This window comes from Dermacentor silvarum, chromosome 5 (assembly GCF_013339745.2).
Source record: "Dermacentor silvarum isolate Dsil-2018 chromosome 5, BIME_Dsil_1.4, whole genome shotgun sequence".
In the NCBI taxonomy this organism is placed as follows: Eukaryota; Metazoa; Arthropoda; class Arachnida; order Ixodida; family Ixodidae; genus Dermacentor; species Dermacentor silvarum.
The window spans coordinates 59,534,069-59,606,157 of record NC_051158.1 but is presented as its reverse complement, the minus strand read 5'-3'; the positions used below and the strand labels follow the sequence as shown (position 1 = coordinate 59,606,157).

Genomic DNA, 72,089 nt, shown 5'->3' with positions numbered 1-72,089 from the left:
GCCGCTTTTTAAATACGCCCACAAGTGTCATGAGCATGCGTGGCCTGGCTACAGATCAACAATGATCTTGAGAACGCCCACAAAACATTACATACGTTTTCAAGTTTAATGATGCATCGTGGGGAGCGTAATGCGAAGTTCAACGTCGTCACCAATCCCGAACCGTACGGCTACCTTATTGCGGTACGCGCGCCGCAGACCACACGCACTTGCTTGCGTGACGCAATGCGCACGGAGGGAGAATTTGCGCACGCCGGACACACTGCGCATGAGCAATGCTTCTCGTTGCCGCCGCTGAACTACGCTGTGAGCTCAGAAGGCCTAGGGAGCCTACATTCAAGCGCCGTTTTAGGGTGGTGACAACACCAAAATTTTGACTGATATTTACCGCCAAATTTGGTGGGAAGCGTGTGGGATCGGCTTTTGTTCAACTCGAACCTTCCGTCTACGTTCAACTCGGTTCGGTCCGTCGAGACCGAACCGAGTTGAACAAAGCTGCGAGACAGCTTCCCCTATCGACAGGAATGGCCAAACTCAAGCGAGAGGAACTCACGTTCAAAGCGAGCAGCCAAGTTACAACCTAGCATCAGCGGTAATAAGCCCCTACGATCGCCCAGCTTCGCTGTTTCAAGCCTAGCATGGCCGAGTGCAAGCTTAGGCCTTTTATTTTTCAAGTTTTAGCTTTACATTGCTCAAAGGGCTGCGGTTGATTATTTTTACAACGCTTTGAGGCTATAATTCTTCATGCGAGTTGAAACAATGAAAAAACGCCTAAACGTTTAAACTTTTCAAAACTTGTTGCTCCTGCACAATTCGCTGTCGTCTTCTGTGCTGTTAGCCCCAGCCTCCTATAATATAGCCCGTTGTTTTAATTCGACACCAAGTGGAAGGGACTTAGTGTCTGTGCCCACGGTGTTGCACATTCTGTAGCCTACGATGTGAACTGACGTATGCACACGACGGAGGGCAATCCTCTCTGAGATATGAAGCCCGACGTCAATACAATGACAAAAGAAATGGCGTATAAAATCACGTAACACCACAGTGATGCTGTGAACTAAAATACATCGCACGAACGACGCGAATAATTGTCGCATGCATCCAAAAACCCGCATGCACACACACACACACACACACACACACACACACACACACACACACACACACACACACACACACACACACACACACACACACACACACACACACACACACACACACACGCACACACACACACGCACACACGCACACACACACACGCACACGCACACACACACACATTTATGTTTACAACAAAAATGACGCGTATAACTGGAGACACTGTGTTGGTAAAAACAAATGCAGCATAACGCTCCTAAAGACGCCACTACGTTCTTATTTTGCATGCACAAAGCCTGTACAGGCAGCAGCCGATGGTAAAAGTAGACGGAAAAAAATAGAAGAAAAGCGACAGCAGACGACAGCCATCGTCTTCCTAGGATTAGCCGGAGATGCTTATTCTAAACCCCAGTCTAACATCAGTCCTGCGCGAAATGACGTCACTCACTTCTTTCAGTCGCTTCGTGGGATGTTCTTTCTATAGTTTCCTTCTCTCACTTACTCTCACCTAAGAAACCCATTATATGCGTTTGTGCATGCCCCCCCCCCCCCCCCCCCAGCGCAAGAATTTTCGTCCAGCCGGCGCTAGTCTTACGGTGCTCCGCGCCTGCTGCGCAGTAGTCAGGTCAATAAGACGGCGCGAAAAAAGCCGGTCACAGTGGCCTGGTATCGCGAAGTGAACAATGTGAAGCGTGCCCGTCGCTAATCGCGGTCACTAAAACGCGCCGTATCAGCAAGATCAGCATCTACGTCGCTCCAATTATGCTCCCTTGTGCCCTTTCCCGGTGGCGTCCAGTTCGATCACTTTAATCAGTGCGTTTGGACCAAGCTGCGACATTTGTAGGTAATTAGCGCCGTAAGTGCATATCGTATAGATTGTACTGAAGTATTGAACGAACTTCACACCAAGGCCGTGGTGCTTGAGGCCTACAGCTGCCAACTCATTAATTATTTCATATATGTGTAACTTATTCCATATTAGGCTTCAGCCACAGCGCACGTATCCGCAAGTTCTCAGGCTTCGACTTGCCTCAGTGATAGTTATGGCTTAACATTTTTAATTAGCCGAAGAAAAGTGGAAAAATACTAATCGATCAAATGGTCAAGCAAGGAGACACAATCTCCCCAGTTATATTAATTGCATGCTTAGAATTATTCAACCTATCACTAGGGAGGATAAAGGGCGATGATCAACGGCGAATATGTCAAGAACCTTCAGCTTGCCGATGACATTGTCCCGTTCAGCAACGCTCGGGACACATTTCAACAATTTATAGAGGACCTTAACTGAGAAAGTGTAAGAGTAGGTTAACAAATTGAGGTAATGTTGAATAACCTGCCAAGCGAACAAGAATCTGTGATCGGCAGTCAGGCTCTAGAGTATGTACAGGAGTAAGATTATCTTGATCAATTACTCACGGGGAACCCTGATCACGAGACGGAAATTTACAGAAGAATGAAAATGGGTTGGAGCGCATACAGCCCGCAGTACCAAATCGTGACCGGGAATTCACCGCTGTCGTTGAAAAGTAAAGTGTACAATCATTTCATTCTTTAAGTACTATCATATGAGGAAGAAAGTTCGAGGTTAGCAATGACACGTGAGAAAGAGTTAAGGAGCGCTCAAACAAGCGATGGGACGAAAACTGTTATGCCTATATAACGCTAAGACAGAGGAAGACAGCGGTGTGAATCTGAGAGCAAACGGGCGTAGTGGTAGTTGAAATTAGGGGGGAAAATAGGAGCTGGGCAGGAGGGGAAGGGATGAGCTCAGTTGTGCTTTCTTGTGTACGACAGTTTATTTACTAGTTACAACTTTGTCGCCTAACAAAACATGAAAAGCTATCGTCTACAGAAAAGTTGCATAAAGCAGATAAATACAGGGTGTTTCACGTAAGTTGAGCCAAACTTAAAAAATATGCAAATGCCACGTGTCGGGACCGAACCAAGATAATGTTGTTTGCCGTCGCTTAGAGATACTCGGATTATTTTTCGCATTGCACCTAATGAAATATTTCGTCCTAATTAATCAATCAACTTGTCAATTATGTTAATTAGATTAAAAGTGTCAATTAGAAAATCGCAGAGTCACAAGAAACATTCCAAATACAGCTTTCTGTTGCTGATTACGTGCTACGTGAAAGTGTTTTCCGAACGTGAAAGAAGCCCGCGAATAAACGCAATATTGTCACGTGACTGGCCGCTCGAGCCACTTTTTATATATGTTTTTTTATATCTGCAGAACAAGCGCTATGCTCTGTCTGGGTGAAGGAGAACTTCACACTAGAAGAACAAATTCCTTTCATGGCAAATTTGACTTTTCAAACAAACTGCAAACATCCATTATTCTTTGGCTACCCCGATACCTGCAGCAAGTCGTGAAATACTGGTGGAACGCGAATAAAATTTCTTGACGGAAATCATTACAGGTGTTACTGTCCAATAATTTACTGCAGGACGGATTCTGCCAAACACATGAGTAATTTATGCAGCTGTGCAGCATATGAAACAGCACGCACATTGTGTGGCCGGCATCAATTCCTCCTGGCAATAAAACGACCCCACCGGCCAGCTTCACGACGCCACCACTGCCGTGGTGCAGGCTGGTACTTGTAGTCATCCGGCCGTAACAGCCGCATGTACGCCCTGTTTCCGAACGATTTTTGGCAATTTTTGGCACGCATCTCTGGAATTACATCCAGGATGCGCGCCTTACACTACACACAGACCCAGTCACCCCTACTAGAATTGGCAGGCGCACACAGGTTGACACATCTCCAGACCTGACGCTCACAAAGTATATAGGACAAGTGACATGGCAAAACACTATGACTAACCTAGGTAGCGACCACTACATAGTGGCTACTACTATAACTGCCAAGAACCTCAGAGGTAGAGGCAGGAAACCGGTCCAAATTACGGACTGGGACAAATTCAGACAACTCAGGGATCAAACCGCAGGGAATGAGATAAGTAACCTAGATGAATGGGTGAAACACCTCATCCATGATGTTAAAACATTAACGAAATCAATCCCATCTTCAGAGGCACCAAAAATTGTGGCCAATCGGCTGCTACATATGTGGGAAGCATACGACAGTCTGCAGAGAAGGTGGCAAACGCAGAAACTCAATCGGCCACTGCGCATTAAAATTGCAAAGCTATCCAAAGAGATAGAAGATTATGCACAACAGCTTGCCAGGCAACAGTGGCGCCAAGTCTGTGACCAAATGATTGGCAAACTTGGACTCAAGGATACTTGGCACCTCCTCAGACACCTGCTAGATCCCGCGACCAGCAAAATAGCGCACTGTAAGAACATCATTAGACTAGTGCATAATCATGCGCTCACAGATATAGAACTCGTCGAGGAACTCAGACAGAGATACCTAGACACATCAAACAAAGTCTCTCTGCCGAGCTACTTGGGCGCCCCGAACCACAAACTGGATGAGGAAATCCAAGAGTCTGAAGCGCGAGCAGCGCTTCAAAGACTTCGGACCTCCTCGGCTCCAGGCGTGGACGGGGTTACAAAGAAATTACTAAGAAACTTAGATGATGCCTCGATCGAAGCGATTACTAAATATTTCAACAAATTTTAGGAAAGAGGGGAACTCCCCTCATCCTGGAGGCATGCAAAGATAGTCTTCATCCCGAAACCGGGAAAGAAGCTTGACTTGCAGTACCTCAGGCCCATATCTCTCACCTTCTGCTTAGGCAACGTGCTCGAACACGTAATTCTAAACAGGCTACAGAGCCACATGGATGACAATAATTACTTCCCGCACACCATGATAGGCTTTACAGGAAACCTATCAACACAAGACATCATGCTAAGACTCTCAGAAGAGGTCTTACACTCTATTCACAGGAAAACAACTAGAGCTGTCTGAGCCCTAGATCTAACAAAAGCCTTTGACAACATTAAGCATGAGGCAATCATGTTTGCATTGGAGAAACTCAATGTCGGACACAAAACATACAACTATATCAAAGCCTTCCTCTCCGACAGGACTGCCGAACTCCAGCTAGGCTCCGTCGCATCTTCCATATTGCAACGTGGCAGCGAAGGAATCACAGAACTCCACAGGGATCAGTACTATCCCCTTTCCTATTTAACATATCTCTTATACCGCTAGCTACTGCACTTGGCACAATCCCTGGTTTGAGACACTCACTATATGCTGACGATATCACCCTCTGGGCTAATACTGGAAGTGATAGTGAGATAGAGGAAACACTAAAAGCAGGAGCAGATCGAGTGTCATATCATGCGAATCAAATAGGCCTGTCATGCTCCCCCCAAAAGTCAGAACTTCTGATCATAAGAGCTCAACCACGAGCAAGGACACCTCACCCGGAAATCAAGGTGATGGTAGATGACACGTACGTACAAGAGGTGCAGACCCTTAGAATTCTGGGGATGCACATACAAAACAACGGAAAGAACGCATTCACCCTGAGCAAAATCATAGGGTGCGATAGCCAAACAAACAGGCTAATTAGGCGAGTAGCAAACAAGCATAAAGGCATGAAGGAAGCGGATCTCAGGCAACTTGTCCAAGCCTTCGTCCTGAGCCGCATAGTATATTCCCTTCCTTACGTGCACCTCTACCCGGCTGAAAAGAAGAAAATCGACTGCCTAATTAGACAATCATACAAATCAGCCCTTTACCTACCTAGATACACGGCTAATGAGAAGCTCCTTGAATTGGGAATTCACAATACCCTAGAGGAGCTGGTCGAGGCACACAGACTAGCCCAGCTGGAGAGGCTATTCAAAACTCAAGTAGGAAGACACATTTTTTATTTTATTTTATTTATTTGTTGATACTGCAATCCCAGGGAGGGATTTTCGCAGGGTAGGCGTACAATATTTACAAACAAACAAAGCCAAAAACAACAAAGGCCGCAAATGATTAGTAAACAAACAAAATGGATCAGCATTGAAGACAACAAAAAAACATACTGGAGAACCTGGGGTTCCGATACGGATCCACACACACCTCCATATGTAAACTTCCCCTAATATACCACAGAAATTTAAGAATAGACCCAATACCAAAAAACATGCATCCTGAACATCACAAGGACAGAAGGAGAGCAAGAGCTAAAGCTCTACATAAACACTACTCGGGTCTGCAGGATATAGTCCACGTCGACGTTGCGGAATACCCAAGTCGAGATGCCTTCTGTATAGGCATAGTCAACAATCAAGGTCAGGCCCACTCCGCAGCAACAATTTGTTGCATGCACGCAGAGGAAGCAGAAGAGGCAGCTATAGCTCTGGCTATAAATGGCACCACCGCGGAAATCATTTTTAGTGATTCCAAAACTGCAGTTAGAAACTTTGCCAGTGGCAAAATCCACACATCGGCCATGCAAATTCTAAACAAATATCCACCGCCTGATCGCCAGATTCAAATCATCTGGGTCCCGGCACATTCCTCGCACCCAGGAAATGAGGCTGCCCACAACTATGCCCGAGGTTTCGTCAGCCGGGTGGTGGAAGGCTTCGACCTGGGTTCAGCGAGGGATCGCATGGTGACATTCCATGAAATTACTATGCACTACCGCGAAGGTAGACAAAGATACCCCCCTCCGCATAAATCACTGAATAAACTGCAACAGGTGACCTGGAGACAGTTGCAGACTGGCTCATTTGCTAACCCTTACAAGTATTCACTAATATATCCGGGCTGCTTCTCACCTAAATGCAAGAACTGCGACGCCTATAAAGCGGACCTGACACATATATTGAGCGACTGCCCCGGGCTCAAACCTAGGGCGGAACTCGAACTTAATAACACTTGAGACTGGGAGCGGTGTCCAGCTCGGATCCCGCGGTCCAGCTCCGGACTGTCAACTGCGCTTTGGAGGTCGCCGAAAGTCAAGGGCTTACGGCCACCTCACGCCGCCTAGCAGAAGAAACCCATTAATTTAAATAACTCTGCATCTGACGAAAATAAAGCTTTCCCTCCTCCTCCTTGGCAATCTTTATGGTTCCTGTGAAGCCATCGCGTGATGGGAAGATTCACCTGCTCCCTTCCTGGGTTCTACAACAACACCACAGGGATTCTGATTCTACGTGCTTCCTAAAGAGCGAAAGCTTCGAGAGACGTTGGCCCAACGGATTAATTGGTGGTTCTGGTAAAACATAGCGCGAGGAGAAACACGGGGACGAATAGTGGCCACATTTCGATGGGGGCGAAATGCCAAAACACCCGTGTACTTAGATTTAGGTACACGTTAAAGAACCTCGGGGGGTACAAATTATTCCGGAGCCCCCAACTATGGCGTGCCTCATAATAAGATCGTGGTTCTGGCTCGTCAAACACCCTAATTTCATTTTAATTTAACCTTTTTTTATTCATGAGCCTATTTTATATTTGGAATAATATGTATATTTACTGCTGTTTATGTTCAAATTTTTGTAAACAAAACCAACTCCCTTCTGTAATGCCCTTGGCCCTGGGGGTATTGTAAATAAATAAATAAACAAATAAATAAATAGAGTATTATAAGACTGAAACACGCGGCTTTCTTTATTTATTTTCACCTGCCAGCCTGAAGTTCCCGGGAGCTCAACTGTGCCACCCGAACATTAGCAAGAAGTCGCTGCCATCGCTAGCAGCGACAGCCATGACACTGTCTTAAACGGCTTAATCGACCAGTACGAATCACTGATGAAAGTATATCGCGGCTGATCATAATGAAGAGTGGCGCGTATTCACGTGTGCTAAAGATGGGACGCTCGCCTCACGCCACGCAGTCGGAGTTTTCGAAGCAGCAGGCGAATGCAAATAAAAAATTAGCGTAGCTTGCTAGCTCACTAGAGACAGCGGAGCAGATGGACACCTAGCTAGTCCTGGCTTTCGCGCTAGGCTAAGCACTACCAAGTTATCCCCAGCATTTTCCTGAATTTATTGATTATTGATCCATTATCGATTAGCTATCCATTGGCTATCGCAAGGTATCGGTTACATATTTGGGCTAGGCTAAGCACTACCCATTTTCCGGAATATATTAATTATTGATCGATTAATTATTGATTGGCTATCGATGACTGACTAATCTTAAGTAGTCCCGACTATGCTTTGCCAGGATCGGCCCGCATTTTTTGTTCAGCGACGGACGGGCTAACGGCTGGCTTAAATGGCTCCGGTGTTAAAAACGCCTCTTAGCTTACACCTAAGAAGTTCTAGACATCGCTGTTACCGAAGCCGCATTTCAAACCTGTCTCCAACAGGTATACAAATCCTATTATGTCCGTCGCTAAGCAAACATAACGTTGCAGTCACCTAGATGCACGTGTGCAAAAATAGTAACGCAAAACGACCGTGTACTTGCATGTACTACATAAAAAGCTGGAACAAATACGATAACCAGCGCATGATCAGCGGGTAACAACCGAAATGAAAGAGCAGCAGGCACTTTTCAATGTTTGCCTCACATGCTGCAATGAACAGCCGATGTAATTTCTTGAAATACAGGACGAATTTTTCTCGGTGGTGGAGTCGCAGAGATGTCCGGGAAGCTCGTGCGCAGTACTCAACGACCGGATACTGCAGTGTTGAGGTTGACCAGTTGACTACAACCAAGATGGTGGCAGTGCTACTTCCCGAAAACCGGCGCATACGCAAATGGGTCGGTGGGATCGCTCTATTGTTTCTATAATTAGATTGGCGAAGGTTGATCGGCAGAAAACGTTCTTTGCAGCCCTCTTAAATTTATTTGTTTCGGTCACTGTTGGCTGAAAAGGACCATTGCGGTGAGTTATTATAATGTATGAAGGTCGCTGACATGAAACCCGCATTTTTCGTAGTGTGCGCAGCATATCTTGCAAAGCAGACTAGAGGTGGAACAAAAGCAAATACACATCAACAACATACACGGCGCCACTTCTACCTGGCGCGTGTCGGCTAGCAATTCTTGGTTTGCTGATGTCGCTTTTAAAAAACCGACAATCGCGTAATGCTATACGGGGGTATCATTTTTAAGTTTTTCAGAATTTAAGAACAATTGACAGTTGGAGATGACATTTTTTGAGTTCTTAACTGAAGTACTCAGAGAGGAGGACATTAAGGAATCAAAGCACATATTCAACACATTAACCCAATTCACTAATTTCCTCCTCACGACACATATTATATCCACTTGGAATTAAGTATCGAGCGACAAGAGGAATCCGATGAGGAAGAAGGAACAATAAGACAGACGTACGAGACCTAGGAAAACAGCAGCTCGCCATCATAGAAAAACACACGCAAAGGATCGCGACCGCTCACCAAACCAACCGTGTAGACGCCAGACTGGCACACCTGTGGGAAGCGAGAAGCAGCCTAACCAAAAGCTGGAAAAGGCAGAGACACAACAAGAAGTTACGCAAGAGGATACGGGAAATAAACAACAGGGTGGCATAGTACGTGGCAGATTTATGTAAAGAAAGCTGGCTCGATCTGTGCGACGGCCTACAAGTAACCCTATCCACCCGCCAAACGTGGCAGCTGCTCAGGCACCTCATCGACCCGATGACGAGCAAGAGCGAGACGAACAGGAGTATGGCTCGGACCTTGAACAATTACGATGGGGACGTCGAGAAATTATTGGGAGACTTGAAAAACAAATACACCGAGACGGAGAATAGCAAGGATCGGCCGGGACCGTACCGAGGCCTCCCCAACGAGGAATTGGACAAGCACTTTACGGGCCCGAAACTAAGAATTGCCATAGCAGTGAGCAACATGAAGAGCGCTGCGGGGCCGGACGCCATCGGGTACCGACTACTGAACAACTTGAGCTACAGAGCGAGAGCAGCGCTCCTCGGGCACATGAATGAGACCTGGGAGAGCGGCAAACTGCCAGGAAGCTGAAAGGAGACAGAGGTTAGGTTCATTCCAAAACCGGGAAAACCCCCGCACATCGACAATTTGAGATCTCCCTCACGTCCTGCGTGGCCAAGGTGATAAAAAGGGTGAGGTTAAATAGACTACAGAGACATTTGGACAGAACTAACCAAATGCCGGACACCATGTTTGGTTTCCGAAAGCACCTGAGCATGCAGTACGTGCTCATACAGATCAAAGAAGAGGTCATGAAACAGACCACGAGGCACTCATCACGCGCCATATTGGCGCTTGACCTCAAGGGAGCATATGACAACGTCTCCCACGTTAGCATCCTGACCAACCTTCAGAGCACTGGCTGTGCAGAACGGGCGTATAACTACGTACGAGGTTTTCTAACAGATCGGAAAGCAAGAATCAGAGTGGGGGAGGAAGTATCCCCGTTTATCGAGTTGGGCACTAGGGGGACCCCTCAAGGCTCGGTCCTTTCGTCCCTGTTGTTGAACAAGGCACTCCTGAACCTGCCCAAGGAGCTCGAAGCGATTCAAGGCTTGTGACACGCGCTCTACGCCGACAACGTCTCGCTCTGGACGACGAAGGCTGGATCCCACGGATGGATGCAAGACGCGCTGCAGACGGCGGCGGAAGTGGTGGACAAATATGCCAAGGAATGCGGCCTAAGATGCTCGCCGCAAAAGTCGGAACAGGTGGTAGTCAGGGAGCGGGCGCCGAAAAGACTCAAGGAAGACAATAGAGTGGTGCTAGACGAAGAAAACATTTTGCCGGGCGCCAGTGTGAAGATCCTGGGACTGGTGATACAAGCAAACAACAAGGCGGAAGCGTCTTTGAGAAAGCTTAAGCACAGGACGGAGCAAATACTGCGCATGATCCGCAGAGTGGCGACGAGACGCAGAGGAATGAAAGAGAACGACACCCTGAGGCTCGTACAGGCCTTCGTGGTTTCCCGAATTACGTACGTGGCACCGTATCTCCGGATGAGCACGGTCGAAAGGAAAAACATCGACGTGATAATCCGAAAAGCAATCAAGCAAGCCATCGGAGTCCCGATGAGTGCCTCCACGCAGCAACAAGGTCGCGATCGCGTCATCGCCTATGCCAGTCGCCTTCTTTCCTCTTCAGAGTGCAAATTTTCGATCACTGAACGCGAGTGCCTCGCACTAGTTTGGGCTGTCGGCAAGTATCGACCATACTTGTTTGGCCGCACCTTTTCGGTCATCACCGACCACCATGCGCTTTGCTGGTTGTCTTCCCTCAAGGATCCGACTGGACGACTTGGTCGCTGGGCACTGAAACTGCAAGAATACATCTTTGACGTCACTTACAAGTCTGACAGACTGCACCAGGATGCGGACTGCCTATCCCGTCATCCAGTGGACCCTCCCGACTTGTCAGCGCACGATTCGGACGCCTGTGTCTTCGCGATATCCGCTTTATCCGACATACGCAGCGAACAGCTCAGCGATGCCAATTTGCGGTCAATTATCCACCGTCTACACTCTCATGACTGTTCCCCGTCCCTACAATTATTCGTGCTTCGTGACGGCATCTTATACAAACGCAACACCAGCTCCGATGGCCCAGAGCTTCTACTAGTTGTTCCCGAAACACTCCGTTCCACTGTCCTCGAACAGCTTCATGATGCCCCAACAGCTGGACATCTCGGAGCAACTCGCACGTACGATCGCGTTCGGCGTCGGTTCTTCTGGCCAGGCCTCCACCGCTCTGTGCGCCGATACGTTGCTTATTGCGAGTCTTGTCAGCGTGACAAGCATCCATTCTTGTCGCCAGCCGGTCCTCTTCAGTCCATCGACATTCCCGGTGTCCCGTTCTACCGCGTCGGCCTTGATCTCATCGGGCCATTCCCAGCATCTCTGACTGGGAACAAGTGGATTGCCGTCGCAACGGACTACGCGACACGATATGCTATCACCCGGGCACTACCGAAAAGCTGTGCCACTGACGTTGCGGAATTCCTTCTTTACGACGTTATTCTTCACCACGGCGCTCCTCGACAGCTGCTGACCGACCGTGGTCGCTCCTTTCTGTCCAAAGTCGTCGAGGACATTCTTCGTTCCTGTTCCATCCGCCACAAACTAACCACTGCCTACCACCCGCAAACCAATGGGCTTACCGAGCGCCTCAACCGCACGCTGACCACAATGCTCTCCATGTACGTTTCCTCAGACCACCGTGATTGGGACAGCACCTTGCTTTATGTGACATTCGCCTACAACTCCTCACGCCATGACACCGCTGGCTTTCCCCCCCTTTATCTCTTGTTTGGCCGCCATCCCACATTGCCCTTCGAGACGCTTTTACCATCACCTGTGCGCCCTGTTACCGACTACGCCCGCGATGCAGCTTCTCGGGCTGCAACTGCTCGCCAGATTGCCAGGGATCGTCTTTCTGCCTCCCAGCTTTCCCAGAAGGCCCGCTACGATAGCCATCACAGAGTCGTTAATTATTCTCCGGGCTCTTTGGTCCTCCTCAGGACGCCTTGCCGCCACGTTGGCTTGTCTTCAAAGCTTCTTTCCCGATACTCCAGGCCTTACAAGGTCCTACGCCAGGTCACCGACGTCACCTACGAGATCACTCCATTGGACAGTGGCTCATCTACCGCGTCCGCCACTGAAATCGTGCACGCCTCCCGCCTTAAGCCCTATGTTGCCGGACAAGATCCTACTGCTCCTTAAGCGCTGAGACGACGCTGTCGACGGCGGGGGTTCTATGTTACGCGCTATGCCGAGCATGGAAGAATGCGCCAAAAAGGCGGTGAAGACGACGATCGGGGCAGCGCTCGTGTTGTTTTTCTGCCATCTTGCCTGCAGCCGTCTCTCTTTTTATATATCGTGTAAATATAATTTTCCTATCCCTTTTGCTACTCACATCCCCGTGACGTTTGCTTAAATACGTAGATTTATTGGAGACTTAGACCTATACATTTAAATATCTTGTTGCGAGGTGTTGTGTATACGAGCAGTGAACTTTGTTTCCAGCTACTCTTTTTTGCCCTTTAGCGAGTTGTATCTTCGCATTTGTATATTCCATGCTATCTTCGCATTTCTAATGTATATTTTGCAGAACTCTTACTTTTATGTGACTGCCACAGATACGAAGATGAGAGGATTGCCCTTCGGACGGCTTTGGGGCACTTAGACGACAGGCCTTTTACGGAGGAAAATATCTTCGGCGCGTGGCCTCGTGCGTCTGCTATGTGCAGGGCTACAAACGCGCTGCTGCGTTTTTTCAAGTGCACAAGCCTGTATGACCGCCTGTGACGAAACTCAGCGATGAACGCTTAACTGTAAATTTGCAACGTGTGAACTTCTCTCTTCCTTCTCTTTCAATACCTTCTCCCCCTTCCCCAGTGCAGGGTAGCCTACCGGGCTCAATATAGTTAACCTCCCTGCCTTTCACTTATGACTTCTCTCTCTCTCCTACTTTTTATTTGTATTCACTGTTGCGAGTATAATCTCGGTGTAATTACAATACACGACCGGTAACAGCTGCTCCTGCGCAATCTATTGCAACGAGGGACAGCGTCATTGATGTTTTTGTCCTGGCCGTTGCATATGTGCAAAAATGTAAAGAAGGTTCTTGAATGACGAAGATTCATCAAAATATTCGTCCCCAACTTATTCATTTCATGGCCTTTACGTTCTTCATATCAGCTGTATGCACTGCTTTGCTGGTTTCGGACTGATATAGTTCTAATGTCCGTGTGATATTTTCTGTACTTATTAAACAGACAAAAAAAAAACTTGGCCGCATTGATATCAGATATTTCTGCCAGAATTTTTGGGACATACGAATATATTCATTTATGAAAAAATGCATATTTTACTTGACAGTGCGTAGCGTTCAATAATTCGTTTTCAGCATCTAATATACAATGGCATTGGCAATGCAGTTATTCATGTATGTGATCCCTAGACAAATTCTATAAGGAGGAGGCTGCGCTGCAACCTAAGCCCCCACCCCCCGAACAAAATTTCTGGCTACGCCACGGATTGCGACACAGTTAGAGACAAGTTCGTCCGATGGTTGGTTTCTAGCCCTCTTTCTTCAGCACAGCATCCCGATGTGGATACGCATTGTGGTAAATTGAAGTACGGTGCATACCTAAACCCGGATCTACAGCGTCCCATGTAGGCGTGAATGATGTTCGTCGAAGACAGCCCATATATAGACATTGCGACACAGTTAGAGAGCCAAATTCTACCGATGGTTGGTTTCTAGCCCTGTTCCTTCAGCACAGCAGCCCGATGTGAATACCCATTGTGTTTAATGGAAGTACGGTACATACCTAAACCCGCATCTACAGCGTCCCATGTAGGCGTGAATGATGTTCATCGAAGACAGCACATGTATAGACATTGCGACACAGTTAGAGAGCCAAGTTCTTCCGATGGTTGGTTCTAGCCCTGTTCCTAAAGCACAGCAGCGCGATGTGGATTCCCAGTGGACCATATGCTACCAAGTGACCTGGGTTTAGGAAAAATGTTTAGACACACCGATACTTAGACAGACTCTCAGACGCATGAAGAGCATGAGTGATATAAATGCATGCACATAAAGGTTTTGCAAGAAATTATCTGTGTCAAGTGTGTTCTACTCAGGCTAGCATCTTTATGCAATGTGCTCTGGGAAATACGAAATGTTGCGATTCAGTATGGGGACTATTCATGCCGCTTAAGAAGTGGTCTGCCTGGCTTGGTTTCTAGCCCTGTTCCTTCAGCACAGCAGCCCAATGTGAATACCCATTGTGTTTAATGGAAGTACGGTACATACCTAAACCCGCATCTACAGCGTCCCATGTAGGCGTGAATGATGTTCGTCGAAGACAGCACATATATAGACATTGCGACACAGAGAGCCAAGTTCTTCCGTTGGTTGGCTTCTAACCCTGTTCCTTCAGCACAGCAGCCCGATGTGGATACCCATTGTGTTTAATTGAAGTACGGTACATACCTAAACCCGCATCTACAGCGGCCCATGTAGGCCTGAATGATGTTCGTCGAAGACAGCACATATATAGACATTGCAACACAGTTAGAGAGCCAAGTTCTCCGATGGTTGGTTTCTAGCCCTGTCCCTTCAGCACAGCAGCCCGATGTGGATACCCATTGTGTTTAATGGAAGCACGGTACATACCTAAACCCGGATCTACAGCGTCCCATGTAGGCGTGAATGATGTTCTTCGAAGACAGCACATGTATAGACATTGCGACACAGTTAGAGAGCCAAGTTCTTCCGATGGTTGGTTTCTAGCCCTGTTCCTAAAGCACAGCAACCCGATGTGGATGCCCATTGGACCATATGCTACCAAGTGACCTGGGTTTAGGAAAAATGTTTAGACACACCGATAGTTAGACAGACTCTCAGACGCATGAAGAGCATGGGTGATATAAATGCATGCACATAAAGGTTTTGCAAGAAATGATCTGTGTCAAGTGTGTGCTACTCAGGCTAGCATCTTTAAGCAATGTGGTTTGGGAAATACGAAATGTCGCGATTCAGTATGGGGACTATTCATGCCGCTTAAGAATTGGTCTGCCTGGCTCGCATGGCCATCTTCTACGGTGGCTCAAGAAGAATGTCCCGGAGGTTGCCAGGTCAATATGCGGGGGGTGTGAATAATCAACAATACCTGCAAGTAACACACACTCCTTCGAACGTACGCGATATACAACTGGATGATGCAAAATTTATTTGACACACAAGAAGAATACCTTGGCTATATCGTCAACCAAGTTTGGGACAAATGTAAAGTACCCGCAACTTGTTAAATGCCATCAGTCATTCCTATCCACAAACTCAACCAGACCCGAAAGAAAATTGATAACCTCCACTGCATTTTGCTCACGTCGTGCCTTGGCATACTGATGTAGCCCATGGCGCTATCGCTAATTCCCTGTCACAAGGAAATAACATAAGGTGGACCCACCAATGACCAGATTCCCTAAAAAAGAGCTCTTCGCTCGATGTGATGCTGCTGTACTCGGTACGCATCTCATCTAATCTTCCACATCTCCTCGAACGTGACAAAAACAAGTAATTTAGCCCGGATCAGTGAATTCAGCAACCACAGCAGAGCGTCCGTTAGACCTATGAAACATTGCGTGTGACACTTCATTTCCACTGGTCTGGGAGTGTCTAGGCACCCACCTAATCTTCACACGTATAGGTGGGTCAGCATCAAAGTGGTTAGCTTGTGTGTTGTTCATGGTATCTTCAATGTCAACTGTCACGAGGTCTGCACAGGCTGCTTTTCTATTTCGTTCATAGTAATCGATCACGGTCTGGTCGCTTGGGCCTGGTAGCGGCCTCCTAAATTGCCATGATTTCTTGCAAGCGCTGCGTGCTGATGTTGTATAGTAAACCCCAAGAAGCGGTTCTCTATCTTAGACTGCCGTCTCGTAGCCCTCGGTGTTCGGAAACGGGGATGCGCCCCTGTATGGACTCAACTCTCTTGTGGTTTTCTGAATATATTGGACTTCGGCAGGGTGCAGTCCGGAGTCGGAATGGAACGAGGAGGGCAATTAGAAGCCGATTAGAATAAGCAAGGCGTGTCTCGGTGTGAAGAAATTCAGGCAATCGAACCATCCTTCACGTTGAAATTGGGCCTACTGGTCGAGTAAAAAATTATCCCTCTAAGTCGAGCCCTATAAAACCCTATACATTGCCAGAAATTTGAAGCAGTGTGACTTCAAGCCTTCCCGCAATTTATTTTGTTAAAAATATGCGAAATGGCTCTAACGGGACCCGACCAAACACATGCTGTTGGGTAAAATATAGAACAAGTCACACTTCTATTTGTGTTCTTTCGCTGTACAATTTTAAAGACTAACTTTCCAACTTAGCAAGTGTTTATGGCAAAACATCAATCACAATTTTGGAGAGCGCTGTAAGCAACATACAAGCTAGCACCTTGTAACTTACTACAGGTCACGTAATTATATGTTTGTGGCTTCCAAAGGAATCGCGGCAAATATGAAAAAGAAGCTAACGTTACACGCCCGCTTGTCCACCGTGATTGGCACATAATAAAACATGCCGCGTATGGACAAACAGGGTGTAAATCCTCGTCCGCTGCGTGGCCTGCTCAATGCTATCATGAACTGCCGCGAGAAAAGCACATCGCGGGCGTATATGTCGCAGGAAATGCACCCATCAGATAGCTGTGAGACGATAGCATACAATGCTAGAATGCAATTCTTTCATCATCTTAGCCTGTATTGCTTGTTTTTTAAGAGCGTTCGTTCAGGCTTCTGAGAAGACAAAACTGATGCACAATTCATTGCGCAGACAAAAAAAAACATTAATTTGCGTTGTTTTACTTTTGCAACATTCTAGTAAACACTGTAATAATATTGATATATGCATATTGCGTGTCTCTTGATCACGATGCGCGGGGGCGCCCCGGCGAAGAAGACGAACTGTTTCTAGGCTCTCAAGCTGTCGTTATCCTTTGTAAATATATTTTGAAGATAGTCTCCTGTTCTTAATCCTTTGTTCGCGTAACAATTCGGTGGAGAATGCCATTCCCCGTCCTCGCCCCGCAGCTCTGCAGCGGCCGAACTGTCCTGCTTTCCGCCATGGCTCCCGGTGACGACACCTCATCTGCTTGTATACTCCTGCGGCCCCGACAACCACGCAAGTCACGGTTACCAATCCCCGCGATCCTCGCATATTCTCCGGCCACGATAATGTAGACGTTGGGCACTGGCTCAGCCTGAGTGAGCGTGTTAGCCGAAACACCACTGGGACCCTACCATTATGCTAGCAAATGTGCTATTCTACTCGGGCGGAACCCCTCGTATCTGGTTCCGGACGCATGAGGACGATATCTCTAGCTGGGATGCTTTCAAAGAGAAGCTCAGCAACCTCTTCGGAAAACCGACCGGTCAGCAGCTGGCTGCTAGAAAAGAGCTTCCTACCCGAGTTCGGTCTTCTACTGAATCGTATGCCTCGTACATACAAGACGTGCTCGCTCCTTGCCGGAAAGTCGACGAGAAAATGGTCGAGGTTGACAAAGTAGGCCGCGCACTCAAAGGGTTCGCGGACGACGTGTTCAACTTGTTGGTCTTCAACAATGTTTCCACCATCGGCGTCATTGTCAAGGAATGCCGCCGCTTTCAGCTCGCCAAAAGCCGCCGCGTTATTCCGCAGTTCTCCCAGCTCCCTAACATGACTGCGACGTTGTCTTGCGTCGACCTTACCGCTTCACCACCCTTAAATGAGAACGTCATACATATTGTTCGCCGCGAGCTTGAGGCTATGAGTCCTGCCCGTTCCATCCACGCCCACTTGACCCCACCATTGACCAACCAGCCCCAGAGATCTCTCTCATTCAGGCAGTTGTGCGGCAAGAATTTGCCAACCTTGGTTTTCCTGCTGCCTGTTCTGTCTCCCAACATGACGCCCGGTCGGTGCCAACAGCTGCGCCTCGCAGCGATCTGTGTTCCCCTCCCAAATACCGCAACCCTACAGAGTGGAGAACTACGGACCACAAGCCCATTTGCTTCCGTTGCCTCCGCATTATCCACGTCACTCGCACTGCCGCACCTACTGGACGTTGCCATATTCGAGCTATTTTTCCCCGACTCCTCATCCATTAGAGCACTGCACGGGCCAATTTTTCAAGCCCGGGCCCGGCCCGGGCCCCTTTTTACGTTGGGCTGCCCACCCGAGCCCGCCCGAAAGTTTTATGGTGAGACCCGGCACCGGCCCGGGCCCGGAAAGAATTCGCGTTACCCGCCCGGCCCGGACCGCCACCTCTTTACCTTAGGCCCGAGCCCGGCCGCTCCCGACTCGAAACGGGCCTGAACCCTACCCGAGACCGAAGAAGACCAAGACGAAGAAGACCACCGAGCGGCATTAAAAAAATACAATAAAGAAGAGAATGAAAGAAATTTATTCTTAAGGCATAAATACAGGTCATATGCAATTATGAACACCATTTTAACGGTCTGAACGCAAATACCAGCGCGCAAAATAGTAGGAATGACCTGCCGAGCAGTATCGCCAGCACTTTCCAAAGGCGCGTTCTCGATGCGGCCCAATACACTTCTATCGCAGCGCCGCCACAGTATTTTTCCACGTCGGGCGCCTCACTGCAAAGCATGCGCCGCCCCAGCCACTCATCCCACCTCAACCGTATTCTAGTACACTCTAGCCGAAGCGCTGCTATGACCGGTCTTGAGCGCAGCGCATGGTTGGAGTAAATGGAGAAAGAAAGCTTCTCGTTCCTCCATGATGCAGCGTAATGTGCTGCTGTAAGGCGGCCAGTTGAGAACATGCGTGCAATCATGGATGGACGCAGTGCCATAATTCAGCCGCGTGACCAATTATCTTATCTTACCAGTCATCGTTTCACCAATTCGCCTTTGAAGAATCTGGAAGCGGCGAACGCGCTTGCACCGCGCTGAAAGCATTAACTACATTGATTTATGTAAGCAATACAAGGGCCTGCTTTGGTTTGAGGCGACTTCGGTCTTTAAGGAATTTTCCATTCTGTTAAAACAGCGCAAAATACGACGGAAGAAGAAAAGGCAAGTACACAGGAGTCACACTGCTAGCTTTCAGCTGCGCCGGGGAAACATATTTTTCAGATTCGAGACACGCGAGGATAACTTGCTGCACGTTACATGCACACCACTAGAAAGTCCGAGCCCGGCCCGGGCCCGGGTCAAAAACCACATGCCGTGCCCGAGCCCAGCCCGAGCCCATGAAAAAACTGCCCTGCCAGGCCCGACCCGGCCCACGGGCCGGGCCGGGCTCGGGCTTTCGGGTAAGCCCGAAAACGTGCAGTGCTCTATCACCCATATGCTGACCCTCGCCGCTATTCGCCTCGCCGTATGCCTCCTACCTCTGACGTATCCGTCGATGACAGTCGTCCCGCTCGCTCATCGTCAACTCAGCGCCATCGGTCTCCGTCGCCCCAGCCAGGCCGCTATTCGTCGCCGAACAATTACGTACCCTCCCCGACGGAAAACTAGACGATGAGCTCTTAGGGGTACTTCTGCGTTATGTTCGTCGTGTCGAAATTCTCCATTGACGCTCCCAGCAAACCAGAAATTACTTGATGTTCGCGTCGACGGTGTGCCTTTCACGGCGTTAATAGATGCTGTAGCCCAGGCGTCCCTAATGAGTTGTAACCTCCGTCATAGACTGAGGAAGGTTCTCACACCTGCTACTACACGAGCCGTCCGCGGCGCCATGGCAGCACTGTTGCCCTCACTGGAATGTGTACTTCTCGTACAAGAGACGCCGACCGCCATGTTCCAGTTCCTTTTAAAATGCTGACCCATTGTCCCCATGACCTAATCCTCGTACTTGACTTTCTTACGGCGCATTTGACGCTTCATGTTTGTGGATATTTAGCTGCTATACAATATTCTGTTCACTGAACTAGAATACTAATTTTTAGTACACATGTATAGATCTGGTGAGAGCATTTCTGCGTTTTTTATGTATTCGAAACCAGTATCGGAGTTGTCCCCCAAACACGTACTTAGGTTGCAATTGTATTCTTCTGTCAGATAAAAACAGATTACAATACACGCAAAACTTGTTTGTCTATAGGATAGGCGTCACTCGTGGTTGAACAAAATCATCTTCCCCTAATATCTGCCAAAATACGAAATAGGTCAACCAAACTTGTACGATACCGTTAGCAAACATTCACGGAACAAGGATACCACAGTAAAGACGAAATTCGACTTGCAACTTTTTATTGAACTCTATATACTCCGTGAAGAGAATGACTCTTAATTACTTAATATTTCAGCGCTTTCGGTGAGCCTTTTGTCTGCAAATGTTTGCTCACGGATGAGCATGCATGCATATTACAATGCGTGTTTCTTTTGTTTAACCCATAATCACCACATCCATAGCTGGCACCCATTTTCTGGCTGGTTTGATTGCTCAATTCCTTGCTTCATAAGCTTCCTTGTTAAATGTGTATTGGTAAGTGCGGTCAAACAATAGTTAAATGCGCCGCGAGAGAGTGCCACCCATTATTGCAGCACTAGCTATTTGCTGCAAGGAGCTTCATAAGGGGACAGACCGCTCTGTAAACCACTTCTTCGTGCACAAATACCAGGGCCCTGCGAAAAGTCGTTCAAAATGACACCTAAAAACTTGTTATGTGCGAATATATCAAAAGGGTGCTTTTGTCAAATGATGCCAGCATCCATAAATATCGAAGTAAATTAACTCAGTGGAAGCTTTATGATGTCCCACTCTTACTTGCCTAATTGTGAAAGCGAATGTGGAAGCGCACCCACGCAAGTTTGTAATTTTGTTATATTTAGTGTTCAATACTAGCAAGCAGGGTAACTATTTAGATACTAAATAGCGTAAATCTAAGCGCACGATTTTGGTAGACGCATCTCCTGCCATGCATCTACCACTTGAAGAATGCGATTTCATGTGAAACGCTGACGCAGGACCCCTTGTCATCGAGAAATGAGTGAGTGCAATGACGTTCACAACCAAGTATGCGTTCAACGTCTGCTACTGCGTCAATGGTATTATCAATCAACAAACGATGGTAGAAGCCAGTAAGCTCCTTATTTGACATTTCCTCTCTTCTTCTTATGGGCTCCTAGAGTTATGTTCAGAACACTGCGGCAAGCCGTAAAGTAAACGCTTTTCATTTTTGATAACTGGAATTCAAATAAAGCGCTATCAGGCATCCTTTTGTTAACATTTGTTCGATGTTTTTTTTGCCGTTCAACTACATTTTGTAGCTTTTCGACATCATAATCACAATCAGCCTATATATGTGTTCACTGCAGGACGAAGCCCCTCCCTGCGATCTCCAATTACCCCTGCCCTGCGCTAGCCAATTCGAACTTGCACCTGAAAATTAGCTAGCTTTATCACCCCACCTAGTTTTCTGCCATCCTCGAATGAAGGAATGAATGCAAAACTTTATTTCGCGAGCTTTTCAATGCATGCGCCAGATGGAACCGGTTCCCACTTCATGGCAATCCATATGCTGTTGTTACCGCCTGGCCCCTGGTTACGAGCCAAAACTGGTCTCGCAGGGCGGGGCGGGACAGCAAGATATTTCATCGCTGTCTAAGGGGTTGGATGGGTAGGGGGATCATGTTGGGGTTAGGATTGGTGAGGAGTGGTGGGTGTTATTGGCTAAATTTGCATTCTGCTACCATGTGTCGGAGTGCACCTGGCTCGTGACACACGGGGCATTCTTGCCCGTACTGGCTCGGGTACATGCGGTTTAGTGATCGTGGGTGGGGAAACGACTCTGTCTGGATCTGCCTATATGTGGTCTGCTGCTCACTCGTTAACTTCTGATGTTCCTTGGGGAAGCTCTGTCTTCCGTTTCTGTAATATTCCACAATGTCTTTGTACATGACCAGTGGTTGGCTCTGTGTGTTCTCCTCTTCCCTCTCCACGGCTCTGCCCGGTGTGACAACCCTCAGGCCTGCTGGTCCTCATTGCCCTCCACTGCGGAGTGAGTCGGAACCCAGATTAATCCTATATATTCCCCTTTCTGGGGTTCCTTGCCTTGGAGCGCCCGAAGCACCAACCGGGACACCCAGCCAGACTGGAAGCTTCTATACGCTTGTTGCGAGTCTGTGACTACTCTGGTCCTGCCTCGTATAGTGAGGGCCAGGGCAATTGCCAGCTCTTCTGCTTCATCGACGTCGTTTGTTTTTACCGTCGCGCACGTTACCAGCTTTGGTTGTCATCGTTACGGTCGCCCAGCTTTTTCCTCTGTCTTTGGAGGCGTCTGCGAAGATTACCCTCTTCTGCCCAGCCAGCAGCCTGTTGTAAGCATTTGCTATGGCCTCCCGTCTGCCGCTGCGGTGTGCTGGGCTCATGCTCTTGGGGAATGGTTTTACCTTGGTGACTTCTAGCCAGACGTCTGATAGTTGTCCTCGCTCCGTCTGTCTCGTCTCCTCCGAGCCGATCTTCTTCAGGACTCTTCTGTTGACCTTCGTTTGACTTAGGCGATGCTTCTGGCTGGAGAGGTGACCCTCACTCAGTTTGTCCACCGTGTTGTGTAGGCCCAACCTCATGAGTTTGTCCGTGGAGGCACTCATCGGGACTCCGATGGCTTGCTTGATTGCTTTTCGGATTATCACGTCGAAGTTTTTCCTTTCGACCGTGCTTATCCGGAGATACGGTGCCACGTACGTAATTCGGGAAACCACGAAGGCCTGTACGAGCCTCAGGGTGTCGTTCTCTTTCATTCCTCTGCGTCTCGTCGCCACTCTGCGTATCATGCGCAGTATTTGCTCCGTCCTGTGCTTAAGCTTTCTCACAGACGCTTCCGCCTTGTTGTTTGCTTGTATCACCAGTCCCAGGATCTTCACATTGGCGCCCGGCAAAATGTTTTCTTCGTCTAGCACCACTCTAATGTCTTCCTTGAGTCTTTTCGGCGCCCGCTCCCTGACTACCACCAGTTCCGTCTTTTGCGGCGAGCATCTTAGGCCGCATTCCTTGGCATATTTGTCCACCACTTCCGCCGCCGTCTGCAGCGCGTCTTGCATCCATCCGTGGGATCCAGCCTTCTCGTCCAGAGCGAGACGTTGTCGGCGTAGAGCGCGTGCCACAAGCCTTGAATCGCTTCGAGCTCCTTGGGCAGGTTCAGGAGTGCCTTGTTCAACAACAGGGGCGCAAGGACCGAGCCTTGAGGGGTCCCCCTAGTGCCCAACTCGATAAAAGGGGATACTTCCTCCCCTACTCTGATTCTTGCTTTCCGATCTGTTAGAAAACCTCGTACGTAGTTATACGCCCGTACTGCACAGCCAGTGCTCTGAAGGTTGGTCAGGATGCTAACGTGGGAGACGTTGTCATATGCTCCCTTGAGGTCAAGCGCCAATATGGCGCGTGATGAGTGCCTCGTGGTCTGTTTCATGACCTCTTCTTTGATCTGTATGAGCACGTCCTGCATGCTCAGGTGCGTTCGGAAACCAAACATGGTATCCGGCATTTGGTTAGTTCTGTCCAAATGTCTCTGTAGTCTATTTAACCTCACCCTTTCATCACCTTGGCCATGCAGGACGTGAGGGAGATCTCAAATTGTCGATGTGCGGGGTTTTCCCCGGTTTTGGAATGAACCTAACCTCTGCCTCCTTTCAGCTTCCTGGCAGTTTGCCGCTCTCCCAGGTCTCATTCATGTGCCCGAGGAGCGCTGCTCTCGCTCTGTAGCTCAAGTTGTTCAGTAGTCGGTACACGATGGCGTCCGGCCCCCAGCGCTCTTCTGGTTGCTCACTGCTATGGCAATTCTTAGTTTCGGGCTCGTGAAGTGCTTGTCCAATTCCTCGTTGGGGAGGCCTCGGTACGGTCCCGGCCGATCCTTGCTATTCTCCGTCTTGGTGTATTTGTTTTCCAAGTCTCCCAATAATTTCTCGATGTCCCCATCGTAATTGTTCAAGGTCCGAGCCATACTCCTGTTCGTCTCGCTCTTGCTCGTCATCGGGTCGATGAGGTGCCTGAGCAGCTGCCACGTTTTGCGGGTGGATAGGGTTACTTGTAGGCCGTCGCACAGATCGAGCCAGCTTTCTTTACATAAATCCGCCACGTACTATGCCGCCCTGTTGTTTATTTCCCGTATCCTCTTGCGTAACTTCTTGTTGTGTCTCTGCCTTTTCCAGCTTTTGGTTAGGCTGCTTCTCGCTTCCCACAGGTGTGCCAGTCTGGCGTCTACACGGTTGGTTTGGTGAGCGGTCGCGATCCTTTGCGTGTGTTTTTCTATGATGGCGAGCTGCTGTTTTCCCAGGTCTCGTACGTCTGTCTTATTGTTCCTTCTTCCTCATCGGATTCCTCTTGTCGCTCGAAACTTAATTCCAAGTGGATATAATATGTGTCGTGAGGAGGAAATTAGTGAATTGGGTTAATGTGTTGAATATGTGCTTTGATTCCTTAATGTCCGCCTCTCTGAGTACTTCAGTTGAGAACTCAAAAAATGTCATCTCCAACTGTCAATTGTTCTTAAATTCTGAAAAACTTAAAAATGATACCCCCGTATAGCATTACGCGATTGTCGGTTTTTTAAAAGCGACATCAGCAAACCAAGAATTGCTAGCCGACACGCGCCAGCTAAAAGTGGCGCCGTGTATGTTGTTGATGTGTATTTGCTTTTGTTCCACCTCTAGTCTGCTTTGCAAGATATGCTGCGCACACTACGAAAAATGCGGGTTTCATGTCAGCGACCTTCATACATTATAATAACTCACCGCAATGGTCCTTTTCAGCCAACAGTGACCGAAACAAATAAATTTAAGAGGGCTGCAAAGAACGTTTTCTGCCGATCAACCTTCGCCAATCTAATTATAGAAACAATAGAGCGATCCCACCGACCCATTTGCGTATGCGCCGGTTTTCGGGAAGTAGCACTGCCACCATCTTGGTTGTAGTCAACTGGTCAACCTCAACACTGCAGTATCCGCTCGTTGAGTACTGCGCACGAGCTTCCCGGACATCTCTGCGACTCCACCACCGAGAAAAATTCGTCCTGTATTTCAAGAAATTACATCGGCTGTTCATTGCAGCATGTGAGGCAAACATTGAAAAGTGCCTGCTGCTCTTTCATTTCGGTTGTTACCCGCTGATCATGCGCTGGTTATCGTATTTGTTCCAGCTTTTTATGTAGTACATGCTGATGTACACGGTCGTTTTGCGTTACTATTTTTGCACACGTGCATCTAGGTGACTGCAACGTTATGTTTGCTTAGCGACGGACATAATAGGATTTGTATACCTGTTGGAGACAGGTTTGAAATGCGGCTTCGGTAACAGCGATGTCTAGAACTTCTTAGGTGTAAGCTAAGAGGCGTTTTTAACAGCGGAGCTATTTAAGCCACCCGTTAGCCCGTACGTCGCTGAACAAAAAATGCGGGCCGATCCTGGCAAAGCATAGTCGGGACTACTTAAGATTAGTCAGTCATCGATAGCCATTCAATAATTAATCCATCAGTAATTAATATATTGCGGAAAATTTGTAGTGCTTAGCCTAGCCCAAATATGTAACCGATACCTTGCGATAGCCAATCGATAGCTAATCGATAATGGATCAATAATCAATAAATTCAGGAAAATGCTGGGGATAACTTGGTAGTGCTTAGCCTAGCCCGAAAGCCAGGACTAGCCAGGTGTCCATCAGCTCCGCTGTCTCTAGTGAGCTAGCAAGCTACGCTAATTTTTTATTTGCATTCGCCTGCTGCTTCGAAAACTCCGACTGCGTGGCGTGAGACGAGCGTCCCATCTTTAGCACACGTGAATACGCGCCACTCTTCATTATGATCAGCCGCGATATACTTTCATCAGTGATTCGTACTGGTCGATTAAGCCGTTTAAGACAGTGTCATGGCTGTCGCTGCTAGCGATGGCAGCGACCTCTTGCTAATGTTCGGGTGGCACAGTTGAGCTCCCGGGAACTTCAGGCGGGCAGGTGAAAATAAATAAAAGCCGTGTGTTTCAGTCTTATAATACTCTATTTATTTATTTGTTTATTTATTTATTTACAATACCCCCAGGGCCAAGGGCATTACAGAAGGGAGTTGGTTTTGATTACAAAAATTTGAACATAAACAGCAGTAAATATACATATTATTCCAAATATGAAATAGGCTCATGAATAAAAAAGGGTTAAATTAAAATTAAGTTAGGGTGTTTGACGAGCCAGAACCACGATCTTATTATGAGGCACGCCGTAGTTGGGGGCTCCGGAACAATTTGTACCCCCCGGGGTTCTTTAACGTGCACCTAAATCAAAGTACACGGGTGTTTTGGCATTTCGCCCCCATCGAAATGTGGCCACTGTTCGTCCCTGTGTTTCTGCTCGCGCTATGTTTTACCAGAACCACCTATTAATCCGTTGGGCCAACGTCTCTCGAAGCTTTCGCTCTTTAGGAAGCACGTAGAATCAGAATCCCTGTGGTGTTGTTGTAGAACTCGTGTAGTAGCAGGTGTGAGAACCTTCCTCAGTCTATGACGGAGGTTACAACTCATTAGGGACGCCTGGGCTCCAGCATCTATTAACGCCGTCAAAGGCACACCGTCGACGCGAACATCAAGTAATTTCTGGTTTGCTGGGAGCGTCAATGGAGAATTTCGACACGACGAACATAACGCAGAAGTACCCCTAAGAGCTCATCGTCTAGTTTTCCGTCGGGGAGGGTACGTAATTGTTCGGCGACGAATAGCGGCCTGGCTGGGGCGACGGAGACCGATGGCGCTGAGTTGACGATGAGCGAGCGGGACGACAGTCATCGACTGATACGTCAGAGGTAGGAGGCATACGGCGAGGCGAATCGCGGCGAGGGTCAGCATATGGTTGATAGAGCACTGCACGTTTTCGGGCTTACCCGAAAGCCCGAGCCCGGCCCGGCCCGTGGACCGGGTTGGGCCGGGCAGGGCAGTTTTTTCATGGGCTCGGGCTGGGCTCGGGCACGGCATGTGGTTTTTGACCCGGGCCCGGGCCGGGCTCGGACTTTCTAGTGGTGTGCATGTAACGTGCAGCAAGTTATCCTCGCGTGTCTCGAATCTGAAAAATATGTTTCCCCGGCGCAGCTGGAAGCTAGCAGTGTGACTCCTGTGTACTTGCCTTTTCTTCTTCCGTCGTATTTTGCGCTGTTTTAACAGAATGGAAAATTCCTTAAAGACCGAAGTCGCCTCAAACCAAAGCAGGCCCTTGTATTGCTTACATAAATCAATGTAGTTAATGCTTTCAGCGCGGTGCAAGCGCGTTCGCCGCTTCCAGATTCTTCAAAGGCGAATTGGTGAAACGATGACTGGTAAGATAAGATAATTGGTCACGCGGCTGAATTATGCCACTGCGTCCATCCATGATTGCACGCATGTTCTCAACTGGCCGCCTTACAGCAGCACATTACGCTGCATCATGGAGGAACGAGAAGCTTTCTTTCTCCATTTACTCCAACCATGCGCTGCGCTCAAGACCGGTCATAGCAGCGCTTCGGCTAGAGTGTACTAGAATACGGTTGAGGTGGGATGAGTGGCTGGGGCGGCGCATGCTTTGCAGTGAGGCGCCCGACGTGGAAAATTACTGTGGCGGCGCTGCGATAGAAGTGTATTGGGCCGCATCGAGAACGCGCCGTTGGAAAGTGCTGGCGATACTGCTCGGCAGGTCATTCCTACTATTTTGCGCGCTGGTATTTGCGTTCAGACCGTTAAAATGGTGTTCATAATTGCATATGACCTGTATTTATGCCTTAAGAATAAATTCCTTTCATTCTCTTCTTTATTGTATTTTTTTAATGCCGCTCGGTGGTCTTCTTCGTCTTGGTCTTCTTCGGTCTCGGGTAGGGTTCAGGCCCGTTTCGCGTCGGGAGCGGCCGCGCTCGGGCCTAAGGTAAAGAGGTGGCGGGCCGGGCCGGGCGGGTAACGCGAATTCTTTTCGGGCCCGGGCCGGTGCCGGGTCTCACCATAAAACTTTCGGGCGGGCTCGGGTGGGCAGCCCAACGTAAAAACGGGCCCGGGCCCGGCCCGGGCTTGAAAAATTGGCCCGTGCAGTGCTCTAATGGATGAGGAGTCGGGGAAAAATAGCTCGAATATGGCAACGTCCAGTAGGTGCGGCAGTGGCGAGTGACGTGGATAATGCGGAGGCAATGGAAGCAAATGGGCTTGTGGTCCGTAGTTCTCCACTCTGTAGGCTTGCGGTATTTGGGAGGGGAACACAGATCGCTGCGAGGCGCAGCTGTTGGCACCGACCGGGCGTCATGTTGGGAGACAGAACAGGCAGCAGGAAAACCAAGGTTGGCAAATTCTTGCCGCACAACTGCCTGAATAAGAGAGATCTCTGGGGCTGGTTGGTCAATGGTGGGGTCAAGTGGGCGTGGATGGAACGGGCAGGACTCATAGCCTCAAGCTCGCGGCGAACAATATGTATGACGTTCTCATTTAAGGGTGGTGAAGCGGTAAGGTCGACGCAAGACAACGTCGCAGTCGTGTTAGGGAGCTGGGAGAACTGCGGAATAACGCGGCGGCTTTTGGCGAGCTGAAAGCGGCGGCATTCCTTGACAATGACGCCGATGGTGGAAACATTGTTGAAGACCAACAAGTTGAACACGTCGTCCGCGAACCCTTTGAGTGCGCGGCCTACTTTGTCAACCTCGACCATTTTCTCGTCGACTTTCCGGCAAGGAGCGAGCACGTCTTGTATGTACGAGGCATACGATTCAGTAGAAGACCGAACTCGGGTAGGAAGCTCTTTTCTAGCAGCCAGCTGCTGACCGGTCGGTTTTCCGAAGAGGTTGCTGAGCTTCTCTTTGAAAGCATCCCAGCTAGAGATATCGTCCTCATGCGTCCGGAACCAGATACGAGGGGTTCCGCCCGAGTAGAATAGGACATTTGCTAGCATAATGGTAGGGTCCCAGTGGTGTTTCGGCTAACACGCTCACTCAGGCTGAGCCAGTGCCCAACGTCTACATTATCGTGGCCGGAGAATATGCGAGGATCGCGGGGATTGGTAACCGTGACTTGCGTGGTTGTCGGGGCCGCAGGAGTATACAAGCAGATGAGGTGTCGTCACCGGGAGCCATGGCGGAAAGCAGGACAGTTCGGCCGCTGCAGAGCTGCGGGGCGAGGACGGGGAATGGCATTCTCCACCGAATTGTTCCGCGAACAAAGGATTAAGAACAGGAGACTATCTTCAAAATATATTTACAAAGGATAACGACAGCTTGAGAGCCTAGAAACAGTTCGTCTTCTTCGCCGGGGCGCCCCCGCGCATCGTGATCAAGAGACACGCAATATGCATATATCAATATTATTACAGTATTTACTAGAATGTTGCAAAAGTAAAACAACGCAAATTAATGTTTTTTTGTCTGCGCAATGAATTGTGCATCAGTTTTTTCTTCTCAGAAGCCTGAACGAACGCTCTTAAAAAACAAGCAATACAGGCTAAGATGATGAAAGAATTGCATTCTAGCATTGTATGCTATCGTCTCACAGCTATCTGATGGGTGCATTTCCTGCGACATTTACGCCCGCGATGTGCTTCTCTTGCGGCAGTTCATGATAGCATTGAGCAGGCCACGCAGCGGACGAGGATTTACACCCTGTTTGTCCATACGCGGCATGTTTTATCATGTGCCAATCACGGTGGACAAGCGGGCGTGTAACGTTAGCTTCTTTTTCATATTTGCCGCGATTCCTTTGGAAGCCACAAACATATAATTACGTGACCTGTAGTAAGTTACAAGGTGCTAGCTTGTATGTTGCTTACAGCGCTCTCCAAAATTGTGATTGATGTTTGCCATAAACACTTGCTAAGTTGGAAAGTTAGTCTTTAAAATTGCACAGCGAAAGAACACAAATAGAAGTGTGACTTGTTCTATATTTTACCCAACAGCATGTGTTTGGTCGGGTCCCGTTAGAGCCATTTCGCATATTTTTAACAAAATAAATTGCGGGAAAGCTTGAAGTCACACAGCTTCAAATTTCTGGCAATGTATAGGGTTTTGTAGGGCTCGACTTAGAGGGATAATTTTGAACTCGACCAGTAGGCCCAATTTCAACGTGAAGGATGGTTCGATAGCCTGAATTTCTTCACACCGAGACACGCCTTGCTTATTCTAATCGGCTTCTAATTGCCCTCCTCGTTCCATTCCGACTCCGGACTGCACCCTGCCGAAGTCCAATATATTCAGAAAACCACAAGAGAGTTGAGTCCATACAGGGGCGCATCCCCGTTTCCGAACACCGAGGGCTACCAGACGGCAGTCTAAGATAGAGAACCGCTTCTTGGGGTTTACTATACAACATCAGCACGCAGCGCTTGCAAGAAATCATGGCAATTTAGGAGGCCGCTACCAGGCCCAAGCGACCAGACCGTGATCGATTACTATGAACGAAATAGAAAAGCAGCCTGTGCAGACCTCGTGACAGTTGACATTGAAGATACCGTGAACAACACACAAGCTAACCACTTTGATGCTGACCCACCTATACGTGTGAAGATTAGGTGGGTGCCTAGACACTCCCAGACCAGTGGAAATGAAGTGTCACACGCAATGTTTCATAGGTCTAACGGACGCTCTGCTGTGGTTGCTGAATTCACTGATCCGGGCTAAATTACTTGTTTTTGTCACGTTCGAGGAGATGTGGAAGATTAGATGAGATGCGTACCGAGTACAGCAGCATCACATCGAGCGAAGAGCTCTGTTTTAGGGAATCTGGTCATTGGTGGGTCCACCTTATGTTATGTCCTTGTGACAGGGAATTCGCGATAGCGCCATGGGCTACATCAGTATGCCAACGACGTGAGCAAAATGCAGTGGAGGTTATCAATTTTCTTTCGGGTCTGGTTGAGTTTGTGGATAGGAATGACTGATGGCATTTAACAAGTTGCGGGTACTTTACATTTGTCCCAAACTTGGTTGACGATATAGCCAAGGTATTCTTCTTGTGTGTCAAATAAATTTTGCATCATCCAGTTGTATATCGCGTACGTTCGAAGGAGTGTGTGTTACTTGCAGGTATTGTTGATTATTCACACCCCCCGCATATTGACCTGGCAACCTCCGGGACATTCTTCTTGAGCCACCGTAGAAGATGGCCATGCGAGCCAGGCAGACCACTTCTTAAGCGGCATGAATAGTCCCCATACTGAATCGCGACATTTCGTATTTCCCAAAGCACATTGCTTAAAGATGCTAGCCTGAGTAGCACACACTTGACACAGATCATTTCTTGCAAAACCTTTATGTGCATGCATTTATATCACCCATGCTCTTCATGCGTCTGAGAGTCTGTCTAACTATCGGTGTGTCTAAACATTTTTCCTAAACCCAGGTCACTTGGTAGCATATGGTCCAATGGGCATCCACATCGGGCTGCTGTGCTTTAGGAACAGGGCTAGAAACCAACCATCGGAAGAACTTGGCTCTCTAACTGTGTCGCAATGTCTATACATGTGCTGTCTTCGAAGAACATCATTCACGCCTACATGGGACGCTGTAGATCCGGGTTTAGGTATGTACCGTACTTCCATTAAACACAATGGGTATCCACATCGGGCTGCTGTGCTGAAGGGACAGGGCTAGAAACCAACCATCGGAGAACTTGGCTCTCTAACTGTGTTGCAATGTCTATATATGTGCTGTCTTCGACGAACATCATTCAGGCCTACATGGGCCGCTGTAGATGCGGGTTTAGGTATGTACCGTACTTCCATTAAACACAATGCGTATTCACATCGGGCTGCTGTGCTGAAGGAACAGGGCTAGAAACCAACCATCGGTAGAATTTGGCTCTCTAACTGTGTCGCAATGTCTATACATGTGCTGTCTTCGACGAGCATCATTCACGCCTACATGGGACGCTGTAGATGCGGGTTTAGGTATGTACCGTACTTCAATTAAACACAATGGGTATCCACATCGGGCTGCTGTGCTGAATGAACAGGGTTAGAAACCAACCAACGGAAGAACTTGGCTCTCTGTGTCGCAATGTCTATATATGTGCTGTCTTCGACGAACATCATTCACGCCTACATGGGACGCTGTAGATGCGGGTTTAGGTATGTACCGTACTTCCATTAAACACAATAGGTATTCACATCGGGCTGCTGTGCTGAAGGAACAGGGCTAGAAACCAAGCCAGGCAGACCACTTCTTAAGCGGCATGAATAGTCCCCATACTGAATCGCGACATTTCGTATTTCCCAGAGCACATTGCTTAAAGATGCTAGCCTGAGTAGCACACACTTGACACAGATAATTTCTTGCAAAACCTTTATGTGCATGCATTTATATCACTCATGCTCTTCATGCGTCTGAGAGTCTGTCTAAGTATCGGTGTGTCTAAACATTTTTCCTAAACCCAGGTCACTTGGTAGCATATGGTCCAATGGGAATCCACATCGGGCTGCTGTGCTTTAGGAACAGGGCTAGAAACCAACCATCGGAAGAACTTGGCTCTCTAACTGTGTCGCAATGTCTATACATGTGCTGTCTTCGACGAACATCATTCACGCCTACATGGGACGCTGTAGAAGCGGGTTTAGGTATGTACCGTACTTCCATTAAACACAATGGGTATTCACATCGGGCTGCTGTGCTGAAGGAACAGGGCTAGAAACCAACCATCGGTAGAATTTGGCTCTCTAACTGTGTCGCAATGTCTATATATGGGCTGTCTTCGACGAATATCATTCACGCCCACATGGGACGCTGTAGATCCGGGTTTAGGTATGCACCGTACTTCAATTTACCACAATGCGTATCCACATCGGGATGCTGTGCTGAAGAAACAGGGCTAGAAACCAACCATGGGACGAACTTGTCTCTAACTGTGTCGCAATCCGTGGCGTAGCCAGAAATTTTGTTTGGGGGGTGGGGGCTTAGGTTGCAGCGCAGCCTCCTCCTTATAAAATTTGTCTAGGGATCACATACATGAATAATAACTGCATTGCCAATGCCATTGTATATTAGATGCTGCAAACGAATTATTGAACGCTACGCACTGTCAAGTAAAATATGCATTTTTTCATAAATGAATATATTCGTATGTCCCAAAAATTCTGGCAGAAATATCTCATATCAATGCGGCCAAGTTTTTTTGTCTATTTAATAAGTACAGAAGATATCACACGGACTTTAGAACTATATCAGTCCGAAACCAGCAAAGCAGTGCATACAGCTGATATGAAGAACGTAAAGGCCATGAAATGAATAAGTTGAGGACGAATATTTTGATGAATCTTCGTCATTCAAGAACCTTCTTTACATTTTTGCACATATGCAACGGCCAGGACAAAAACCTCAATGACGCTGTCCCTCGTTGCAATAGATTGCGCAGGAGCAGCTGTTACCGGTCGTGTATTGTAATTACACCGAGATTATACTCGCAACAGTGAATACAAATAAAAAGTAGGAGAGAGAGAGAAGTCATAAGTGAAAGGCAGGGAGGTTAACTATATTGAGCCCGGTAGGCTACCCTGCACTGGGGAAGGGGGAGAAGGTATTGAAAGAGAAGGAAGAGAGAAGTTCACACGTTCCAAATTTACAGTTAAGCGTTCATCGCTGAGTTTCATCACAGGCGGTCATACAGGCTTGTGCACTTGAAAAAACGCAGCAGCGCGTTTGTAGCCCTGCACATAGCAGACGCACGAGGCCACGCGCCCAAGATATTTTCCTCCGTAAAAGGCCTGTCGTCTAAGTGCCCCAAAGCCGTCCGAAGGGCAATCCTCTCATCTTCGTATCTGTGGAAGTCACATAAAAGTAAGAGTTCTGAAAAATATACATTAGAAATGCGAAGATAGCATGGAATATACGAATGCGAAGATACAACTTGCTAAAGGGCAAAAAATAGTAGCTGGAAACAAAGTTCACTGCTCGTATACACAACACCTCGCAACAAGATATTTAAATGTATACGTCTAAGTCTCCAATAAATATACGTATTTAAGCAAACGTCACGGGGATGTGAGTAGCAAAAGGGATAGGAAAATTATATTTACACGATATATACAAAGAGAGACGGCTGCAGGCAAGATGGCAGAACAACAACACGAGCGCTGCCCCGATCGTCGTCTTCACCGCCTTTTTGGCGCATTCTTCCATGCTCGACATAGCGCGTAACATAGAACCCCCGCCGTCGAGAGCGCCGTCTCAGCGCTTAAGGAGCAGTAGGATCTTGTCCGGCAACATAGGGCTTAAGGCGGGGGGCGTGCACGATTTCAGTGGCGGACGCGGTAGATGAGCGACTGTCCAATGGAGTGATCTCGTAGGTGACGTCGGTGACCTGGCGTAGGACCTTGTAAGGCCTGGAGTATCGGGAAAGAAGCTTTGAAGACAAGCCAACGTGGCGGCAAGGCGTCCAGAGGAGGACCAAAGAGCCCGGAGAATAATTAACGACTCTGTGATGGCTATCGTAGCGGGCCTTCTGGGAAAGCTGGGAGGCAGAAAGACGATCCCTGGCAATCTGGCGAGCAGTTGCAGCCCGAGAAGCTGCATCGCGGGCGTAGTCGGTAACAGGGCGCACAGGTGATGGTAAAAGCGTCTCGAAGGGCAATGTGGGATGGCGGCCAAACAAGAGATAAAGGGAGGGAAAGCCAGCGGTGTCATGGCGTGAGGAGTTGTAGGCTAATGTCACATAAAGCAAGGTGCTGTCTAAATCACGGTGGTCTGAGGAAACGTACATGGAGAGCATTGTGGTCAGCGTGCGGTTGAGGCGCTCGGTAAGCCCATTGGTTTGCGGGTGGTAGGCAGTGGTTAGTTTGTGGCGGATGGAACAGGAACGAAGAATGTCGTCGACGACTTTGGGCAGAAAGGAGCGACCACGGTCGGTCAGAAGTTGTCGAGGAGCGCCGTGGTGAAGAATAACGTCGTAAAGTAGGAATTCCGCAACGTCAGTGGCACAGCTTTTCGGTAGTGCCCGGGTGATAGCGTATCGTGTCGCGTAGTCCGTTGCGACGGCAATCCACTTGTTCCCAGTCAGAGATGCTGGGAATGGCCCGATGAGATCAAGGCCGACGCGGTAGAACGGGACACCGGGAATGTCGATAGACTGAAGAGGACCGGCTGGCGACAAGAATGGATGCTTGTCACGCTGACAAGACTCGCAAGAAGCAACGTATCGGCGCACAGAGCGGTGTAGGCCTGGCCAGAAGAACCGACGCCGAACGCGATCGTACGTACGAGTTTCTCCGAGATGTCCAGCTGTTGGGGCATCATGAAGCTGTTCGAGGACAGTGGAACGGAGTGTTTCGGGAACAACAAGTAGAAGCTCTGGGCCATCGGAGCTGGTGTTGCGTCTGTATAAGATGCCGTCACGAAGCACGAATAATTGTAGGGACGGGGAACAGTCATGAGAGTGTAGACGGTGGATAATTGACCGCAAATTGGCATCGCTGAGCTGTTCGCTGCGTATGTCGGATAAAGCGGATATCGCGAAGACACAGGCGTCCGAATCGTGCGCTGACAAGTCGGGAGGGTCCACTGGTTGACGGGATAGGCAGTCAGCATCCTGGTGCAGTCTGTCAGACTTGTAAGTGACGTCAAAGATGTATTCTTGCAGTTTCAGTGCCCAGCGACCAAGTCGTCCAGTCGGATCCTTGAGGGAAGACAACCAGCAAAGCGCATGGTGGTCGGTGATGACCGAAAAGGTGCGGCCAAACAAGTATGGTCGATACTTGCCGACAGCCCAAACTAGTGCGAGGCACTCGCGTTCAGTGATCGAAAATTTGCACTCTGAAGAGGAAAGAAGGCGACTGGCATAGGCGATGACGCGATCGCGACCTCGTTGCTGCGTGGAGGCACTCATCGGGACTTCGATGGCTTGCTTGATTGCTTTTCGGATTATCACGTCGATGTTTTTCCTTTCGACCGTGCTCATCCGGAGATACGGTGCCACGTACGTAATTCGGGAAACCACGATGCCCTGTACGAGCCTCAAGGTGTCGTTCTCTTTCATTCCTCTCCGTCTCGTCGCCACTCTGCGGATCATGCGCAGTATTTGCTCCGTCCTGTGCTTAAGCTTTCTCACAGACGCTTCCGCCTTGTTGTTTGCTTGTATCACCAGTCCCAGGATCCTCACACTGGTGCCCGGCAAAATGTTTTCTTCGTCTAGCACCACTCTAATGTCTTCCTTGAGTCTTTTCGGCGCCCGCTCCCTGACTACCACCTGTTCCGACTTTTGCGGCGAGCATCTTAGGCCGCATTCCTTGGCATATTTGTCCACCACTTCCGCCGCCGTCTGCAGCGCGTCTTGCATCCATCCGTGGGATCCAGCCTTCGTCGTCCAGAGCGAGACGTTGTCGGCGTAGAGCGCGTGCCACAAGCCTTGAATCGCTTCGAGCTCCTTGGGCAGGTTCAGGAGTGCCTTGTTCAACAACAGGGACGAAATGACCGAGCCTTGAGGGGTCCCCCTAGTGCCCAACTCGATAAACGGGGATACTTCCTCCCCCACTCTGATTCTTGCTTTCCGATCTGTTAGAAAACCTCGTACGTAGTTATACGCCCGTTCTGCACAGCCAGTGCTCTGAAGGTTGGTCAGGATGCTAACGTGGGAGACGTTGTCATATGCTCCCTTGAGGTCAAGCGCCAATATGGCGCGTGATGAGTGCCTCGTGGTCTGTTTCATGACCTCTTCTTTGATCTGTATGAGCACGTACTGCATGCTCAGTTGCTTTCGGAAACCAAACATGGTGTCCGGCATTTGGTTAGTTCTGTCCAAATGTCTCTGTAGTCTATTTAATCTCACCCTTTTTATCACCTCGGCCACGCAGGGCGTGAGGGAGATCTCAAATTGTCGATGTGCGGGGGTTTTCCCGGTTTTGGAATGAACCTAACCTCTGCCTCCTTTCAGCTTCCTGGCAGTTTGCCGCTCTCCCAGGTCTCATTCATGTGCCCGAGGAGCGCTGCTCTCGCTCTGTAGCTCAAGTTGTTCAGTAGTCGGTACCCGATGGCGTCCGGCCCCGCAGCGCTCTTCATGTTGCTCACTGCTATGGCAATTCTTAGTTTCGGGCCCGTAAAGTGCTTGTCCAATTCCTCGTTGGGGAGGCCTCGGTACGGTCCCGGCCGATCCTTGCTATTCTCCGTCTCGGTGTATTTGTTTTTCAAGTCTCCCAATAATTTCTCGACGTCCCCATCGTAATTGTTCAAGGTCCGAGCCATACTCCTGTTCGTCTCGCTCTTGCTCGTCATCGGGTCGATGAGGTGCCTGAGCAGCTGCCACGTTTGGCGGGTGGATAGGGTTACTTGTAGGCCGTCGCACAGATCGAGCCAGCTTTCTTTACATAAATCCGCCACGTACTATGCCGCCCTGTTGTTTATTTCCCGTATCCTCTTGCGTAACTTCTTGTTGTGTCTCTGCCTTTGGCAGCTTTTGGTTAGGCTGCTTCTCGCTTCCCACAGGTGTGCCAGTCTGGCGTCTACACGGTTGGTTTGGTGAGCGGTCGCGATCCTTTGCGTGTGTTTTTCTATGATGGCGAGCTGCTGTTTTCCTAGGTCTCGTACGTCTGTCTTATTGTTCCTTCTTCCTCGTCTTATTCCTCTTGTCGCTCGATACTTAATTCCAAGTGGATATAATATGTGTCGTGAGGAGGAAATTAGTGAATTGGGTTAATGTGTTGAATATGTGCTTTGGTTCCTTAATGTCCGCCTCTCTGAGTACTTCAGTTAAGAACTCAAAAAATGTCATCTCCAACTGTCAATTGTTCTTAAATTCTGAAAAACTTAAAAATGATACCCCCGTATAGCATTACGCGATTGTCGGTGTTTTAAAAGCGACATCAGCAAACCAAGAATTGCTAGCCGACACGCGCCAGGTAGAAGTGGCACCGTGTATGTTGTTGATGTGTATTTGCTTTTGTTCCACCTCTAGTCTGCTTTGCAAGATATGCTGCGCACACTACGAAAAATGCGGGTTTCATGTCAGCGACCTTCATACATTATAATAACTCACCGCAATGGTCCTTTTCAGCCAACAGTGACCGAAACAAATAAATTTAAGAGGGCTCCAAAAAACGTTTTCTGCCGATCAACCTTCGCCAATCTAATTATAGAGACAATAGACCGATCCCACCGACCCATTTGCGTATGCGCCGGTTTTCGGGAACTAGCACTGCCACCATCTTGGTTGTAGTCAACTGGTCAACCTCAACACTGCAGTATCCGCTCGTTGAGTACTGCGCACGAGCTTCCCGGACATCTCTGCGACTCCACCACCGAGAAAAATTCATCCTGTATTTCAAGAAATTACAACGGCTGTTCTTTGCAGCATGTGAGGCAAACATTGAAAAGTGCCTGCTGCTCTTTCATTTCGGTTGTTACCCGCTGATCATGCGCTGGTTATCGTATTTGTCCCAGCTTTTTATGTAGTACATGCTGATGTACACGGTCGTTTTGCGTTACTATTTTTGCACACGTGCATCTAGGTGACTGCAACGTTATGTTTGCTTAGCGACGGACATAATAGGATTTGTATACCTGTTGGAGACAGGTTTGAAATGCGGCTTCGGTAACAGCGATGTCTAGAACTTCTTAGGTGTAAGCTAAGAGGCGTTTTTAACACCGGAGCCATTTAAGCCAGCCGTTAGCCCGTCCGTCGCTGAACAAAAAATGCGGGCCGATCCTGGCAAAGCATAGTCGGGACTACTTAAGATTAGTCAGTCATCGATAGCCAATCAATAATTAATCGATCAATAATTAATATATTCCGGAAAATGGGTAGTGCTTAGCCTAGCCCAAATATGTAACCGATACCTTGCGATAGCCAATGGATAGCTAATCGATAATGGAGCAATAATCAATAAATTCAGGAAAATGCTGGGGATAACTTGGTAGTGCTTAGCCTAGCCCGAAAGCCAGGTCTAGCTAGGTGTCCATCAGCTCCGCTGTCTCTAGTGAGCTAGCAAGCTACGCTAATTTTTTATTTGCATTCGCCTGCTGCTTCGAAAACTCCGACTGCGTGGCGTGAGGCGAGCGTCCCATCTTTAGCACACGTGAATACGCGCCACTCTTCATTATGATCAGCCGCGATATACTTTCATCAGTGATTCGTACTGGTCGATTAAGCCGTTTAAGACAGTGTCATGGCTGTCGCTGCTAGCGATGGCAGCGACTTCTTGCTAATGTTCGGGTGGCACAGTTGAACTCCCGGGAACTTCAGGCTGGCAGGTGAAAATAAATAAAGAAAGCCGCGTGTTTCAGTCTTATAATACTCTATTTATTTATTTGTTTATTTATTTATTTACAATACCCCCAGGGCCAAGGGCATTACAGAAGGGAGTTGGTTTTGATTATAAAAATTTGAACATAAACAGCAGTAAATATAAATATTATTCCAAATATAAAATAGGCTCATGAATAAAAAAAGGTTAAATTAAAATGAAATTAGGGTGTTTGACGAGCCAGAACCACGATCTTATTATGAGGCACGCCGTAGTTGGGCGCTCCGGAATAATTTGTACCCCCCGGGGTTCTTTAACGTGCACCTAAATCTAAGTACACGGGTGTTTTGGCATTTCGCCCCCATCGAAATGTGGCCACTATTCGTCCGCGTGTTTCTCCTCGCGCTATGTTTTACCAGAACCACCTATTAATCCGTTGGGCCAACGTCTCTCGAAGCTTTCGCTCTTTAGGAAGCACGTAGAATCAGAATCCCTGTGGTGTTGTTGTAGAACCCAGGAAGGGAGCAGGTGAATCTTCCCATCATGCGATGGCTTCACAGGAACCATAAAGATTGCCAAGGAGGAGGAGGGAAAGCTTTATTTTCGTCAGATGCAGAGTTATTTAAATTAATGGGTTTCTTCTGCTAGGCGGCGTGAGGTGGCCGTAAGCCCTTGACTTTCGGCGACCTCCAAAGCGCAGTTGACAGTCCGGAGCTGGACCGCGGGATCCGAGCTGGACACCGCTCCCAGTCTCAAGTGTTATTAAGTTCGAGTTCCGCCCTAGGTTTGAGCCCGGGGCAGTCGCTCAATATATGTGTCAGGTCCGCTTTATAGGCGTCGCAGTTCTTGCATTTAGGTGAGAAGCAGCCCGGATATATTAGTGAATACTTGTAAGGGTTAGCAAATGAGCCAGTCTGCAACTGTCTCCAGGTCACCTGTTGCAGTTTATTCAGTGATTTATGCGGAGGGGGGTATCTTTGTCTACCTTCGCGGTAGTGCATAGTAATTTCATGGAATGTCACCATGCGATCCCTCGCTGAACCCAGGTCGAAGCCTTCCACCACCCGGCTGACGAAACCTCGGGCATAGTTGTGGGCAGCCTCATTTCCTGGGTGCGAGGAATGTGCCGGGACCCAGATGATTTGAATCTGGCGATCAGGCGGTGGATATTTGTTTAGAATTTGCATGGCCGATGTGTGGATTTTGCCACTGGCAAAGTTTCTAACTGCAGTTTTGGAATCACTAAAAATGATTTCCGCGGTGGTGCCATTTATAGCCAGAGCTATAGCTGCCTCTTCTGCTTCCTCTGCATGCATGCAACAAATTGTTGCTGCGGAGTGGGCCTCACCTTGATTGTTGACTATGCCTATAGAGAAGGCATCTCGACTTGGGTATTCCGCAACGTCGACGTGGACTATATCCTGCAGACCCGAGTAGTGTTTATGTAGAGCTTTAGCTCTTGCTCTCCTTCTGTCCTTGTGATGTTCAGGATGCATGTTTTTTGGTATTGGGTCTATTCTTAAATTTCTGTGGTATATTAGGGGAAGTTTACATATGGAGGTGTGTGTGGATCCGTATCGGAACCCCAGGTTCTCCAGTATGTTTTTTTGTTGTCTTCAATGCTGATCCATTTTGTTTGTTTACTAATCATTTGCGGCCTTTGTTGTTTTTGGCTTTGTTTGTTTGTAAATATTGTACGCCTACCCTGCGAAAATCCCTCCCTGGGATTGCAGTATCAACAAATAAATAAAATAAAATAAAAAATGTGTCTTCCTACTTGAGTTTTGAATAGCCTCTCCAGCTGGGCTAGTCTGTGTGCCTCGACCAGCTCCTCTAGGGTATTGTGAATTCCCAATTCAAGGAGCTTCTCATTAGCCGTGTATCTAGGTAGGTAAAGGGCTGATTTGTATGATTGTCTAATTAGGCAGTCGATTTTCTTCTTTTCAGCCGGGTAGAGGTGCACGTAAGGAAGGGAATATACTATGCGGCTCAGGACGAAGGCTTGGACAAGTTGCCTGAGATCCGCTTCCTTCATGCCTTTATGCTTGTTTGCTACTCGCCTAATTAGCCTGTTTGTTTGGCTATCGCACCCTATGATTTTGCTCAGGGTGAATGCGTTCTTTCCGTTGTTTTGTATGTGCATCCCCAGAATTCTAAGGGTCTGCACCTCTTGTACGTACGTGTCATCTACCATCACCTTGATTTCCGGGTGAGGTGTCCTTGCTCGTGGTTGAGCTCTTATGATCAGAAGTTCTGACTTTTGGGGGGAGCATGACAGGCCTATTTGATTCGCATGATATGACACTCGATCTGCTCCTGCTTTTAGTGTTTCCTCTATCTCACTATCACTTCCAGTATTAGCCCAGAGGGTGATATCGTCAGCATATAGTGAGTGTCTCAAACCAGGGATTGTGCCAAGTGCAGTAGCTAGCGGTATAAGAGAGATGTTAAATAGGAAAGGGGATAGTACTGATTCCTGTGGAGTTCTGTGATTCCTTCGCTGCCACGTTGCAATATGGAAGATGCGACGGAGCCTAGCTGGAGTTCGGCAGTCCTGTCGGAGAGGAAGGCTTTGATATAGTTGTATGTTTTGTGTCCGACATTGAGTTTCTCCAATGCAAACGTGATTGCCTCATGCATAATGTTGTCAAAGGCTTTTGTTAGATCTAGGGCTCAGACAGCTCTAGTTGTTTTCCTGTGAATAGGGTGTAAGACCTCTTCTGAGAGTCTTAGCATGATGTCTTGTGTTGATAGGTTTCCTGTAAAGCCTATCATGGTGTGCGGGAAGTAATTATTGTCATCCATGTGGCTCTGTAGCCTGTTTAGAATTACGTGCTCGAGCACGTTGCCTAAGCAGAAGGTGAGATATATGGGCCTGAGGTACTGCAAGTCAAGCTTCTTTCGCGGTTTCGGGATGAAGACTATCTTTGCATGCCTCCAGGATGAGGGGAGTTCCCCTCTTTCCTAAAATTTGTTGAAATATTTAGTAATCGCTTCGATCGAGGCATCATCTAAGTTTCTTAGTAAGTTCTTAGTAACCCCGTCCACGCCTGGAGCCGAGGAGGTCCGAAGTCTTTGAAGCGCTGCTCGCACTTCAGACTCTTGGATTTCCTCGTCCAGTTTGTGGTTCGGGGCGCCCAAGTAGCTCGGCAGAGAGACTTTGTTTGATGTGTCTAGGTATCTCTGTCTGAGTTCCTCGACGAGTTCTATATCTGTGAGCGCATGGTTATGCACTAGTCTAATGATGTTCTTACAGTGCGCTATTTTGCTGGTCGCGGGATCTAGCAGGTGTCTGAGGAGGTGCCAAGTATCCTTGAGTCCAAGTTTGCCAATCATTTGGTCACAGACTTGGCGCCACTGTTGCCTGGCAAGCTGTTGTGCATAATCTTCTATCTCTTTGGATAGCTTTGCAATTTTAATGCGCAGTGGCCGATTGAGTTTCTGCGTTTGCCACCTCCTCTGCAGACTGTCGTATGCTTCCCACATATGTAGCAGCCGATTGGCCACAATTTTTGGTGCCTCTGAAGATGGGATTGATTTCGTTAATGTTTTAACATCATGGATGAGGTCTTTGACCCATTCATCTAGGTTACTTATCTCATTACCTGCGGTTTGATCCCTGAGTTGTCTGAATTTGTCCCAGTCCGTAATTTGGACCGGTTTCCTGCCTCTACCTCTGAGGTTCTTGGCAGTTATAGTAGTTGCCACTATGTAGTGGTCGCTACCTAGGTTAGTCATAGTGTTTTGCCATGTCACTTGTCCTATATACTTTGTGAGCGTCAGGTCTGGAGATGTGTCAACCTGTGTGCGCCTGCCAATTCTAGTAGGGGTGACTGGGTCTGTGTGTAGTGTAAGGCGCGCATCCTGGATGTAATTCCAGAGATGCGTGCCAAAAATTGCCAAAAATCGTTCGGAAACAGGGCGCACATGCGGCTGTTACGGCCGGATGACTACAAGTACCAGCCTGCACCACGGCAGTGGTGGCGTCGTGAAGCTGGCCGGTGGGGTCGTTTTATTGCCAGGAGGAATTGATGCCGGCCACACAATGTGCGTGCTGTTTCATATGCTGCACAGCTGCATAAATTACTCATGTGTTTGGCAGAATCCGTCCTGAAGTAAATTATTGGACAGTAACACCTGTAATGATTTCCGTCAAGAAATTTTATTCGCGTTCCACCAGTATTTCACGACTTGCTGCAGGTATCGGGGTAGCCAAAGAATAATGGATGTTTGCAGTTTGTTTGAAAAGTCAAATTTGCCATGAAAGGAATTTGTTCTTGTAGTGTGAAGTTCTCCTTCACCCAGACAGAGCATAGCGCTTGTTCTGCAGATATAAAAAACATATATAAAAAGTGGCTCGAGCGGCCAGTCACGTGACAATATTGCGTTTATTCGCGGGCTTCTTTCACGTTCGGAAAACACTTTCACGTAGCACGTAATCAGCAACAGAAAGCTGTATTTGGAATGTTTCTTGTGACTCTGCGATTTTCTAATTGACACTTTTAATCTAATTAACATAATTGACAAGTTGATTGATTAATTAGGACGAAATATTTCATTAGGTGCAATGCGAAAAATAATCCGAGTATCTCTAAGCGACGGCAAACAACATTATCTTGGTTCGGTCCCGACACGTGGCATTTGCATATTTTTTAAGTTTGGCTCAACTTACGTGAAACACCCTGTATTTATCTGCTTTATGCAACTTTTCTGTAGACGATAGCTTTTCATGTTTTGTTAGGCGACAAAGTTGTAACTAGTAAATAAACTGTCGTACACAAGAAAGCACAACTGAGCTCATCCCTTCCCCTCCTGCCCAGCTCCTATTTCCCCCCCTAATTTCAACTACCACTACGCCCGTTTGCTCTCAGATTCACACCGCTGTCTTCCTCTGTCTTAGCGTTATATAGGCATAACAGTTTTCGTCCCATCGCTTGTTTGAGCGCTCCTTAACTCTTTCTCACGTGTCATTGCTAACCTCGAACTTTCTTCCTCATATGATAGTACTTAAAGAATGAAATGATTGTACACTTTACTTTTCAACGACAGCGGTGAACTCCCGGTCACGATTTGGTAATGCGGGCTGTATGCGCTCCAACCCATTTTCATTTTTCTGTAAATTTCCGTCTCGTGATCAGGGTTCCCCGTGAGTAATTGATCAAGATAATCTTACTCCTGTACATACTCTAGAGCCTGACTGCCGATCACAGATTCTTGTTCGCTTGGCAGGTTATTCAACATTACCTCAATTTGTTAACCTACTCTTACACTTTCTCAGTTAAGGTCCTCTATAAATTGTTGAAATGTGTCCCGAGCGATGCTGAACGGGACAATGTCATCGGCAAGCTGAAGGTTCTTGACATATTCGCCGTTGATCATCGCCCTTTATCCTCCCTAGTGATAGCTTGAATACTTCTAAGCATGCAATTAATATAACTGGGGAGATTGTGTCTCCTTGCTTGACCATTTGATCGATTAGTATTTTTCCACTTTTCTTCGGCTAATTAAAAATGTTAAGCCATAACTATCACTGAGGCAAAGTCGAAGCCTGAGAACTTGCGGATACGTGCGCTGTGGCTGAAGCCTAATATGGAATAAGTTACACATATATGAAATAATTAATGAGTTGGCAGCTGTAGGCCTCAAGCACCACGGCCTTGGTGTGAAGTTCGTTCAATACTTCAGTACAATCTATACGATATGCACTTACGGCGCTAATTACCTACAAATGTCGTAGCTTGGTCCAAACGCACTGATTAAAGTGATCGAACTGGACGCCACCGGGAAAGGGCACAAGGGAGCATAATTGGAGCGACGTAGATGCTGATCTTGCTGATACGGCGCGTTTTAGTGACCGCGATTAGCGACGGGCACGCTTCACATTGTTCACTTCGCGATACCAGGCCACTGTGACCGGCTTTTTTCGCGCCGTCTTATTGACCTGACTACTGCGCAGCAGGCGCGGACCACCGTAAGACCAGCGCCGGCTGGACGAAAATTCTTGCGCTGCATGTACAAACGCATATAATGGGTTTCTTAGGTGAGAGTAAGTGAGAGAAGGAAGCTATCGAAAGAACATCCCACGAAGCGACTGAAAGAAGTGAGCGACGTCATTTCGCCCAGGACTGATGTTAGACTGGGGTTTAGAATAAGCATCTCCGGCCAATCCTAGGAAGACGATGGCTGTCGTCTGCTGTCGCTTTTCTTCTCTTTTTTTCCGTCTACTTTTACCATCGGCTGCTGCCTGTACTGGCTTTGTGCATTCAAAATAAGAACGTAGTGGCGTATTTAGGAGCGTTATGCTGCATTTGTTTTGACCAACAACACAGTGTCTCCAGTTATACGCGTCATTTTTGTTGTAAACATAAATGCGTGTTTGTGTGTGTGTGTTTGTGTGTGTGTGTGTGTGTGTGTGTGCGTGTGTGTGCGTGTGCGTGTGCGTGTGTGTGTGTGTGTGTGTGTGTGTGTACGTGCGTGTTTTTGGATGCATGCGACAATTATTCGCGTCGTTCGTGCGATGTATTTTAGTTCACAGCATCACTGTGGTGTTACGTGATCTTATACGCCATTTCTTTTGTCATTGTATTGACGTCGGGCTTCATATCTCAGAGAGGATTGCCCTCCGTCGTGTGCATACGTCACTTCACATCGTAGGCTACAGAATGAGCAACACCGTGGGCACAGACACTAAGTCGCTTCCACTTGGTGTCGAATTAAAACAACGGGCTATATTATAGGAGGCTGGGGCTAACAGCACAGAAGACGACAGCGAATTGTGCAGGAGCAACAAGTTTTGAAAAGTTTAAACGTTTAGGCGTTTTTTCATTGTTTCAACTCGCATGAAGAATTATAGCCTCAAAACGTTGTAAAAACAATCAACCGCAGCCCTTTGAGCAATGTAAAGCTCAAACTTGAAAAATAAAAGGCCTAAGCTTGCACTCGGCCATGCTAGGCTTGAAACAGCGAAGCTGGGCGATCGTAGGGGCTTATTACGGCTGATGCTAGGTTGTAACTTGGCTGCTCGCTTTGAACGTGAGTTCCTCTCGCTTGAGTTTGGTCATTCCTGTCGATAGGGGAAGCTGTCTCGCAGCTTTGTCCATGTTTCTCGACGGACCGAACTGAGTTGAACGTAGACGGAAGGTTCGAGTTGAACAACAGCCGATCCCACACGCTTCACACCAAATTTGGCGGTAAATAGCAGTCAAAATTTTGGTGTTGTCACCACCCTAAAACGGCGCTTGCATGTAGGCTCCCTAGGCCTTCTGAACTCACAGCGTAGTTCAGCGGCGGCAACGAGAAGCATTGCTCACGCGCAGTGTGTCCGGCGTGCGCAAATTCTCCCTCCGTGCGCATTGCGTCACGCAAGCAAGTGCGTGTGGTCTGCGGCGCGCGTACCGCAATAAGGTAGCCGTACGGTTCGGGATTGGTGACGATGTTGAACTTCGCATTACGCTCCCCACGATGCATCAATAAACTTGAAAACGTATGTAATGTTTTGTGGGCGTTCTCAAGATCATTGTTGATCTGTAGCCAGGCCACGGATGCTCATGACACTTGTGGGCGTATTTAAAAAGCGGCTTCCGTCCTTGAGAAGCGTATATATATTCTTGCACATTACCGCATACGTCAGAGGAGCAACTGAATTTCAGCATGGCCCGCGTTCCCGAAGAATAGAGGTGGAAAATCGTGCAATATTCGCTGAAGGGATATTCACAGCGCTCCATCGGTGCTCTAGTGCACAGGCCGCTAAAGACCGTCAACAGGATTATTCAGGCATTCAGCAAGGAAGGCCGACTCTGTGATGCCCCACACATGCGTCGACCAAAGGCAACGACGGAGGATGAAGACGTGCTTATGGTAGCTGTTTCGTCGAGAACCCGTTCCAGTCCGCGAGGCAAGTGCGGGAGCAGCGAGATGTGGACGCTTCCCAATTGCTACGGTCCGGCGACGCCTCCGAAGTGCTGGACTGAGAAATTCTGTAGCTGCACGAAAGCCAGTCGTCGCTGCTTCGAACAAGAAGTCACGTCTCCAGTTTGCCGAAGCACACGCCTCATGGATAGCAGATCACTGGGGCCGAGTTATCTTCTCGGATGAGTCGACTTTTACAACTCGCCAAGACCAACGGATGCGAGTTTGGCTAACCAGAGGCACACGGTAAGAAACTTTTCTTAATGCACGTTTGATTTTGCGAAGGATGGTCAAAAATACGATTTACATGCAGTTACGAACCAGCCAATGTGCAGGGAGTCGCCGCGAGTGTGGGGCGCGGTGTCAAGGCATGGTCTCGGGCCTCTGCGTCGCATAGAAGGTGCCCTTACATCGCAGCGATATTGCACAGAAATTTTGGACAATGTGTTGCTGCCCTACGCCCACAGCGTCTTTCCCGATGCCGACTTTATGTTTCAACATGACATGGCGCCGGTTCACAGGGAAAGAGGTGTCAAGGAACATATAGAAAATCGCAGCATCAGCATGCTTTCCTGGGCGGCCAAAGGCGCTGACATGAACATCTGCGAAAATGTATGGGGGTACATCAAAGCAGCCATGGTGCGAAAAGCCGTCCACCCGACGAGTGGGGACGAGCTGTGTGAAGCCGTTCGACAAGAATGGGAGGATCTTCGAGCGCATCATGACTTTGTGCCAGCGCTGTACGGGTCACTGCCCTCTAGGATAAAAGCAGTCGTTTCCGCAAAGGGTTGTATGACAAAATACTAACATCATCAAAGAGAAAATTATTCCTCCTTACTAATACTTCAATATTTTCTTGAACTTGCACCAAATAAGAATTTAGACGTTTGTGTTCCCTTGCCTGCTCCTTGTACGATAAGAACACAGCAGAAGGAAAACTAAACAAAGTGAAAAGTTGAAGTAATTACAATAACGCCAAGAATAAGAAGCACAACGTTCTGAATTAAAAGCATCAAACTCGTGGTTTCTGTCATAATTTGGTTTCTATTGAGAGGAAAAAACTGCTAGCAGACGACACGCGCACGCTGCGATGACGTAATGCGCACGAAAGGAGACTACCCTCCCCGAGAATGCGCGCAGATATTGTGGCTGCCTTCTGACGGCGCTGGTGATATAGAAAGCCACGCGTTCCCGTGTTCACCCTCAAAAAGATTGCGACTGTACGTAGCCTTCCGCTCTGGTTCACGGCTAGCGTATTCGGAGTCCACGTCGTCGCTGCCTCTTGGTCTCGGCAGCTCTGGCTGGAGATCAGCTTGCCGTTGCTGCTACCTCTCCCGATTAGCAGCGAGCAAGGCTGCGTACTCAGGATTGGCTTGCCGCTGACGCTGCCTTTCCCGCTTAGCAGCGGGCATTGTTTCGCGAAGCGCGGCCTCCTCTTCGGGAGTACGAACTATCTGTGGGTGTCCCATGGCTTCTACGGATCGAGCGCCGCACCGCACGCGCACACTGTTGTCTCAAGATCATCGCATTCGCACATTCAAATGTTATCAAGGCGCATGCGCAGATCTCGGCGTGTCGGCGGAGACCGATTGCGCGCAGTTTCTCTGAGCAGCTGCCGAGCTGCTGCCAACGCCGCCCGCGTTTCCCTCGGTGCGAATGAGGGAAACGGGGAAACGCGGGTGGCGTCGGCAGCAGCTCTGCGCTTTGACTCGTTGGTGATGCTACAATTTATTTCTCTATCTCGCTCTCATTTTCTCTTTCCCTCTCCCAAGCATTGTGCGCGCCTCGCGCATGCTCTCCTTCCCTCTCCATAACGTCCAATGTCAATGAAAGATGTAGAGGGCACGGAGAGAAGGCGAGGCACACGCCGCTCCAGGAGGTGGTTGCTAGGCAACGCAGTGAAGTCATAGCTCGGCGAGGTTTTGTGGCAGCAGGCGGTACTTTTAACGGTTAGTTAGAACACATTCGCAGTTAAACAAAGAATACGATAAAACGGTGCTCCAGACACTTCACCTGTGCCAGGGACGAAACTGCACTTATGTTTGCTACCACCCAATAGTGTGTCATGATGAGTATGAAAATTCCGCCTACTGCACGCATACAGAAGCACAGACTATCAGAGAAGCAGAAGTTCGCCGCACAGCATTAATGTTACTGCCTTCCGCAGCGGCGCACGATCTAAACAATTATGCACTGAAAATACTCAATGCACCTTGAGATGACAAATCAGAGTGCGCAACAAAGATATAAGCACGCGCCATCCTCGGTTATCGTTGCGGCCTCTGGCCAATCAGCTGCAACAGCGTGTTCCAACGCTTACCTGAGTCAGCTCGAGCGGCGCAGATACACAATGATGTTCGTAAGACTGCTACACCGATATCGTAGGAATGCTTTCTTAAGTCGTCACCTGCGACGTCTGTTTAGGTTTTGTCAATCGACTTACGCTTGCTATTGGCGGAAGTACTGAAGTTCGCACCTGTGCTACAGTTAAATATACACATTTTTTCGACTACAGCGCTTGTCCTTGCAGCGGCGGGCATCGTAAGCGTGCTGATTTTACGAACAGTTTTAGCTTTGTGAATGCGCTTTTTTCGTAAGATTGAGCCAATATTGGTGCTAAAGTTCGCTTAGTGAATTCCGCCGCAGAAGAGGATGGCGAAAAAAGAATGTCAAGGTTATTACTAATTGGTGTATTTTATATATTTTAACGAACGCGCTGCATAACATGAGATTTTTTTACAGCGCCACAGCATAAACTAGCAATAAGGAGACTTTTGAAATACTTTCAGGAGCGAAATTACCTGTGGATAGTTTGCCTGCGTAGAATTATTCATTTCATTATCAAATAATTTGGTTCGTGTGTATAGTTTCCGCCAGGGAAAAATTCTGGAAACTGGTATGTACTGCCTCTTGTAAACAATGTCTTACTGTATGCCACGACGCACGACTGGTAACATGGATTAAAGGTTGAAAAATATATAAAATACACTCACCCGATACGGTTGGCATGGTGTTCCCCAGAACCATAGATACATTGTTGTAATAGATTATGCGGTAATTCGATTGTGCTCGAGTGTAGTTTACCAGGCCACCTGTACATACCACGATGTAATATTTTAGCGCCCATCTTCGTTGGCAAGTAAAGTAATCGAAACCGGTTCCTTTTCGGTATTCCTAAAATCAACACTCGTACTTCAAAATAATGTTGTTTAGTTCCTTGCGAAAGGATGACACCCTACTTAACAGAATATAGAGCTAATCATGGAACAAATATGAACCTAACATGTCAATTCTCGCCTGTGTACAATGTCCTTGAAGTGAACTTTCTTTGATTGCACCTTGTCTTATCCACTGCAGGGCTATTATTTTTATCCCATTATTTTTTACATGATGCGAAAACGTGGAAGAGTCATAACTTTATCAATAAATATTGCCGATCTCTAAAGGTGTAGAAATATTTTAACAGTGGTATGCAAGCATTTTAAATAAGACTTCCTCAGACAGACTTGCACAATTTAGGCTCAACGTCTGCGCTGCCACTGCCCAACATCAAACTCATCAGGGCATTGCAAGGTTTTGAAACAGCACCATCAGACCAATGCCGGCCTTAAAAGAACATACTTAATGCCGACCTCGCGTGATTTTCTCAATGTGACCCACACAAATATCGCGCTGAAGCAGCGTTGCCCCAAGTAAAGTACACACTGTGTAGTGCTTGCTAGAGCATCAATATACTGCGCAATTATGCACTCTGCCAACAATGTACAATACAATCATCCACACAGATTCAGAAAATTACAGACGCTTCTCATGGTAATCATCGCGTAGTTTTCTACCTGCCGGTCGATAAAGCGCTGCCCTGGACACCAGTTCAATCTCCTGGGTTGTGTGAGAAGTTTTAGTTCTGATTTATTGGCCCATGCACGGCCCTGGAAAACACTTCTCATGGCAATCATCGTGTGGTACCTTTTTTTCCCTCAACTGACCGCTGTTGCCGCTTCAGAGTACCTATTATATATAGGGTATTACTATATATTATATATATATTAGGGTATTACTAAAAGCTAGATGTTACTTTGACTTGTCTACTTTGATCACCTTATATTATGCATTCATTCACAGTCATCTAAACTATTGTATTGCTTCCTGGGGTCAAACATATCATTGCCACCTTTCTTCCCTCCAACATGTACAGAATCAAGCCATTCGCATTCTCACCTGGAGCAACCGACGTTCGCATGTTACTAATCTGTACCGGGAACTGCACATACTGAATATTGACAATCTAATGAAATTTAATGTCTGCACATTTGCTTATCAAGTAGTTAAAGACCATAGTCTTCTGAAATTTGTTCTTATTCAACACCTTACTAATTCAAATATTACGCGCTTTTCCACCAATAACAATTTTATACTCCCCAAGGTACGAACTAACTATGGTTCTCAAAGAGTAGCATTTGTTTTAATCAAACTTTGGAATTCTTTGCCTTATAACATTCAGTGTGCCTTTTCTATATCGTCATTCAAACATCAGCTTCGCAATTTCATGTTTAACCTATAGCACCGTTTATTGAACAGGTATTTTGAACTCAAATTCCAATCTGTCGTTTTGATTACTGTTTGCTTCGTTTTCTACTTCAGCTTATGCCTTATCCCTATCGTTTTTCAATTGTACTACTGTTTCGCCTCAATATGTATTTGCATTTGTATTTTTGTATTTTTATATTTCACTGCTTTTCTGCTGTTAAGTAGTATTTGTGTGTTTTTACCATTATAAAAGGTCCCCCTACAGTGTTTACACTATAGGACCTTTTTCTGTACTAAATATCTATACTTTTGTATCTGCACTAAGTATTCAATAAACTTCAAACTTCAACTAAATCGTGGCAAACTCGCGTAGAACCGCACAATTGGCGAGAAAAGCAGCACCGCGAATTTCTACTACGGCAGTGCATAACCCAAGCGCTGTAATGGCGTGGCCACTTGCCATACAAACTGGTGCCTGAGTTCACGGCAGCGTAACGTTGTTCAGAACACTCGCCAGTTTACCACTGATAATCTAGTAATCCGTGCTGGTATGTAAGTGCACTCATTTTTCTGCGGTCGATCAACACCGGTATGTTCAGTAAAATCTTGTTTTCGGGAATGGGTTGTGGCATCGTCGTATTTTCGTTGTGCTGCAGTCGGGGCGATACATGGCCTTCAGCGCTTCCAGTATCAGCGGCCTCGCCTCGGAAGGTCAGTGACGTCAATTTTGCGGGCGTTGAAATTTTGATCGCCCCTGGGTCGCCTTCGAGGCGGTATCACTAGCAGGGAAATACCGTCGCGGTAAGGGTGAGCGTGACTGTCACTGCGAGCTGCCCTACCTGCGCTGCTGGTCGAGGAATTGTGCGATGCAGGTAGGTCTCTGGCTGAACCTGGGTCGGGACAAATCGATAGAAAAACCCCGCAGTCCGCGTCATTATTAGGCGTCACCAGCTTCGCCGCAGTGGTAGCACAACAGTCATCGATCAGGTACTCACCAAACCTCTGATTTCCACGTCGGTGTTAGGCGGTAGACGGAGAAGCTTGCGCCGATTGCAACGCGACTGGTGAAGCGCCATAAGTAGATGCAAAAGCTTGGGCAGAGCGCATCAATGTATCTGCGTAAGTCGTGCGCCTCGACTCGCTTGGCAGAGGCGGTGCTTCACTACTGGAAAGAGATGCCCCACCGCGTAATGTACTTAGTTGCGTACGACTCTGCTGATCCTCCCCCGCAGGAACAGCCCGCCATCGGAACATGGGAGTAATGGGAGGCACTCCTTGCGTCGCAGGACCCGGACACGCAACTTCGCTGCGTGAATCGGGGTGCCAGTGTCATGGCCCTATGTGGCCTGGACACATGCGCATAATGCGAGGGCTGTGCGGTGGCCTTGGGCTGTTGAAGGGTCCAAACTCGCTCGCTTAATAAAGTTTTTCCATCCATCCATCTATCTGGTGAGGGAGCTGACTGAAGGTGGCGACGTACCATGCTGCTTCTGCAGCTCATCGCGAACCACGTGCGAATCAGCTCGCAAAGCAAGGCGACGTCACACCCTAAGTCTACTGGTATATCTGGAGCGGAGCTGGGTTTCTACCTGTCGGTTGTACATGTTGGGCTGCTGCTAACGTGTCTTCTCAATAGCTGTGGCTTCGGTAAGGAACTCTGCAACAGTCTTGGGTGGATTCGGAACAAGACCGCCAAAGAGTATTTCCTTTACGCCTCTCAGTAGATGACCAACCTTCTCCTCCTCCGACAAGCTCGGATCGGCACGCTTAAAGAGACGCTCATGTCCGCGTACGTTGTGACGATCTCGCTGGGCTTGTGAACGCGTGACTGAAGGGCTCGCTCAGCTTTTTCCCACGAATCAGGGTTGAAATAAGTCTCCGTTAGATTGCGTTGCAACTAAAGTCATGATGACAGCAACTCTCACGGTTCACAAACCACGTGCTAGTACCTTCCTCAAGGCTGACCTACTAGTTTCTGAGTTTGGTGGTGTTGTCGCACTCGTTAAACGCAGCTACGCGCTGGAATTAGCCAGCCAATCTCCCGGGTCTTCAAAGATGTCGTTATGAAAAGCCGTTGGTACTCGGCGATTCACGAGCGTCATGTAAGTCGGCGTCACCCTTTCCATAGTGTTTGCAGTGGTCGCAGTCGCCACTTTTTCCTGGAGGTTTCCAATTTCTGGGGCGAGGCCTCGTATTCGCTGGCTTGTGCGGTGAACTAGAGTCAGCTCCATTAGCGCATCTTCCCAGCACCTTACCCATTTGCTTACCCAGCACCTCCACCAAAATTGTCGCGTACACACTGTTGAAGTACACGCTGAGTAAGTCTCCAGGGCCTAGCACTTTTCTGAGCGTAAGCCTCGACGCGTGCTGCCAAGAAGAACCTCGTTCTCCTATTCCTCACTCTCTTGCTCTGCCACACCATGTGGCATTCTACTCGTAACAGTACCTTCACCGTGAATGTGTACCCACCCACTACAGCACGCATTTCCCCCAATGCATCCAGGTGGCAGGCATCCAGTTCAACTTTTTTGTTTGTGTTCATATGTGTGTGTAGGTGGGTACGAATTCTCTTGAGAGGTGGTATTAACAGTGTGAAAGCCATGCGTTCATTTGTTGGTATTTGTTAGCTGCTCTACCCACTGCTCATATTTACGCAGTCCTGTGTTGCACTGATTGCTGCAAACTAGGTAGTCTCCGATAAACTGATAACGTTAATAAATGCTCTATTACTTTATTCAAGCACCACATTTTTATAGCGAAGATATTTACGCCTACCAACCAATGGTTTTTCCGTGAGCCTAGCAAAATACTTCCGCAAAGTGGGCCGAGCCTGGCGATAGTGCAGAAATGGTCCAAGCTGATTGGCACATACCCGGGACGAAAAAGAGAGAAAGAGAGGAAGACAGAGAGAGAAAGAATGAATGAGAGAGAGATAAAGAAATAAGGATTGAGAGAAAGAAAAACCGAGAGAAAGACAGAGAGAGAGAAAGAAAATCGCCACCAAGGTCATATACACGCACAAGCTTCGCTCACCCGTATTTTCTCGCCAGGAGAAGGGCTGGTGATTTTTTCCCAGAAAACCATGCTGACAAAACTTTTTCCCATTGGACAATTTTAATTCAATGTGCAAATCCCCAAGAAAAACATGTCACGTGTACAAAACATTTTCTTCTCTGTCTTCTAGAATAACAATTGAATTTATCGAGGATATCACACCGCCATATATTTTAAAGTTTTTTTTTTTGCAGTGAATGAGTTTCCTTGCTGCCCCCTGATCTTCATTAAAACATCCGTTCCAGCACATGTCATTAAGTCGAAATCCTTGGATTCAGTTGATTACATTCCTACAAAATGGCTTGTACATTACTGCTACCAGACTAGCGCTAAAATTCCGTGGTACAGTGACGCTGATATTCATGAGCAGCGCGCCACCTGTACTCTGGGTGTGAATTGAGGACGACAGAAGCCACAACGCTTTGTGCAGGCTGAATTGATCTCTGACTTCATAATTAAAAATGTTAATTGTGGTTAACTGCCGATTAACAAGGTTATGGTTAACAATGTTAACAATGTCAGGTTAATTCAAGCACAATCTTGGGGTGGGAGGCTGGCTATTTGTGTGTTAGTCTATTTCCGTTTGTGTCTGTTTTCCCAAGAGTGTGGATAGTACATGGTCTAATGGTGAGACCATCGGGTTGCGACAATCAGGGAACCGGTTGCGAAACCAATCGTCGGGCCAACTTGGGTCGCGAATAGGTGACATATTGAATGCCGTCGTCAGTTAACATCTTTCACCCCAACTTGGGTAACTGGCTTTGTGAAACTAGGTATTTGCCACTCTTTAATGAGCGTCTTTAAGACTGTGTAGGGTCACCGAGTATGGGCTACTGGGTGAAGAGTTGGCGTCAAAGAGGTTCATGAAAGGGCAGTACATAAAGAAAATGGCGCGAAAGAGGGTAATTGAGCAGAGGCGCATATTAAGTTTTACATGCTCAATGAGCCAAGTTGGCCCAGTGGTTGGTTTAGAACACCCCGCGCCTTCACCAAAATGTTACGCGAACGAAGGATTATGCACTTGAGACAATTTACAATGTATATCTACAAAAGACAACTGCAGCGCTGCCCAGTACAGCCGACAACTCGAGAGCAAGGAACAATTCGTCTTCGTCGTCGAGGCGCCCGCGTGCATCGTCCACAAGAAACACGCAATATGCACGTATCACTATCAAGAGCAGCCAGATACTCTATCATTAGACCATGGGCTACCTAGCGACCTAAGTTGGCGGCAAACCGATTTAAGACAAACCTCCCCGAAAGTAAGTGAACTTTTATGAAAATTCAAATCGAATAAAACGAACGAAACCTAAACTAGAAGGAATTTAGGTTTTACTGCTATGTGTATGTTTTATAGACAAAGCTCGCAAGCGAAAATGCGCTTGCAGCAAAAAAGTCCACACGATGTTTAGTGCCGCGTTTCGTTCAATTTTCTTCGCCTTCTTATAAAGCTCAGCCATCATAGTAAATATTTTTGGCACAAACTATTTCATTGAACATGATGACAATTAGAAATTATTGAATATTATTTTAAGCCACGGTTTCCCGCATACGCAATAGTAGACTTAACTATACAAAAGTAATGAATCAGTGTAGCATTACCTGAAGCATTCACTTCAAGGGTAAACATTATCGGAGTGTCTGGTATTTTCACTTGTAATGGCAAGCTCCTAAAATAAAAGAATATGCAATTGATGTTTTAAAACAAAACCACATCACGACTTGCAGATATTCGTGACATCTCTTTAGTAGGCAACCTTGACAAATTCATTTTATTTTTATTTTAAAGAAAAAATACTTTTACGGAATTCAGCATGCGGCACCTGATCCTAAACGCGCATACCTGAAACATAGATCGTCTTATGTGTTTATTTAAAATTAGTTACCTAGAATAACTTGATTTACGGCAGGCGTCCCTGAATGATGCTGATGATGCTGATGATGATGATGATGAATGGTGTTTAATGGCGCAAGGGTCAGGTATGGCCAAAGAGCGCCAGGCCAGTGGTTATGAACTGACAATGGACCAATGAATTGCGAAAGGTGTGTCGTGGCTGTAAAAGGGCCTAAAAACAAATCGCTGTAAAATGCGTAAAAATATATGTAATAAAATTATGGCATTGGCTAATGAGGTGCACTATGATAATGAAAGAAAAAAATGCAAGTTGATGATGATAAACGAAAATATATAAACGAAAAGCAGTACTGCTTTGACAGACCCTTTGAACACGTAAGGGCCTGGAGGCGCGTGCTATGCAAAACTACTATCGCGGCGACATCCTCTGAGGAGTGGATGCGCTACGAGACTATTGGGGCAAATAACGTGCAGTACAACATCGCTCAGAAAATCCAAAACAGCTTTGGTGTTAAAGAGAGGTTCGTCACCAAGAAACATAGCGGGGTGGAGAGGGAGACGGTACTGGTACGCTAGAGGAAAGTGTCTTTTTCTCTCTGTTTCGGCTTCCCTGCACTCCACGACCACGTGGAGAACGGTAAGCCTCTCTCCACATCTACCACAGGTTGGCGGGTCATTTCCAGTCAAGAGAAAATTGTGGGTGCCCAATGTATATCCTATTCTCAGACGAGAGAATAGGACATTAGTTCTTCGAATTTTCGTAACGGGACGCCAGGGACCTATCTGTGGCTTAACTAAGTGGAGCTTGTTGTTCGTTTCGGCATCCCACAAGCGCTGCCAGTGGCTTCGAATTTTCTTTCTCAAGTAGGGCTTGAGATCTGTGGCAGGGATAGAAGCGGTAGGGTTAAGGGCTCGCGATGTAGTTGATGTGGCCATTTGATCAGCCAGAACATTGCCCTCGATGCCTCGATGGCCAGGCACCCAGCACAAAATAATATGCTGGTTAGACAGGTATGCCTTGCACAGAGCAGAATACAGTTCAATAAGTACGGGGTTTTTGTGTCTATGTGAGTCATGACGGCTTTTACGACGCTTAGGGAGTCTGTAAATATTATTGATCTTTTGAGTTTGGATTTGCCTATACTCTTCACAGCCGATAAAAGTGCATAGGCCTCAGCCGTAAAAATGCTTGTTTCCGGGTGCAGTACATCGGACTCGGAGAACGATGGGCCGACTACTGCATAAGATACCCCTGCCTGTGACTTGGAAGCGTCAGTGTAAAACTGAGTGCAGGACGAGTACTTAAACTGGATTTCTAGAAAATGCATCCGGATATTAACTTCTGGAGCATCTTTTGTGACCTCTACAAACGAAGTATCGCACTCTATGAGTTGCCACTGCCACGGTGGCACTGGCTTTGCTGGGTCCATCAGGGTATTTTCATGTAATGGGATGTCCATTTCTTCACAAATTTTTCTTACACGCAGTGAAAAGGGTTCTCTTGCTGTCGGCCGGTTATTGAAGAGTGTGGAACTGGCCATATCATTTACGGTTGAGAAGGACGGATGTTCCGGGTTCGAATTTACTTTCAGGAAATAGATGAGGCTTAAGGATAAACGTTCTATATCAAGCAACCACATGTCCGCCTCTACATACAGGCTTGCCACAGGACTTGTCCTGAAGGCACCAGTGGCTAGGCGGATGCCTAGATGGTGTACAGGATCCAGCATCCTTAGGGCGCTTGGCGTAGCGGAATGCTACACTACGGTGCCGTAATCTAATCTTGTGAGTATGAGGCTCTTGTACAAATTCAAAAGACACCGTGTGTCACTACCCCAAGCGGTGCGTGACGACAATTTCAGAATATTTATTGTTTTCATGCACTTGTTTCTTAGATACCGTATGTGTGCCACAAACGTAAGCTTCGTATCTAGAATCACACCTAAAAATTTATGTTCGGTTTTTACGGCAACACGTTGTCCCTGCAACTCAATGTCAGGATCGGGGTGCAGACCCCTCTGTCTGGAGAACAGGACGCAGGTGGTCTTTTGTGGGTTAAGGCTAAATCCATTCTCGTCTTCCCACTTAGACACCTTGTTCAGACCAAGCTGAATCTGCCGCTCACAGACTGCGAGATTGCACGAGGAGAAACCTATCTGTACATCATCGACGTATGCAGAATAAAACATGTTTCTTGGGATATACAGACGCAAAGAACTCATTTTTACGATAAAGAGAGTGCAACTGAGCAGCCCGCCCTGTGTCACTCCAGTTCCCTGCACAAATGGTCTTGATACAGCATTTCCCACACGAACACGGAATGTGCGATTAGATAAGTATCTTTCTATGACATTTAACATGTTACCACGTATACCAACGTGTGAGAGGTCTCTAAGTATTCCAAACCGCCATGTGGTATCGTAGGCTTTTTCCATGTCAAGGAATACAGACAGAAAGAACTGCTTATGGACAAAAGCTTCACGAATTTGCGTTTCAATACGTATCAAATGGTCGGCGGTGGATCAACCCTCTCGAAACCCGCATTGGTACGGGTCAAGCAGTTTGTTTGATTCGAGGAAATGGATTAGTCGGCGGTTTATCAATTTTTCGAACAGTTTGCAGAGACAGCTTGTTAGTGCTATAGGCCGGTAACTCGAAACAGACGATGGGTCCTTGCCCTGCTTCAGTATAGGGACGACAATGACCTCTTTCCAGGCGGCGGGGATCTTGCCGGAGGACCATATAGCATTGTAAAGGCAGAGGAGAGTTTTCTTTGTTTCATGGGGAAGGTGTTTTAGCATTTGATGAACTATGCGGTCAGAGCCTGGGGCAGACTTGTTGCAACAACTAAGCAATGCTTATAGCTCAGCGATGCAAAATGGCTTCGTCTCCGGTGCATTTTCTTTCTATTTTCTGTTTTTCTATTGTAGCCTTGGGTTTTTTTAATGTTGGCGAATAATGGGATGAGCTTGCCACATGTTCAAAATGTGCTCCCAGGCAGTTAGCTTGGTCTTCCAGACTGTCGCCTTGTGTTTACGAACAGGAGTGAATAAGTTTGTAGCCCGTTTATCTTATTAACTTTCTTCCAGACTCTGCCCTCGTCTGTATATGAGTTGATGCCTGATAAAAACTTCTCCCAACTCTCTCTCCTGGCCTGTCGGCGCATTCGTCGGCCCTCCGATTTAATTTTCTTGAAATTGACAAGATTCTCCACAGTTGGGGAGTCGCGTAGCAACCCCCACGCCTTGTTCTGCTTCCTACGAGCGTTCCGACATTCGTCGTTCCACCATGGGACACGGCGTTTGCAAGTAGCACCACTTATTTCAGGTATACATTCAGAAGCGGCATCAATTATAAAAGATGTCAGATACTCGACGGCAGCATCAATTCCCAGCGAAGGTATGTCAGACCACCAGATACTACTTGTAAGACTTTGGAATTTCTCCCAATCTGCCCTATCCAGCTTCCAGCGAGGTGCCTGTGGTGGAGGTTCGTTTTGTAGTGGCGATCTCAGCAGTATCGGGAAGTGGTCACTCCCGTAAGGATTTTTTATAACCTCCCATTTAAGTTCGCCAAATATAGACGGGGAGGCTACACTGAGATCAATGGAAGAAAACGTTTTGTTTGCGAGATTGTAGTAGGTGGGTTCCTTCTTATTCAGGAGACACGCACCAGAAGAGAAAAGAATATGTTCGATTAGGCGTCCTCGCACATCGATACGCGTGTCGCCCCACAAGCTGCTGTGTGCATTGAAATCGCCAAGAACGAGGTAAAATTCTGGTAATTCATCTATAAATGACTGAAATTCATGCTTGTGTAAAGGGTAATGTGGGGGTATGTAGAGCGAGCAAATGGTTATCAGCTTACCCAGAAATACAGCACGAACGGTTACCGCCTCAAGTGCCGTATTGAGTGGAAGTTGCTGACAGGCTACACTTCTGTCGAGTATGATGGCCACACCACCAGATGATGCGGCAGAATCCTCGCGGTCTCTTCGGAAAACAATATTCTGACGTAGGAAGTTGGTGTTTCTGGAGTTTAGGTGTGTTTCTTGAACACACAGCACCTTTGGATTAAATTTATTGATAAGTTCTTGGATGTCGTCTAGGTTGTAGATTAGTCCTCTAACATTCCACTGCATTATTGTGTTCATGTTGGAGGAATATAAAAGGCGCTGTGTGTCTCAAAAGGGAGGAGAGTGACTTTACAAGGCCTTTGTCAGGCCCTGTAATTGGTGTTTTGTCGAGCGGTCGAGAGAACCTCGCCGCTCCTTCGACGCTACCTGCGCCGTTTTGGATTGGACTGGTGTCCATAGCCTCTTGCGAGGCACTGACCACCCGCTCCAGAGAGCGATGTGTGCGTCGCGTAGACTTCGTCTCGAGCGACGAAGTCTTCGTCCCCACCGCACCGGAGGTCGACAGGACTCCTGTGGCCTCTGCAGTGGCCTGGCTGCTGCCGGAGCTTGTAGAGGCCACTGGTGTGGACACTTTGAGAGATGGCAGGGCAGCGTTGGCTGCTCCCACCTTAGGGGCGGGTGGCGTTAGCCTCGGCACGCTAGGCATGGTCCGGGCTACCGCCAGAGGCCGTTGTGGTGCCGCCCCCCATTGCACCACTTCGGCGAAAGATGTTTTAAGCAAGAACAACGAGGAGATACGTTGACGTGCTTCGCGGAATGTGATATTTTCCTTCACTTTTACAGTAATTATTTCTTTTTCTTTCTTCCAGGCTGGACAAGCTCTGGAGTATGCCGGGTGACTGCCGTCGCAGTTCGCACAATGTACCTCGTCATTTTTGCAATCGTCAGAAGAGTGACCAGTTGTGCCGCACTTTGCGCACATAAGCTGCCCTCGGCAGCTTTGGGATGCGTGACCAAATCTTTGGCATTTGAAGCAACGTCGCGGGTTCGGAATATAAGGTCGAACATGAAGTTTTACATAGCCGGTTTCAAGAGTCTCGGGTAATGTGGTTGAACTGAAAGTGAGTATTAAATGCTTTGTTGGGATTTCGTTGTCATTCCTTCTGATTGTGATTCGCTGCACGTGGATTACGCCTTGGTCCTTCCATCCATCCAGGAGTTCTTCTTCATTCAGTGTCATTAAGTCTTCATCTGATACTACGCCTTTGACTGTGTTCATAGTTCGATGCGCGCTCACAGAAACAGGGATATTACCAAAGGCTACGAGGTGTGCTAGTCTGTTGTATTATTCCTTGTCTTTTAGTTCCAGGAGCAAATCTCCACTTGCCATCTTTGTTACCTTATAACCACTTCCAATGGTCTCTCTTAGGCACTTGGCCACAAGAAATTGTGAAATTGTTCTAGCTTTTGTAGATGATTGTTCGCAGTGGAGTACGTGGAATTTCGGGAAACGTTCGTTGTTTTTGTTCAAGAATAGTGATGTTGCATGGGTGCGTACCCTTTTCGAGGCACGATCGGTTGAGAAAGAGTTCGGGGATCCCATGGAAAGAAACTACTTGTTCGGCAACGGCGTCTGCCACCCACCGCGGAGCCCAACAAGGGGACGTGGCAGAACATAAGACAAGTCTGCACAGCGCCAGCAGTATGCCGTTGCTATAACCCAATATGGTATACCCAAGGTAGGACAGCAACACCAGGTTAACCCTTGCCGCCAGGAAAAGTCGAAGTGAATGGAAAAGATGAGAGGACAGGACAGATTAAGTGGAAGGGAAATACGACGATGATGGTAGAGAGAGATAGGAAAAGACGACTACCGGTTTCCCCCGGGCGGGTCAGTCCGGGGGTGCCGTCTACGTGAAGCAGAGGCCAAAGGGGTGTGTTGCCTCCGCCGAGGGGCCTTAAAGGTCCAAACACCCGGCTTCGGCTTATCCCCCAGGATCCCCTTTTCCTCGGGCACGGCTAAGCCACGCAAGTTAAACGTGGGAGGGTCCAACCCCCATGTGCTCGGGTCCGTGGTGTCGCAATACACCAAACGCCTGCTTTCGCAGACGCCCCTGCGGGGCAGGCGTCCCTGAAGGCAACAATACACCGTTCAACATCTTTAGCAATGATTTACCTGACGTCGGGTCTGAGGATAAGTTCGTAATGTATACCCTATAATCACTTAAGAATAAGCACCTAATGTTCTGAGAATGAAATGGCCTAAGGAAAATGTCCTAACAATCAACACCGAAAAGAGCGAAGCACTTCTGCGTCTTCGAAGAAGCAAAAAAGGTGTCCCTACCTTGTGATATTGTGCAATTCATACGGATTGTTGGCAAGCTGCCCAAAGCCTATTGATTTGCGTGTACATACAATGTTAAGGAACGCTCGCTCAGAATCGAGACTCGCGTTTCTGACACACTGTTTGGCCTACACCTGCATGATTGCTTTCTTGTATGGGACACTACATGTGCCACTTACCGTCTCGTTGCTTTGTCGAAAATAGTTATTCGCCTTATTTGATGCCGGCGCTTTGATTGTCCTTTCACAACCACTCTTCTAAAAACTTAGCATGAAAAAATTGTCAATCTGTATAAAAATTTTACTTTTTACCTTAAAACAATACAAAACGTTTCTACATACTTTAGCAAACCTTGAGAGACGCCCGGTAACACATTACACACGTCGCCAAGTGAAATGGCATGCCGCCCATGCGCGTACAAATTATGGAAGACAAATTATTGCTAGCAACACGCTTCCTAGCTTGCCGATCGACGTGATGGAGAAAGTTTAAGTAATAATTAGTGTGCATTCCCATGCTGAGGCAATAAATGACACAGCCTTCGCTTGTTACCTGCTTTTCTTCGCGTAACCAGAATATCGCCCAATTTATTATTCTGTTTGAACTATAAAATCTGTATTTGTTTGCCTGCGTTTTCATGGCAACATCTCCTAGTTGCTTCCGCTGGTTGCTCCGCTTCACACATGGAGGATCTTCGCCCCCACCAAAGATAACAACTGGCCTCTTTATGCAATGTATTCAGAACATCATTTAGAACCAACTGGAAAACGTAAGTGAAGTATAACTAGATGCTAAACAGGTGTCCAACTCGGTTGAGGGATTTCCTCCTGCCGTATGCTTAAGTTTCACTGCCGATCATCTGCAGGCGAGACGTTCTTGTTTGCCTTCATCGCTCTCTGTTTACCGAGATGAAGCTCAAAATTTCAAACAAGTTGAAGCAACCCTGTGGGAGACGGCATCAGAGATGACCAGCATTCCAGAGCAAGTTTCTGAGAAGGCGCCGTGACATTAGGCACCGCTGCAGCTGCTGGAGTTGGGCAAGGTTGGTGGGAACGGTGTCGAAGATTACATTCCCCATAAAAGGGGTAGGAGGACGTTGGGAGTTGTGATGACAAAAGCAGCCTCCCGCCTTTTTTGGTGGGCCTAAGCTGAGTGTGTATTCAGCGTTCCATACAATGAGAATATTTTTGTCTTCCTAGGAAAGCTTTGTTGGCCTGTTGCTTCAACTTTTCCATTACTGCTGCTGTAGCCTTCTAGGACGCCACGTCGGAAGGTGGTTCAGAGCGGGCATATAAATATATATATATATATATATATATATATATATATATATATATATTATTACGATATCACCGAAAGATGTTCAAGGGACGAGCCGCCGCGAGAAAGACGATGAAGTGTGTCTGTGCTCTTGGTGCGAGCGAGTGTGGGCCTGGCTGTCTGGCTCCAGTGTAAATAGCCTGTAAATAGCCTCTTTCGTCTGTGTCCTTCCACACGTAACATTCTGGTGGAGGTTAGCGATCCCCGTCCTCGCCACGGAACTCCGAAGTGGTCGGTACATCGAGCTTGTCACCATGCCCCCCGGTGACGAGACCGCCTTTGCAACGGCTTCGGGTCGTCCGACTACTCCTATCGTCACGGTTGCCCAACATCGCGACCCTGGTGTGTTCTCTGGCCTGGAGGGACAGGACGTTGACGACTGGATCAAGCTATATGAACACGCCAGTGCTAATAACAGGTTGGACCCAACGATTATGCTCGCCAATGTCATCTTTTATCTCGGCGGCACCCCACGCGTGTGGCACCAAACACATGACGACGAGATAACAAGTTGGGACACTTTCAAAGAAAAGCTACGGGACCTGTTCGGCGACCCTATTGGGCGCAAGGTTGCCACGAGAAAGGCTCTTGCTTCTCGTGTTCAGACCTCTACAGAGCCGTACGTTTCGTACATACTCGACGTCTTGGCTCTCTGCCGCAAAGCTGACGATGGTATGTCTGAAGCAGATAAAGTAGCCCATGTGCTAAAAGGCATTGCCGACGACGCTTTCAATTTGCTTGTTTTCGGCAATGTCGCGACTATTGACGCCATCATAAAAGAATGCCGTCGCCTTGAACACGCTAAGAGCCGCCGTATCACACCCCACATCACGCGGCTACCCAACACTGCTGCTACGTCGACATGTGAGGGTCGACCGCGTCAGGCCACTACCTGTGACGACGTGACCCGTATTGTTCGCCGCGAGCTCGAGGCCACCTGTTCCCCAGCTTTCTCCGCGACGCCTCCCGATCCGCCAGCTACCACGATTGCGATGATTCAGGCCGTCGTAAGACAGGAATTTGAGAACATGGGTCTGAACTCCGTGTGTTCCACGTCTCAACCTAGCGTTCCCCAGTTCTCTTGCTGCCCTCCTCGCCCTCGGCAATCCTTTTCTGCCACATCTCGCCGCAACCCGTCCGAATGGCGTACCCCTGATGACAGGCCGATCTGCTTCCACTGCTGTCGCATCGGCCACGTCGCTCGTCACTGCCGCAACCGGTGGCAACCTCCTCCTCGGACATACGCCGCCGCTTATTCCCGCACCTTTGGGCCTTCTGCTCCCTATGCCACCCGCCATGAACCCTCTGCCGCTGATGCCCCTGCTCCGAACCTTCGCTACAGTCGCTCACCCTCACCTCGACGCCATCAGTCTCGTTCGCCCCAACCACGTCGCTTTTCTTCGCCGCCTATCGCCTCCCGGATGCCACCGGAAAACTAGGCACTGCAGCTTCTGGAGGTGAAGCTGCGTGGTCGACCCTGCCCTCAAATCCTCTGCTCACGTTGCCTACGAACGAAAACCTTCTTGACTTTGACGTCGACGGTTATCCTGTCACTGCTCTGATCGATACAGGGGCCCACATTTCAATCATGAGTGCTGCCTTCCGACGACGACTCAGAAAGCTCCTCACCCCAGCGTCGGCACGCGTCGTCCGCGTTGCGGATGGCGGTACTGTCCCTATCGTCGGCATGTGTACGGCACGTGTCAGCATCGCCGGCCGCCACACTCATGTCCTCTTCACCGTGCTTGCTCATTGCCCCCACGACCTAATTCTCGGACTCGATTTTCTTTCTGCGCATTCTGCCCTTATTGACTGCTCTGCCAGTACCCTTCGCCTTGAGTTGCCGATTCTCGCAGAACCTCCTAATGAACCCCAGTGCCGCTTACGCCCCAGCGACTTTATTCGCCTACCACCAAAGTCAATAGCCTATATTGAACTGTTGTCTTCCCGACCTGTTCCTGATGGCGAGTACCTCGTCACTCCTCTGCCCGAGATTCCTCTACAGTATAACGTCACCGTGCCTCACAGTATTCTTACTATTACTAATAACTGCACTCGCCTGCCGATCTTCAACTTTGGGTTGGCAAAACAAATTCTCCCGCAAGGTATTTGCCTTGCCAACGTTGATTGCCTCGGCGACCATCAAGTGGCAACTTTACCAGCTGATGGTTCTTCCGAGCTCGGCGTGTCCCTCGCCCCAACGTCTGGCGCCGATCCCTACATAAAGAAAATGGTTGCGGCGGACCTGTCCTCTACACAGGCTGAAGACCTTTGCAAAGTGTTATCGGCCTACCGAGATATTTTCGATTTCGACGATCGCCCTTTGGGCCAGACGCTCGCGGTCAAGCATCGGATTCCAACTGGCGATGCTACGCCTATTCACCGACGACCTTATCGCGTTTCTGCGTCGGAACGCCGAGTAATTCAAACTGAAGTGACCAAAATGCTAGATAAAGACATCATTGAGCCTTCTTCGAGTCCCTGGGCGTCCCCTGTGGTGTTGGTTAAGAAGAAGGATGGCACGTGGCGCTTCTGTGTAGACTACCGACATTTGAACAAAATTACTAAGAAGGACGTCTACCCGCTCCCACGTATCGACGACGCCCTTGACTGCCTTCACGGTTCCAGCTATTTCTCTTCTATTGATCTTCGCTCTGGATACTGGCAGATTGCTGTTGACGATATGGACAGAGAAAAAACCGCTTTCATAACACCTGATGGCCTATACCAATTTAAAGTAATGCCGTTTGGGTTATGCAATGCCCCTGCCACCTTTGAGCGTATGATGGACTCCTTGCTCCAAGGTTTTAAATGGTCCACGTGTCTCTGTTACCTCGACGACGTCATCGTCTTCTCGCCAACATTCGACTCTCACCTTGAGCGTCTAACCGCTATACTTGATGTATTTCGAAAGGCGAAGCTGCAACTCAACTCGTCCAAATGTCGTTTTGGCCGCCGCCAAATTACTGTTCTGGGCCATCTCGTCGACGCTTCCGGAGACTTTCCGGTTCCGAAGACAGCCGCAGACGTTCGCAGTTTTGTTGGGCTATGCTCGTACTTTCGTCGTTTTGTCCAAGATTTCGCGGCAATTGCTCGACCCCTCACTAATCTTCTGAAGAAAGGCGCACAATTTTCGTGGGGTACTTCAGAAGCCACCGCCTTCTCTCGTCTCGTCACTCTTCTCACCTCACCACCCATTCTCGCCCACTTCGACCCTGATGCCCCTACAGAATTGCGTACCCATGCCAGTGGTCATGGTGTAGGTGCCGTCTTAGCCCAGTGTCAGCGTGGCCAGGATCGCGTTATTGCTTACGCAAGCCGCCTCCTGTCACCATCGGAGCGCAACTATTCCATTACGGAAAGGGAATGCCTTGCTGTTGTTTGGGCAGTTGCGAAGTTCCGTCCTTACCTTTACGGTCGTCCTTTCTCCGTAGTCACGGACCATCTTGCCCTCTGCTGGCTCTCATCGCTAAAAGATCCTACAGGCCGGCTTGGTCGATGGGCTTTGAGACTACAAGAATTTCATATTCCGTGATCTACAAGTCTGGCCGCCTGCACCAAGACGCTGACTGCTTGTCGCGTTACCCTGTTGACGACTCTGACACCTCCAATCCTGACAATGCTGCTTGCGTTTTCTCAGTTTCCCAGCTCCTTCATTTCGCCGACGAGCAACGTCGTGATGCCTACATCAGAGCACTCATCGACCGTTTGGAACACTCTCCGGCCGATGCTACTCTATGCCTCTTCGTCCTCCGCGACGGTACTCTGTACCGTCGTAACCTTCATCCGGACGGCTCTGAGTTCCTACTTGTAGTACCTAAACACCTCCGCTCAACCGTTCTAGAAGAGCTTCACGACGCACCAACGGCAGGACACCTCGGCGTATCTCGAACCTATGACCGAGTACGTCGCCGCTTTTTCTGGCCGGGCCTTGCCCGTTCCGTACGGCGTTACGTCGCCGCTTGTGAACTTTGCCAACGACGCAAGAAGCCTTCCCAACTCCCCGCTGGTTACCTGCAGCCGCTCGACATCCCGGCCGAGCCCTTCCATCGTGTTGGCTTAGACCTTCTCGGCCCCTTTCCGGAATCTACATCAGGAAACAAGTGGGTTGCCGTCGCTGTGGACTATGCGACCCGCTACGCCGTAACACGCGCTCTTCCGACCAGTTGCGCTACTGACGTCGCGGACTTCCTCCTCCACGATATCATTTTGATGCATGGTGCTCCGCGTCAAATGCTCACCGACCGTGGCCGTACGTTCTTGTCCAAAGTCATTGACGACATCATGCGTGCCTGCTCAATACAGCATAAAATTACCACCTCCTATCACCCACAAACGAACGGCCTCACTGAGCGTCTGAACCGCACGCTTACAGACATGCTATCGAAGTACGTTTCAACCGACCACCGTGACTGGGACCTTGCTCTACCTTACATTACCTTTGCGTACAACTCTTCCCGTCTCGAAACTGCTGGCTTTTCCCCGTTTTACCTCTTGTATGGCCGAGACCCGACGCTACCACTCGACACTGTGCTTCCGTCCACCACAGCTTCCACTAGTGATTATGCCCGTGATGCAATCGCCCGTGCTGACCATGCTCGCCAACTTGCGCGTGCTCGTCTGCAAGTTTCTCAAGAAAAACAAAAACAACGCTACGACCTCCGTCACCGTGATGTGCATTTTGCGCCCGGCACCCTCGTGTTGCTTTGGTCACCATCGCGTAAAGTTGGCCTTAGTGAAAAAACTGCTCCCCTGTTACACCGGCCCATATCGCGTACTCCGCCAAGTGACCGATGTCACCTACGAAATCGTTCTCGCCAAGCCCACTACGTCCTCCGATGTGACCACCAGTGATATTGTCCACGTCGCCCGACTCAAACCCTACAACTCTCCAAGCGCATTGGATATTTAACAGCACCGTGACGGTGCTTTTGCCGCCGGGGGGGTAGTATTACGATATCACCGAAAGATGTTCAAGGGACGAGCCGCCGCGAGAAAGACGATGAAGTGTGTCTGTGCTCTTGGTGCGAGCGAGTGTGGGCCTGGCTGTCTGGCTCCAGTGTAAATAGCCTGTAAATAGCCTCTTTCGTCTGTGTCCTTCCACACGTAACAATATATATATATATATATATATATATATATATATATACGCCAGTGCAAGGTAACAAAGGCGAAAGTCGGAAGTCATGGGCTTGCAGGGTTGCGCAGGGTTGCAGGGTTGTGAACGAAGTGGCAATAGTGGCCACACTTCTGATTGGACCATAATGGTAATAGGGCGAGAAGAGGTCGTGGTTTACCCAGTTTCACGGTGAGAGAAAATGCACAAGTTGAAACTCTCCTCAACACAATCGTGGCTGTCCTTTGCATATTTCAAAGAGAAACGAATCGCGCTCAAGCTTGAGCTGCTTTTGAGTAATGAACAATATATACGCGTCTCAGGGGGCTCTTTTCCACTGGTCACAGGAAAAACCGCACTAATGATGTAAAAGAAATGCTACAGCTTCTCATAATTGAGCAACATATTCCTTCTTTAGGCCGACACAGGAAATGATCAAAAAGTCTGAGGGTGAATAAACGTTCTGCGTCGATTTCGGACGACTGAAAAAAATGGCTTTTTGCGGAGTTTGGAGAAGTCCCGAAACGTTGTTCTTCCTTCTGGGAAGGAAGTTTTTATCAAGCGTGAATCTACCTAAGTGAACCTGGCAGATACACTATCAAGTTTGCACATTCCCACCTTAAATTTATGCCTTATTGGTTGAAGATCATAACAGCCACGTTCACAAAGCTTTTCAGGACTGCAGCGCCAGGTTTTTTGTCATGTTGGTAAGTGCAGTGACGACGTATTATAACACAGGGCCCGGACTGCCTCATGCATGACCAAAAGGAGCATAAATGCTAAAAATGAGTATCGCAGATGACTGGCAAAAAGTAACGCAGCCAGGAATACAACATACTAAACACAAGCCTGAATGTTTCAAAAAGCTGGCAGTCGAGTGCTACAATTCCCGAGTGTTTTTTTTCCTTCTGCAGATATGTACGCTTGGGGAGAAAAACTCGCACATAAAGTGATCCCTCTGGACGAGTGCGCAGATGTGTCTCATTTTGTCGACGAACCGACGACGGAACTGTCGTAAGAAAATGCAAGATGTGCATTAGCAGTGGTGTGTAGAGGACACACCGAGACTTTCCTTAGGCCATGCAGCCAAACGGCTCCATTTTCTGCGCTTGTAATACCGCAGACCTCATTAGAAACCTGACAAATTATAGCGTTCAAATAGCATGCCGACTTGCTGCTTCCATTGAAATCAACTGTAGTTTGCAGAATCATACCCTTTTTTATGTGCACTTTATTTCCTTTTCGTTCGCCAATCTGTCGACAACAACGCATTGCAGTTATACTTTGCGTGAGCCCTTGTCCCGTTAGTGCTAGCAATGAGAGCCATTTTGGTCCTTAATGACGTGCATTAATGACCAAAGAGCAAGGTGACACAAACAATCACACGTGTTTATTTACTCCTAAGAACATGCCAGGGTGGCCAAATTTCTAATAATAACAAAACGTAGCATACGTACATATCCCGCATCTGGGTTGTTGCCTGCAAACGAAAATAAATGAACATATACATAAATAAATTAAGAATGCGTGCAGCTAATTTTCAGTGTGGTTTCGGACTTTCCTTTAGCAAGCAATATATATATATATATATATATATATATATATATACAGGGTGTTTCAGCGCACACTTTCAAAATTTCTTTAAGGTTGCCTGTGGCAGGTAGCCCCATTCTAGTTAATGAGCTTGTCTACTCGAAGAAGCGGACATGCCGAAAAAATTGCAATGCATTATCGACTAATTAACAAAAATTACTACTTAAGTTTTGAACTAATTACCTGATGGCCCATATTGCAATTTACAAATTGTAGCCGCGGAGTTCGCCAGGCGGATCCACCTAGATTTAATTCTCAGGATGACACCAGGTTCGAGATATTCATTCGCGAGCTTTGTGTAGAAATGCATTGGCGTTCCAGTTAATTTTGTGCGTCAATGCGAAAAGCGACGTTTTGTCAAGAACCTAACTGGAACGCCAATGCATTTCTACGCGAAGTTCTTGCGTGCTGTGAAGCACGCAAGAAGTTCCGAATATTCTCTCAGAATTGTCGGCATTGTTTTCAGTTCCACGGACACTTATATAGCATTTGTAGCCACACATGTCATTTAGGAAATAAATACCTCTTTTTAAACTTATTTATTAGCAATTGCATATGCACCCTACCTGCAATAATGCCATTACGGCGTTGCAGGAATTTTGTAAATAAAGTTAAGAAAATATGCGTCAATGTTCCAGACAGCACTTTACCGACGTGGACGACACATATTCCTAAAGCACCGTCGGTAGAGCACTTCACTAAGAAGTGACAGACGCACCCAAGCCGTGAGACGTATGTTGTTGTAAGAACCCATGTTATCAAATCAAAACTATGTCAATAAAGCAATGCGATATTAAAACATCCAGAACGATTTGCCGGCACACACACAAAAAAATGCAAAAGCATGGTGTAATGATGAATGCAATGCATGGCGCTGAGTTTCAGCCATTACAGCCACAGCTGAAAGCACGCTTTTATCATTCATGAT

General features: G+C 47.9%; 1 protein-coding gene across 1 annotated transcript; it reads right to left on the bottom strand.

The window, feature by feature from the left end:
- Nucleotides 1–24,165: 24,165 nt before the first annotated feature.
- On the bottom strand, nt 24,166–37,133 carry LOC119454134 (uncharacterized). The gene is made up of 2 exons (XM_037716135.1): nt 36,462–37,133; nt 24,166–24,447 (listed from the first exon to the last, which is right to left on the bottom strand). The coding sequence occupies exons 1-2, from the start codon at nt 37,131–37,133 to the stop codon at nt 24,166–24,168; spliced, it is 954 nt and encodes a 317-aa protein (XP_037572063.1).
- Between the last annotated feature and the right edge of the window lie 34,956 nt (nt 37,134–72,089).

Bases quoted from the DNA above. Each gene is read 5' to 3' on its own strand.
- LOC119454134 (XM_037716135.1), bottom strand. From the start codon at position 37,133: ATGCCGGACACCATGTTTGGTTTCCGAAAGCAACTGAGCATGCAGTAC. The intron at 24,448-36,461 runs GTGAGAAAGCTT...AAAACGTGGCAG, and splicing joins ACAACAAGGCGGAAGCGTCT to CTGCTCAGGCACCTCATCGA.